The sequence below is a fragment of the Cynocephalus volans genome, chromosome 7, assembly GCF_027409185.1.
Source record: "Cynocephalus volans isolate mCynVol1 chromosome 7, mCynVol1.pri, whole genome shotgun sequence".
Lineage (NCBI taxonomy): Eukaryota > Metazoa > Chordata > Mammalia > Dermoptera > Cynocephalidae > Cynocephalus > Cynocephalus volans.
Window position 1 is genome coordinate 119,216,987 of NC_084466.1, and position 61,766 is coordinate 119,278,752.

Genomic DNA, 61,766 nt, shown 5'->3' on the forward strand with positions numbered 1-61,766 from the left:
CACCATGATTTCTTCATCTCCCTCTTTCCCTTTCTTTCCTTCCTTCCCTTCCTTCCCTCCCTCGTTCCTTCTTTAATTCCTTCCTTCTTTCCTTTCTTTCCTCCTTTCGCTGTCTCTGTCTCTGTCTCTGTCTCTCTCCTTCCTCTTCCCCCTTCCAGATTCCTTCCTTTTCAGCTTAATTAAATGTATACGTTTATACCATTTAAATAGTCACCATGACCTACAAGGTAGGAGAACTAGCAGTCTACCCCCATCCCACTCTATTTCCACTCCCCAGAGACAACCACTTATAACTCTTTTAGTGGCAATTTTGTTACTTATCAGCATATTTTTAAATAATATCTTATGTTGGTTATTCTTGATTTTTAAAATGTTAAACATTGTCTATTGGTTTTCGACATAGATCCTCTTTCCCCAACACACACACACTCACACACACACACACACACACACACACACACACACACACACCCCTCCTTTCCCACATCGTCCCTTTCCATAGCTTTGTTTAGATTAAGATTCAGTATTTAGAACATTACAACCACGTAAAAACCATTCACAAATGAGCCATGTCTTGTTCTACAGTGACCTTTCTTTTCCTGTATTTCATTTAATTTTTTTTCCCGAAGTTAAAAGAAACAAAACAATTGGTTAGTCCTTTTGTTTCCTTTTCTTCATTCTAAATACTTGTTATCATCTCAGCCCCAAACTCTCCTCCAGCTGAATAAATCGCCTCTTCGTATTTTTAAGTATTAGGTAAGCTATCAGCTTCACATTTCTGTGGAAATCACCACAGAACCTTTTGACTTACTCCCATCTAGACTGTTCTAGGCCTGCTGCAAAGTAGCAAGTACTGTACTTCCTTCACCTTTATCCAAGGTTTTCCTTTCACCTCTCTCTTGTATGAAACCTCTTATATTGGAGCCTGTGTTTGGAACATTCCCTTACAGCCTTCCAAGGAATAGTGCATGTAACGTAAATTTTTACTTGCATGTATGAAAATGTCTTGATTCTTTCCTCACATTTAAACGATTATTTGGCTGTGAAAAGAATTCTAAGTTGGGAGGCTACCAGAGGTGGGACAGGGGGAGGGGGCTGGGGTGAAATTGGTAAAGGGCCACCAAAAATGTTTACATTGTGTAACAATAAAATAAAAATAAATAAGTAAATGAGAATTCTAAGTTGGAAATCATTTTCTGAGTGTTTTGAAGGTATTTCTCCATGTACCTTGGTAAAGGTTTGTTTTCACCCATTTAGAAACTTATACCTTTCACTTCAGGAAAGTTTTAGTAAATATTTATCGAATAATTTTTATTCCTTTCATTTTCTTTTGTCTCTCCTTTTGTAGCTCCTTTTACTCCAACATTGATCCTCATAGACTGATCCTCTAATTTTTCTATCTTATATCCCCTATTTTTCTCTCTTTACCTGCTTGTTCTACTATTTAAAAGATTTTCTTTTCTAATTCTTTTAATCATTCTTTCTGAGATTTTCATTTTTTTAATGATTGTTTTAATTACAAAAGGAGGAGTTAAACCCTCATTTTTTTCATAGCATTTGTTTTTACTTTATAGATGCAATGTCTTCTCCAATATCTCAATTTATTGATGATTATTTTATTTATTTATTTTAACTCTTATTCTCCCTTTGAGTCACTTTTGCCATTTGCTTGTTTTGGTTACTGTCTTCCATGTTAGAAGCTTTCCTAAAATTTCTGGGGCTCCTTTGATGCCGGTTCATCATTAATAGTGAAGCACTAAGAAGCGGACTGGAAGCTTGGAACACATTAGTGGGCTTGATGACTAGGCTTCCCTACAAGGGAAATTACTGTACCATTTTGTTGGGGAATGCTTAATGTCAGTATCTCTAGGCCTTTGCTCTTGGGCTTTTTTTATTTCTTCCATAACCATTTTCTAATCGCTTGCCTGGAGGGAAGAAGCCTGGCTGTAGCATTTGGAGAGCTGATTTGGGAGGAAGATGTGGTCTCAAATTCAATATGCAAACATTTATTTACTCTCCTGTTTTCAGTGTAGTACCCCAGACTTCCACTGTGTCTGTTATCCCAAGTCCAGACCCTCTATTTTATCACCCTTGTAAAATAATCCTACAATCTTCTGCCTGGATCAGGGAGTGGGAGTTGAAAGAACCAGAGGTAGGGTCTATAGATATAGCTTCCTAAATTACCTTTTAACCAGTTCTTCTATTCTTAGCTCCAATTCACCCCATACACACATACACACATGCACACACACATACACATTCTGTAGTACCCTGTGCCACTAATTCCTGAGTCTTTGGAGAATCCTGTACTATAAATTAGGTTGCTTCTTGAATTTCCCCTGTTGCTGACAGATTTAGCTTCCTCCATTATCACCACTTGTCCAGTTCTTTCAGAGTTTCCAAGATTTTTTTGCATTTTTGTACTCTTCTATTCTCTTTCTCTTGTGGATTAAAGTCTTAATAAAGTGGGTAATTTTAGTGGGATTTGAGGAGGGAGCTAGAGCAGACTTATGTGTTTTATTGATAGTCCTACGATACCTTTAAATTATTTTTATAGACCATCATCTGGTTTGTTTAAAATTTTAAGAAGTTGTACTAATCCTGCAATGAATATCTTAGTTCATAAATCTTTGTGTCATCCAGAGAAGCAGAAGCAGCAGCAGATATATATTAAGAGATTTGTTGCAAGGAATTGCCTTATGTGATTGTGGGGGCTGACCAGATGTCTGAAATCCACAGGGCAAGCCATCAAGAAAGACAGGCTGGAACTCTGGGACATGGGCTACAGCTGTTGTCTGCAGGCAGAATTTCTTCATCAGAGAAGTCTCAGACCTGCTCCTAAAGCTCTTCTACCAACTTATTTGGGCCCTCCCAGATTATCTAAGATACTCTCTTAAAGTTAACTGATTATGAACTTTGCCCATGTCTTCAATATAGATTCACAGCAACACCTACATTAATGTTTGATTGAATAACTGGGGACTGTCGGCTAGCCAAGTTGACTCATCGAAAGACCATCACAACCTTCTACTGAGTATCTGATTTTCTCTATTTCCTAAAATTCAAAAATTTAAGCTCCTAGTATGTCCAGCCACAATGCCCTAGAAGTTCTGCATTAAAATATGCTCAAAAAAAAAAAAGAAAAAGAAAATGCTCCAAGCACTCACACATGAGGGTGCCTAACTCACAAAGTCCTTTCCAGCTTTGATTTTTAAAAAATATAATTGAAAATTTTTAAATAACATGGAAATATTGTTCATTTAATTTTCATGTCTGATTATTGGTGACCATTTTTCATATTATGTTGGTAAATTTTAAACTACCTGCTCACATTAATATTTTCTTAATAATTTATTAGACTTTATGTATTAAAATATCATACTTTTCATATTTGTTGTGATCATTTATTTCCTGGTTTTTAGTTTTCTCTTCTTTTTGTGAATAGAATTTGAAAGCAGCATCTTTTTGTCATGTTTCTCACCTGCTCCAGATTTCTCTTCACCTCTGTAGGGAACTTGTCTACTGTCTTTGTGGCTATAGGGAATTCAGGCACTGACCAGAAAAAGGTGGTAAGTTATGGCATCAGGTGGTACCCATCCATGTAGGAAGTGGGGAGCATTGAAGTTGTTTCAATTCTTGAGTTCAGCTGAGAGCCAGCTCAGCAAAGCAAATCAACTGAGACAGTGCCACAGATATCACTGCCCTCACAGTTACAACTTCAGGTGGACAAAAAGCTTACGATGGGCCAACTTGAATAAACTAATTCTCTGTGCACACCCTATCCCTGTGAAAGGATTCCTAAGGGACATCAGCTCATATCCAGCTCACTGTCTGATTTGCATGCATTTAGACAGATTAGCAAAAACTAACTCTTAAGTCTAGGAATGAATCTAATCTGGGTGGAAAGAAACAGTCTCCTATTTACAGGCTGGCCTGGCCAGGACTGCTAGGCTAATCTTGGCCAGTGTTGTTCAGGATTAGTGCTGTCTCCCCATGTTAGAATGACAAGAATTTCTCCTTCCCTCATGTCTGGTCCATCCGTTAATATCCTCTCACCACCACGTGCAAGGCAACTTGAGACAGCATGCAAAAGAGGTCATGAGACTCAGTGTAAACTCCAGGTATTTGAGGATGGGGAAAGAGTGCAAAGTTTCTTACCTTCTGTATGTTTAACTTCTTCTCAGAAGTGGTCAAGTAGCCATTCCCCAAACTTGTCGCTTTGTTCATCAGCTACCTCATATTCCAAAATGTTCACTTTTCTTCCCCTACCTTTAAATCACCAAACATTCCTTGGAAAAAATCTTACCACAACTGAAATATCACTTTACCTGGAATCTATATGATGAAGAAAGTTTCTTACATGATTTAGAAGACAGAGTGCATAACCAGGTGGAGTTTCTAAATACAGAATTTAAAGCAATCATGTACAATCTGTTTGCCTATGTTAAACACCTCAGAGGCCAGAATGAGGTGGCTCTGGCATACTTACACCAAGCAGAGGAGTATATTCTGCAGGAGCAAGCCCACCAAGGCAAAATCAGATATCTGGTCACCTGGGGAAACTATGACTGGATCTATTATCACATGGGTAAATTTCCATAAGCTCAACCTTACATCAGCAAGGTGGGAAATCTTCATAAGGAGTTTGCAAGCTCCTATAGAATTGAATGCCCTAAGATTCACTGTGAGGAAGGATGGGCACTTTTAAAATAGGGAGAAAAGTGTTATGAATGGGCTAAGGAGTTATGAATGGGCTGTTTTGAGAAGGCTCTGGAAGACAAGCCCACCAAAGTTCTCCCTAGGCTTGGCAATCACTCTTATCAGTTGGGAGACAAAGCACCAACAGAGAACACCATTTGCCTTCTGAGGCAGGCCATCCAGCTGAACCCTGACAACCAGTATATAAATCTTCTCCTGGCTCTGACTCTTCAAAAGATCAGGAAGGAAGCAGAAGAAGACAAGTAGGTTGAAGAGGCCTTGAAGAAAACGCCATGTCCAACAGATGTACTCTGTAGTGCTGCCAAATATTACCGAAATAAAGGTACTCTGGACACAGCTATAGAATTACTTAAAACAGCATTAGAATCATTGCTGAACAATGTCTACCAACATCTCCAGATTGGTTGCTGCTACAGAGCAAAAATCAGATAAATGCAGAGGTCAAGAAAGTGCACGACTAATGAAGAAAAACTACAGGAAATGATGAAAAGTGCTGTGCATCATTTTAAGAAAGTTGTTGAGTTCAATATTAATCTCTCCCGTGCCTGCTCGGACCTTGCCTGCCTCTGTGCCAGAATGCTGAGGCATAGTATTACTTCCAGAAAGAATTCAGTAAGGATCTCACTCCTGCCGAGAAACAAGTGCTCCATCTGTGGTACGGCAACTTCCAGCAGTACCAGAGGACGTGCGATGACACTGCCATCCACCATTACCTGGAAGGCTCGCACATCAATGGGACATTGAGTGAGAAGGAAAGACTGGTTATAAACCTAAGAAGAATTGTCAATAAATGACTCTCTGAAAACGCCTTGGATGCTGTGGGTTGGCAGCTCTCCAGATTCATTCGTGAACTGAAAAGAAAAGGGCACCTGATGGCTGGTGGCTCTGAGAGAGGGCTGGGATGCCCACTGGACAGTCCAGCCTCAGACCCTGGAAGATTTGTCCCCTCTGCATATCTGGCTGAGAAAGGGGGTAACGAAGCCATAGAGGGTTCAGGTGGGGCCAACCACCCAGAAGAGCAGAAGGCCCACAGGAGACCTTCCTACCAGGTCTCTGGGCTTCAGATGGAGATCAGGGAGAGGAAGAAAGAGGGGTAGGAGGCCTGGTGCAGTGGCGAGAGAAGGAAGAGGGGAGACAGAGAGCCCCAACTCATAGGAGCTAGGCTGAATGGGGGGGCTTTTCATTTTCTGCTGTCTCTTTTCCTGGTTTGGAAAATTCTCTTATCCAGATCTGGAAATTCAGAATCACTTTTCTTTTGTCATATAGATACTTTGAGCAAACACTTCTTTGAGGGAAAGCACTTGCTTTGGGACTCTGTGATTATGGATTTTTCTCAGTTCGCATCAGATTTTCCAGAAAAGCTCACCCAGTGCCTTACACATGGCCTGACACCCAGTAGACACTTCCTATTTGCTGAGTGAATGAGCGACTAGAATTCCAGGGATGACTGATCCCATCTCCACACTCTTCAATTTCCAGAATAAGTTTCATATAATCAAAGTTTTAAATGCTTAAAAAATAGAAATCATAATACTGTAAGAATTCTTGAGAGAATTTTTTAAAAAATCGTGGAATCTGGAAGTTCTGAGTATGAAACAAAACAAAAACCAAATTATTAATAAATTCAACTACATTAAAAATATATACAAATATTATATGAAAGAGACACCTTAAAAACAACAAATGACAAACTAAAAGATAATATTTCAACACAGTACTAGGTAAAGGATTAATTTTCTTAATGCTGAAATAGTTCCTGTAAATCAAGAAGGAAAAATCAACCCAATGGAAAAATGGGCAAAGGTCAGGAATACACAGGGAGTGAAAATGACTTTTAAACATATGTAATAATTGTCATTGTCACTCACATAAAGAACAACACAAGCCAGAACCTCAAGTGAGAGCATTTCAGGTGAGCAAAGAAAACACCTTTCCTAAGAGTACTCTAACAAGGATATTGATAAATAGTCTTTATTGTGCATTGCTGTTAAAATTATGAATTGTATAGAAGGAGAGAATTTGTTGGTGGCCATTAAGTGTACATAAATCTTTGTCCCAGCAATTCCTCTCATTCATTTATTCTATATTTGCACACGCATGCAAAGACGTGTGCAAAGATGTTCATGAAGCTTTGTTTGTAATAACAAAGACCTAAAAACAACTCAAACGACTGAAAACAACTCATTAGAAGACTCACTAATTCAACTTTAACATCCTATACGTGGAATAGCACGCAGCTATTGTAATAATAATAATAATTAGGCAGTTCTAAATGTAAAACTTTAGAACTCTATCTCCAAGATATCTTTAAAAATATTTTATTTATTTAAATAAAAGTGCAGTATGTACAGCCTGCTAACGTTGTTCAAAGGGAGGGAGGAAGAAAGGAAGAATAGAAAAAAGAAAGATAGAAAAGTATATCCCAAGTATGCATAGAATATTTGGGGAAGGATATTTTCCCTCTGAAATAGCCTCTTGGGAGGGAACTGGTTGGCTGAGAGTCCATATGGGAGAGACTTACTTTCAACAGTCTATCTCTTTGAATTTTGGATTTTGTATTCAAGAGCATATATGAGTATTACATAGTCAAATAAAGTAAGTAGTAAAACCAAATTCAAAAAGAAAGATAGTCAAACCAGAATGCTGTAACCATTCCATAAATAGTTCCTACTATGTGCAAGGCTGTACAAACCAATGTTCATAAATCTCTGCACATAACTGACTAGTCTCTATTTGCAAGTTTTCCTTACGCCTTAATCTCTACCACTACCACCTCACCGCTACTCACCCACTGACAAAACACAAAAAGCTCTCCAACTCTTTTCATTAATCCGTAATTGTATCCATCAAAACTGATTTGTGAAAAATTAATCATCTTCAGGAAGATTGTTGTGACCACGCTCCTCTCCCTATTCCATTCTGCTCTGTTTTTTGTTTGCCATCAATGTTAAAGAATTTGCTTTTTCTGCAACAAAATTTTATTGGGTTCTCAGTGGGTGTCAAGTAATGTGCTAAATGAAAGTATATCAAGGTGAAAATCACATACCTAACTACAACAGTTCACACTATGGTATTGTGATTCTGATGCAAACACACACAAACGTTCAGTTGTCTCATTTTCCAATAAAGCAGGCACAGTTTCATTCATTCCATGCCCTTTTCAGTTTTGAAGGGTTTTCCTCTCTCTGTCATTTTAGATGTGTGCAAATTTAATCTTGCAATCAGATTATAAATTCCAAAAAGGCAGGAGCCAGGGCTTTTATTTCATAATAATATTTATCTTTTCTGATATCAAAGGGGGAATTTTAGCCTGTGGTTCTTGGCCTTGAGTGAGTGTCATGGTCTCTGCCAGCCCCTTTGGTAAGCATAAAAGAAGTCTAAAGGAAGGTGCAAAGTCTGGTGGGAAACTGTAACATTGAGAGAAGCTTGGCTCTCAGGGACCTGGTGAAGCAGCTGATGAGAGAAGTAGAAAGTTTCCTACTGCTAATTTCAAAACATCAGGAATTCAATACATGAAGAGAGCACAAACATTTCCACATTTTTTCTGACTACCTTTGCTATCCTTTGTACCTTTGTGTGGCCTTTTTCATCTCTCTTTCCCCCCCCCCTAACATTTTCATGATAATCTACTTTTAAAATTCTTTATATTCTCAGAGTCAAACATTGACAAATATCTGAGGCATTTCTTGAGAGCATTAATGTTTTGAATAAATGCTCTCCTTTAAGGGATACTATTGACAAAGGTTCTACTTGAGTACAGGAGGTTCTGGGGCCAACAATGTAGAAATAGAACCCCCAGCCCATGGCGGAAGAGATGAGAATAGAAAAGTAAATGTCAAAAAGAACCTCCCAAAGGATGGAACCAGGTATGGAGAACAATGGCAGGATAGTTCACATCAGAGAGCAGAATCAGCGTCTAATTAAGAAACTTCCACCATCGCTAGGGTAGAGGATCTGCAAAATGCCTATCCAGCAGAATTTCATCATTGTTATTTATTCATGACCTCTGAGATTCTTCCATGTTTCCTTTTTTCACTTGGGAGTGTTTATCACGGTTATACTGCCCCACCATCGCACATGATACACATGAGTTTTCTAGTCTTATCTAGCTTTTTAGTGTGTGTGTGGGGGGGGGTTGTTTGTTTGTTTGTTTTCTTTTTTTAATCACCTGGCCACAAGGAGTCACATCTAGACCATTGGGGAGGACAGAGATCCCTGACCATGAGCTGGGGGCAATGATTGCTTTGCCTCTGGGTTGATCCCCTTGGGAAAGGTCTGATTATATTCTATGTCTGGGAGGAAGGGTACACATGCTTATTTAAGGCCAGATACGATACTGTGATAGAAACAGAACACGATCCACCCAAATTGTGCTCCTCCTTCTGTAGTATGAAGTAAGTTACCACTGGAAGGGAGGATTCCCAGTCAGGAACTACATTTCCCAACCTCTCCTCCTATCTAAGTAGGCCATATACTAATGGAATACAAGTGAAAGCAACATATATCACTTCCAGGTAAAGATAGTTAAGAATGTAATTCCTCTACACTCAGTTTCTAGGCTCTAGATGATGGTAGAGCCACAGGATGAAAGAAATCTGTGTCCTTGAATCGTTGCATGGAGCTAGACTTGTACTAATTCAGGAGCCCTATGAAAGCAATATTTCTTCCCTTTGGAGTATGTTTCTAAACTTTGATTCTCCCAATTCTGAAATATATGCGGTCTGGGTTAAACTTTCCTGCCTTTTGTCAGCACAAATATCTCTTTTTTCAGAAGCATATATCTTTCTCCTCTGGAGTAGCATTCCAGATTCTCACTGGGGCCAAGAAAGAGGATTAAAAAAGAGAGAGAATCTGAAATAGCAGCCCAGTGGCAGCCACAAACACCTGACAACACTAAGGTCAAAGCCCCACATTCATAGCCAAAGTACGGACCACCTGTAGGTGAGTGGCTCCTGGCCCTAGAAGTAAATGCCATTCCCAGATGGTAGTGGTAGCAGTAGTAGGTAGTAATGACTAACCCTTATGGGGCATGGCCGTGTTCTCAGGCCTTTATATAGAGAGGTCTACTGAATCTTCATAAAACCCCATGTGATAAGTACTAATATAATTCTGAATTTAACAATGAAGAAATTGAGGTTTAGAGAGCTTTCCAGCTCTGTCACTTAGTAACTGTCAGACCTTGGGCCCCTTTCCTCCCCCCATACATAATTCCTTTTACCCTCTCTACCTGTACTTTTTTTTCCATAATACTTATCACGTACTATCTAATTTATTTATTCCTGTATTAGGCTGCTTGGACTGCCATAACAACAATAACAACAACAACAAAATTACAGACTGGGTGGCTTAAACCACAGAAATCTATATTCTTACAGTTCTGGAGGCTGAAGCCCAAGATCAAGCTCTGGTGCTGGCAAGGTTTGTTTCGGGTGAGGCCTCTCTTCTAGACTTGCATGTGGCTACCTTCTCACTGTGCCCTCACATAGCCTTTCCTTTGTGTGTGCACATAGAGAGAAAGATCTCTGGTTTCTCCTTGTCTCTGTAAAAGGACATCAGTGCTATCAGATCAGGGTCCCACATTTATGACCGCACTTAACCTACTACCTCCTCACAGTTTCTATATCCAAATAGAGTTGCATCGGGGATTAAGGCTTCAACATCCAAATTTGAGGTGAGAGGAGGGAAACAATTCAGTCCATAATAGTTATGTTGATTGTCTTCTATTCCTGATAGAATATAAGCTCCATGAAGACAGAGATCTTTGTGTACTGATGTATCTCAAGTACCCAGAATGGTGCCTGGCACACAGTAGATACTCAATAAGTATTTACTGAATAAATGAATGAAAAAAACAAATATACCTAGTGTTTTAACAGGGGCAGAGGTCCAAATTGCTCCAGTCTCAGTTCATTTGGGGGATCTCATTTTTTGCTTAGGACTATAGAGAAGTCATTTATCCCCATCAAGTTCCCAATCAAAGACTGTCTAACTGAAGTCTAAAAAAATTAATGCTGAAAAGTGTCTTAGTCCATTTCGTGATGCTGTAACAGAATATTACAGATTGGTAATTCATAAGGAACAGAAATTTATTGGCTCGTGGTTTTGGAGTCTGAGAAGTCCAAAATCAGGCGGCTGCATCTGTCCAGGGCTTTCTCACTGGGTTATCCCATGGTGAAAAGGCAAAGAGAGGGTGAGAGCAAGAGGGGGCCAAGTTCTTCCTTTTATAAGAAACTGACTCCCACAATAATGGCATTATCCTTGTGTGAAAGTGATGTCCCTATGACCCAAACGCCTACCATTAGGCCCTGTCACCCAACATTGCTCCTTTGGGAATCATATTTCTAAGACATAACTTTGGGGACACATTCAAACCATCACAAAAAGAAATAGTGTTGAATTAATTTTTGAAAGAAATAGAAATGAGAAGCTATTTTATCAACTATATCAATTTTTTTGAAATTCATTTGGAAGATTGTTTTAAACATATGCCTATTTGTGAATGAGTACAGGAGGGAATGTTGTATCAGGTGGGAATACATTATTCCCAAATTATAGGCCATTGTGGCAATCACGAGAACCCACTAGGATAACTGAGTATTCCTTTGGCAGATGTAAATACTATTAAGCTAGCCACCAGCTCTTCTAGGTGAACAAAACTTTAGTCAAATATTCTTTACATAGACACAAAACAAAACAAAAAAGATCAGTTTTTTTTTTAAAATCTCCGGGGAAAAGTATGGAGTTTCATTTTATGGAAGTAAAAGTATTTTTGTTTACATTCAACATATCATGTGGTTCTCAGACTTTGGCATGTATTTCAATTACCTGGAAGACATTAACATACTGATTTCTGGGTTCTACTCTCAAATTTCCAATTCAATCAGTCTAGAATGGGGCCTGAGAATTTGCATTCCTAACAAGTTCCCAGGTAATGCTGATAGTGCTGGTGGCTGATCACAGTGGGAGAACTATTGCCACCCTATATCACCCTGTACCTGATAACAACTACTCAAGATGGATTTCCTCATTCTGAAAACAGCAAGCAAGGCTATATTCTATATAGGCAAGGCCTATATTCTAGGAAAAAGAAACATAAGTATCTGTAGCAATCAGAGTAATCAGAACTTCCACTGAATAAGTTTTATTTCTCTCCAAACAGGAATAATGCCAGGAGAGTTGGTTTTCCTTTCCAGTTTCTATTGTGCAATCACACTACATATTCTCACAGTAACCCATCTACCAGATCAGCAGATACATGCCTGCTGTGGTAGCATTATATATAGGCACTGGCCGTACGATTTCTAAAGAGAGAATCAGTATTTCTAAGCACTTCAAAACACAGTGACCATGGGTAAAACCTTTCTCTGTGCTTCTCCCCAGCCACCATTTTTATTCATAAGATTTAAACGTTTCTATCCAATAATTGTATTAAATGCAAATTTCAAAAAAAGCAAACCAAACGCACAGTATTTCTGGTTTCCTATTGCAGTGTTTCTTGTACACATAAAATAGATTTCTATAAATACGTAATAGAAACTGTAAATAGAACTAGAACTTATAACTCTTGAGTGAGACCTAAAAGTGAGGGTTTCCAACTGGGATAGGCTTGGCTGTGTACCCTAGTCAAAGGGCGGAGGAGTTTTAAGAAGCACAGCCTTTGTTTCCTGCTCTAGTAGAAAAATTCCTAGTAAATGACTTTCTCCAAGTCATTAGGCATTAAATTGCCTCCCACCTAAAATCATGGGCCCTTGTACCTTTGAATGTTTAAGGAAACACTGGTAGATCTTGTAGCCTTTAGATGACTGCAGAGATCTCCCCAAAAGGAGGATATCCTTGGTTATTTCAGGAAGCTTCCTGAAGTGATAACTGATTTGTTATTTGTGCCCATCCTGTGAACAGTTGTTTCTATGACGGGAGTCATTAAGTTAGACTAGGGTTCAAAATTTGTTCCTGACTTTTTAGCTTAAGTAACCAATGACACCATCTTGGTCCCAGAAAGCATTAAGGTCATCCTCAGTTCACTGACAATAGTTGTTATGGATGACAAAATTGTCCTAGACTTTTTTCTTGTTAGCCAAGGCATAGTCTGTACTATTGCTAATACATATTATTGTTCCTTGGGTCGAGTGGAAAGGTCAATATAGAAACTTCAGGAGAAAGCCACTTGGCTTTCTGAGGTAGACCCTGATAGCTTGTAGGATTTCTTTATCTTATTTGGGTGTGGGCCCCTGAGGAACATGGTTGAAGTCAATTCTGAAGATTGACTTCATCCTGCTTCTTGGACTGTTGTTGATAGTAGCCTTAAGTGATCATGTATGAGACAAATTGAACAGATTTAGTCCAAGCCTCTTTCAGTTGGATTAATCAGAGTGGCTGATAGATTGGCCTACTCATGAGAAAATTCTCCAGCAGCCAAGATGGTTAAAAATGAGAAGTGGATATTTTCCGGACACAATTGTCTATGTGTCTGTTATATTTCTGCACATCTTGTGCATAGAGGCACTGATTGTTCCAGACTATCTTTTTAAGTATGTTGTTTTGCGACCAACCAAGATAGTGTCTCCTTCCAGAGTAAAGGGCAGGTTGCTTGCAGCCTGGAAGATAAAGATACTTTCTCCCTCCAAAGCAAAGGACAGGCATGCTTACTCTCTGTTATAAAAGATTCCCTAAGCTCAGCATTCCTCTCCTGTAATGTAATTCACTGCATGTACTGATGTCACCTGGACCACTCTGTGTTATCCTGTGGGAAACTGAGCTCAGGAACTAGTGTTAAAAAAATGCTGATACTCTGGGTGCTGTTATTGCTGTGAGTAATAAAATACTTTGTCCTTGAAAAAAACAAAAAATAAAATAATTATTAAAATAATTATAATAAAAACTGACATTTACTTAGGTGCAAGGCATAATTCAAAGGACATTTCATGTATTCACTCATTTAATCCCCCCAATACCACTTTGAACTGGTAGTAGTATTATTTCCAATTCACAATAGAAGAAACTAAAATAGAGAGTATGAGAGCATATAAATGGAGCCTGATTTCAAATCCAGATAGACTAACATCAGAGCCCGTGTTTCTAATCATGTATTCATTCATTTAACAGGTTGTTTGTTTGTTTGTTTGTTTGTTTGTTTGTTTGTTTGAAGTGACTTGGAAGTCATTTAACAACTATTTTTAGTATGCTTCCCATACCGTGCAGTATGCAGATATTACTGCAGGAACTGGAGATTCAGCAGTGAATGAAACAGACTAAAAACCCCTGCCCTATGGAGGTTAGATAAATGCTCCTTCTCATGGTGATAAGGGTGGGCAGTGAGGATGGGCTAACATTGTAATAATGAGGCAGGGTGCTTTGTAAACGTGTCCTTCTCCAACTTGGGCTCCCTTGATGTCACGGGTCTGCAACCTCAGTACGTTCAACAGACAGGAAGTTCTTCTGGCTCAGGGCACAGAGCTGGTCCCAGAAGGGCTTGGCTCTGACTCAAGTTTCATTTCTCTGTCCTGAGTGCTTCCCGTTCCACTTTCTAGTTTCAGTTTCCTTTGTAAAGTCAACTGAAGGAAAACGAGGAAAAGAAACCAGATGCAGCCTTTATATTTAGGTCTCTAGCATTTATTGAGGCAGAGGAGTGCAGCAGCCTGAAATATAGCCCTCCAGAGCAGCTGAGCATTGCACAGCAATCATGAGGTAAAGATTCTCCCTTCTCTAATGTGCTGATGTGGTGTGCTGACACGTGATGATAATCTTATTGTCGAATGTAAATCCTAAGCAGTGCTCCCGAGGAAGACCAGGTCGTGTTAGTGTTTGTTCATAGCCTTACTATGCCTCTATCTCTGTAGGCTGTAAATCTGTCTTACCAATGCTCGTTTGTTTCCATATCCTACGGACATCTCCAGAGCTGCTCACAGGGGAGCTGAGAGCTGAGATCCGAGAAGGAAGGGGGCAGAGAGAGATGTTTAATTTAAAGGTGCTTCATTTAAAGATGGGCCTGAGGGATTGCTCTTGTAAACCGTTCCCTCTTTTGTTTCTTATTTGAAAGGACTAAATCAAGGGCTTTTCATACAGTTATCAATTAACAAATTTCTTTTCAGCAGATATTATTGAAGGTATACTCAGAATAGCAATTCTACTTCCTGCTAAGGTGAATTTTACTGTTAATATACTCGTTCATTTCAGATTTGCATTACGGCTGATAAACTAACAGATATTTTTACTCCAAAACTTTATTGATTTGCTAGAATCCTATCTGAAGTATGAATTGGAGATGGTGTGCTTGGAGAAAATAGTCCTCAACTCTAAAATCCTCTCGAACCCCAGAATCATAAGATTGCCCTGGAGAGGAAGTGTTAGCTCACTGGGTAGGAAGGGAGTTTTCTATTTCCTCCAGTTTGAGGGTGGGGTGGCCAGACTTGGTTGACTAAGCCTCAGACCTGGGAGCTTGGGAATCCAGGGACACCAGCCCTAGCACTAACTTCCTAGAGAACACATTGCCCTCCTTCTATAGGCTCCTGATCTCTCCTCTTGAAACGATATTTTTTCCTGCTAGTTTATATGTCTACCTGATAGAAAAAATAAATAAATAAAGATTTGAGATATTTACAGATTTCTGTTTCTGTAGTTACCCAGAATCTATAGCACCCTTTACCTATTCCTTAGAATTTTAGCACAGTCTTATCCTAAAATCTTTTCCATGACAGTACAGACCTATCAGTCTCTCTTCTTTCCTTGATTCTTAAGCTATAGAGACTTACACTGGGCATTACTCCTGTGCTCTAAGAGAGTGGTTCTAAAACTTGAGTATGCATGAGTCACCTGCAGAGTTTGTTAAAAACAGATTCCTGAACTCAATCCCTGGAGATTCTGATTTAGTAGGTCTGGCTTTGGGTCTGAGGATGTGTGTTTCTAACAAGCTCCTCAGTGATGCCGATGCTGCTCTAAGACACTGTGGTGGCAGCATTATCTCTGAGCCTGGAGGATAGTGTCACTTGTGGCTTTCATCTAGATGAGATGTAGGGGAAGATATTGTTGTTGTTGTGTAAACAGTTGGAACTTCTAGAGTCATCAGGAGCATAAATCTCACAAGTATGAGCACAGAAAGCAAGTACTGTATTTGAGACCAGCTACTCTGGCCTACCAGTGGAATAGAAACCCAAGATCAACAGTAAAATTGGATGCCTTTTGAATAGTTGCTCAAAAGTTTATACATATATATATATATATATATATATATATATATATATATATATACACACACACACATATATATATATATTTTTAATGTCTCTATCGTGCAAATGCACACTTGGCTATATGTTTTATATGGTGGAGATAATCTCAACTGTACTCTCTCTGTTTTTTTTATAAAATTACAAAAGAGCTAAGTAGCTCATGTTGTAAGGGAATCTTCTCTAACCTCATTGAGAAGGAACATAGATCAGATTAAACTTGAGCTTTTCAAGGGGAGGCTGCTGTCCTTAGGATGCCAGACACCAAGCCAGGTGCTCTCCTGGGCTCCCTCCCCTGGGGTTAATTACATCAAGAGGCTCAGACAGACCGGTTCTTCACCAAGACCTACCTGGGACTTTAAAAGGAAGGAGGGTCCTTCCCGAAAACTCTTGCCAATTTTCCCTCCTATTTCTTGTTTATTCTACTTGGGGTAGTTAAGTCTCCATTTGTTCCAAGTAACATAGATGAGCCGGAACTGATTTAAGGATTCTGGAGTGCCTCACAAGATCCAAGGGCAGGACTGTAGTGACCCCAGGAGGATTAGAACAGGACAATGGAGAGTTTGTGGTACTCAGACCATGTGTCTTCTCCATGTGCATCTGGGTCATGCTGTCTGCAGCATATATTCTAGAATATGGTGAGTCCTACAGAATATAGCCACCATCAGCCTCCCAGCATACATAGCACTCTTCCTAAGAAATGAAGACTCACTCCAGCTCCCTCAACCCCTCTCAGTTCCATTTCCAGCCTCCACTTGAGTTTGGGTGCCAAGCTCTGGTCCAATCAAAACAGGGGGTGGGGGTTATGGGAGTCATATAAAAAGTGAAAGAGAGGGGGCAGATGGAAAGAGAGAAGGTCATCTTCCACCTAGACAAAAAGTTAGAAAGTGATCCTTGTCACATTGCATGGCTATTCAGATATACATTGGCTGTACATGTCAGAATCCATAATATTTGGAATGTACAGCTCCTGATAACAGAGCTGATTTGTAGATGCCATGAAAAAAAATTTAAGTGAGAAAAAGCAACATTTCAGGAATTTCAAAAGAGAAGCAATTTAGAGCATGGAATGATTTTTGGCCTACTTATCTACAAAGTTATTAAAAGTATGAGTTTTTGTTCATTTGTTTACTGATTTTTTTTGTTTGTTTGTTTAGTTGGTTTTTGCTTATTTATTTATTTATTTTGAGGACCATGCTGAAGGGAATGGAAAACCTTTCCAGGAGAGTTGCAAAGGCACCCTAAAAGAAAAAGGGCCCTTCCCATAAGAAAAGGAGGTGGCCAGGCTGGCCTATGGCTCACTTGGGAGAGTGCAGTGCTGGTAGCGCCGAGGCCACGGGTTCGGATCCCACATAGGGATGGCCAATGCACTCACTGGCTGAGCATGGTGCAGGCCACACTGTGCCGAGGGTTGTGATCCCCTTACCGGTCAGACAAAAAAAAAAAAAAAAAAAGAAAAGGAGCTGGCTTCCCTACAGCTGCACTTCTTACCCCTGTCATAACAGCAAACCACATGAGAAAAAAATCCAATTTCAAAAAAAATTAAAACAACAAATGCACAGTTTTTAATAGGTCAACTCAATGAGAAGTGTTAAAGACAGAAATCAATAGTCTAAGAAGTAGAGGTATGGGGCGAAAAGAAAAGAAAAAAGATGGTGTTTATATTAAAATAGAAGTTTGAGACATTGCTAGCATATATGAGGAGTCTTCAAAAAGTTGGTGAAAAGATTCATGTTCTCTTTCAATTTTGTTTTTCCACAAACTTTTTGAAGTACCCTCATATATTAAGTTAGAAGATAGAATAATACAAAAGAAGGGAAAATGAGTAAAGATTAAGAGTAATTTAAAATAAGGTTTAGAAGGTCAAAATGGAAAAATTCAAAAGAAAAAAATGAGAATGTAAAATGTTAAAACAATAAAAGGACAACAAAACCAATTTTATAAAAGCTCAAAAAGTTTGAATAGACAAAGAAAATTAAGAATATATTAAAAGCTGAAATAATTAGACAGGAAATAAAAAGTAATAAAGACTTTTTTAGCAGGCAAATTAGGGAGAACTAAGGAATTAAGAATACAGAAGATAGAATGGAGTTGAATTTCAGAGGGATCACAAAGAAATTAAAATCATCATGGTGAAATATCAAAAAACCAGAAAATTATAAAGCTAAAATCAGTTCCCACAGATCTGGCAGCTCCTGCAGAGGCCCTCAAAAGCACAGGGCCAGGGCTACCTAACGAAAACTGCCTTATTCATGGAAATCTAGCTCTAGACTCAGAAACCCTGCCCTCTCTCTAATTCTTCTGATGTGCATAGTCACCAAATTCCTACTTCCCTATACAGGAACTAACACATATGCCAAAACATAGAAAGAAAAAAGGAGAGTTTGTTCCTCTTTGACTTGGGTTAACACCCTTCAAGAGGAGGAGAATTTTATTTGCCGTGCTTCCATTTCTTGACAGATGAATCTGTGCTATGTCTCAAAGTGTCTATCTTTCTGTTTTTCCCTACAGTGAGATCACTAAGGATTCCTTGGAGAGCAGCCTACGGCAATTAAAATGCCATTTCACCTGGAACTTGGTAAAGGAAGAAAATTCCTTGGATGATTTTGAGGACAGAGTGTTTAACCAGACTGAATTTCAGAACAGTGAATTCAAAGCCACAATGTGCAACCTATTGGCCTACATAAAGCACTGCAGAGGCCACAATGAAGAAGCCCTGGAAAGCTTACGGCAAGCAGAAGAGTTAATCCAGCAAGAGCACACTGGCCAAGCAGAAATCAGAAGTCTGGTCACCTGGGGAAACTATGCCTGGGTCTACTATCACATGGGCCAACTCTCAAAAGCTCAAATTTATGTAGATAAAGTGAAACATGTCTGCGAGAAATTTTCCAGTCCCTATAGAATTGAGAGTCCTGAGATGGATTGTGAGGAAGGGTGGACACGGTTAAAATGTGGAAAAGAGCAAAATGAAAAGGCAAAGGTGTGTTTCCAGAAGGCTCTGGAAAGGAACCGAGAGAACCCAGAATTCACCTCTGGATTGGCAATCGCGTGCTACCGTCTGGATAGCCAGCCGCCATCTCAGGACCCCACTGTCCCTCTGAGGCAAGCCATTGAACTGAATCCTGACAATCAGTATGTCAAAGTCCTCCTGGCTCTGAAACTTCAAAAGATAAATGAAGAAAATGAAGGAGAGAGGCTAGTTGAAGAAGCCTTGGAAAATAGCCCAAGTGCAACAGATGTACTTCGCAGTGCAGCAAAGTTTTATCGAAAAAAACGTGTCCCGGACAAAGCTATTGAACTGCTTAGAAAGGCTTTAGAATGCATGCCAAACAATGCCTATGTGCACTGTCAGATCGGGTGCTGCTATAGGGCAAAAGTCCTTGAAATAGTGAATAGGAGAGAGAATGAAATGTGTGGGGAAAGAGAGAAGTTTCTGGAACTAATAGAACAAGCTGTGGATCATTTTAAAAAAGCGGATGGAATGAATGGAAATCTCTCCCGTATACATTCCTATCTTGCCTGCCTCTATGCTCTGGCAGATCAGTACAAAGAAGCAGAGTATTACTTCCAAAAAGAATTCAGCAAGGAGCTTACTCCTGTACTGAAACAGGTGCTCCATCTGCGGTATGGCAACTTTCAGTGGTTTCAAATGAAGTGTGAAGACAAGGCCATCCACCATTTTATAGAGGGTGTGAAAATAAACCGGGAAACAAAAGAGAGAGAAAAGATGAAAAACAAACTGCGAAAAATTGCCGAAACGCGGCTTTCTAAGAATGAGGCAGATTCTGAGGCTTTGAGTATCTTGGTCTTCCTTCAGGAGCTGGACAGAGGAATGCAACAAGCAGAGGAAGACTATGAGATGGTTTTGGACTGAGGAAGCCTCATCCCTTCAGCATCTTTAGCTGAGATAGGGAATGAGGAATAGGGACACGATGCCCATAGGGATATGCTGGAAGGGAGCTGAAAAACCCCTCCACCAACTTGGTATTCAAAATATTTAACCCCTGGTATGGTACAAGCATGGATTAAGATACTGGCCGTAGTATTGGGTCAGGGTTATGGGGGAACCCTACTGTGCCAGATGTTGACACCTGAATTGCTGGATCATGGGGAAGCCCAGGGAGTTCAAGGAGAGGGACCAGATTGAGGGGTATGTCCAGGGGCTTGACAAAGGGTCTATTTCCCAATTGACTTCTTGGGTGCAGTTTGCACTGTGACATTCCCTTAGTTATCTTTAGGGGGGGGATACCTTGGGCTTGTTTCTATGTTATATAAAGCAGCCAGATCCCTCATATCTGTAATACTGTATTGAGACCCATTTTTGCAGTGCTTCTCCATCTTTGGAGTCATTTTAGATACTATACAGGTTGATTCTGCATAGACACTAATGTGCTGTGCCCATCAGAAGGCTGGGGGACCAGATTCTAGATAGGGGTTGGTATCCTCTCTCTCCCCTCTGCCTCCCTCCCCCTCCTCCCCAGCCAATCCTCAATCTAGAGTGTCCTTCACAACAAGAGTTCAATTGTCCCATTAACTGAGGTGTCAACATAGTTTCACAAAAAGAGAGCAGAGAACGGGTCAAATCTAGAAGAGACATGGGGCAGGCAGCCACAGTACAAAACTTTCAGGAGGCATATGGGGAGATTTTGCCTCCACTCTGCCCTTCCTGTAATCTAATACAGCATGTATAAAATAAAAAGGGATTCTGTATAATACATTAGAAACCAAAATAATACATTTCTTTAAAACTTGTGTGGAAAAATAAATGTCTCACCAGTAGGGACAGAGAAAGAGCAAGCAAAAGGGAGAAAGAGATGGGAATGCTGGTTTATCTTTGAGGATTGTAATCATGTGGAGAAATTTTCACTTTTTTCACCACTATTAGGAACATTTTTTTGTGAGATGAAGGCTTGCTTTGTTCGAAATGCTTTCGTGAACCCAGGCTTGAGATGATAGGAAAGCAGCAGAATGGGGAATAATTTGGTGATTAGGGCTTAGTGAAATGTCCTGGGAAAGGACATCGATAATGGAGTGTGGGTTTTCCCCCCATTAGAAATGTTGTGTATTAGGGGATGTAAACACTTCTTTTCACTGTGAAAATCTTCAGGGAAACCACAAAATCTGTGGCATGCTTGGGGAAATTGGGATTTTCTAGGTAGATACTAAATGGCCTGGACATCAAAATTGGTATGAACCAAAATAGAGTCAGCTGATCCAGCATGAAACCACCAGCTGCACTCTGGGCTGGAAAATGTCTGCTTGTTGGAATTAGTTTAAATTTAAGTATATATTAACATTTTTTATAAAGCAATTAAAACATTATATAAAATTCAAGCTTTTTTAAAATTAAAAATTACAACCACTGTAATAACAGTTTTCATGTTGTTTTCTGCATTAAAAAATAAATATTGCTGTTTGCATTTAAGATCATCAGTGTGCACAGTTTGTGTTGCTGAAGAGTTTAGATTTCATTAATAAATAACTTAGATGTGATGAAACATAAAACAGTATTCTGGTTTATCTGAAATTTTGCAGGACATTAAGTCTTTCAGACTCAGCTACTGATAAATAAAATGTTAACACTGGTGTGAACTGGCTCCAGGAACCCAGACTGGTCTAACCACTGAACATAACATATTCATATAACGACTGAATATATCATAACCACTGAATACAGAAAAAAAAATTTTTTCTATAGCCTTAAGAGTCCAGGGCTTCAGTTTAAACCCCACCCCCTGCCACCCTGCACTTATGTACACACAAACACCCTGCCCCCATGTTGACAGTGCGTGGGTTGCTGTCCTTTTCTCTGTTAAATCTTGTGCTTTCGTCACTTTCTCTTCTGACCTCTATTATGAGAAACGAGGCAGTGTCACTGATTATTTTATGTCCCATCTTGGAAACAATCCAAATGCACATTGGAGAGTTTTCCATGTTAGGTAAAGAATAGAAAGAGACATGAAGCCCTGAAGTCTCTCTTATTTTTCAAGAGGCCTCTGGTGGAAAATATCAGTCACACCAGCTACAATGGTAAACTCATTCCACTGAACTGAATTGGACAAGGGTACCTTTCAGGAGAAGGCCTAGCTCACTTTGCCTGCGTCAGTTATTGTACAATCTAGTCCCTGGGAGGAAAACCAGGACTGTTCTGAGTGGAAGGTACAATGCACAGGTGCACTGACCAGGAGAGAGGACCACTGGCACCTGTGTGGGCTAAAGAAAGTATACCAGCTATGTAATGTTGTCCTTGCATATCACGTCACCAAACCCTTGCTGGAACAGGACCCTGAGAGGGGAAAAAGATAGATAGAAAGGGTAGAGAAGGGATGTATGACATATTACACTTAATATTTATTTGAGGGCTTAAAGCTAACAAATGATTGGAAAACAGTAAAGAAATATATATGTAGCCCATGTTTCCTGAAGTCTCACTATCCAGAAATAACAAATGAAGTCACATTATTTATACTTGACTTGAAATTCCTGACTCTTAACCACATCTCCCATTGCAGGGTATTTGACTCCCTCATATACCACTCAGGTAAATAAGCCCCCAGCAGGTGTCTTCTAGGTGCTGATAAACAAGTCTGTCAGAATTATCCGGTCATATCTGCTATTTGTTGCTCCAGCACCCACACCATCAATGTCCATTGCCCCCAAGACTGTCTTCGATACATCTTACCATTCTTTGTATTTGATTGCCACCTTGACGGTACTGCTTTTCCTGCCAAAGATGTTCTCAAGTGTGTTAGCAGCACCAATGAAGGAGTTAGGAGAATTTCTCTCATACCTGTCTTAGTTCCATGTAGAACTAATTATTTCTCTGCCTCAGTCCTCAATGAAAAAGATTCATCAACTTCTGCTTGAATTCCCCTTTCTCCAGACAGCTCAGACACCATCCTTGGGGACATGACCTTGAGTCATGCTCCACTTTCATCTTTCTTCCCATCCCATATCAATTGGTTCACAAGTGTCCAGTGCAGCTGGAAGCCTGGAAGTGTTAGAATCCTGATCATAAACACAGATGAGACTTGTATTAGGATCCCTACCACATGCTCTATCAACCTTGGATGGCAACATAGGGATTGTGGGTTCCAACTAGAGACCATGTATTTCTTTTTCTTCCCTTCCTCTAATAATACCCCCATTAGCTATTCTGGGAAAAGGACTAATGAAGTTAGACTAACAAGTAAGAAATTTCTTTATAGTTTACAGTGCAGCTGCCTCATTGCTGGTAATCTACACTTTCTTGGAAGGCTGCAAAGAGAGAAAGTGACTAGAATCCTCAGGTGTACCTAAGTGTGTGCAGCTGCAAGAAAGGAGCTCTCAGCTCCACATGGGGCTGCTTTAGATACAGGACTTAAGACTAGAGAAGAGATCAGAGGCAGGATTTGTTAGAAATTTGTGGGACCAAATCCTAACAGTTCTGCTCTTCCTCTTTGTGGTCTGCAGGCTGCTATTGCAGAAAAGGCTACTGAACAAGCCAATGATACATATCACCCCCAGAGCCTTTCATGTCTTGCCTGTTTTGGAAACATAATGGGAACCAGTTTGTGTCATTTCTGAATTGGATTAAATTTTAAAATAAAAAGTAAATTCCACCTTGAACATAGGAATTCCTGAGATTCTGGAGTCCTGGAGATTGCCCCCAAAGTGTTTATGCAGATTTAATCTAATTTAAAGTATTTGGAAAGCCTTTCTGCTACCTTTGCCGCATGGTGGATATCCCAAATGAGCCTACTTATGCTCCGCTTTTGATTTACAGATATTACAGAGCAGAGACACTATGATATAAGAACTGTGAGCCACTGAGCACACGCTTTTCTCTTTTCCATTTTTAAATTAAATGTATGAATCTGCCATCAAGTATTACATTAAAAACTCACTTTCACATACATTTTTAAGCTTAGTGAAACAAACTATGCTGTTGCATAAGTTGTAGCTTTAAAATATATAAAACTATGCATTATATCTTCTAAGTGTTGATGAAGGAAACCTACTTTCAGAAGGAGAGAAGAAATCTAGGATTATCAGTGGTGGGAAGGGGGAAGCATAGGGGGATGGGAAGAGATTGGACGAGGGGAATAAAGAATAAGTATGATCTGTAATAATATACGTACTAATAATATTGATTTGATCAACATGTCAACAACAAAAAAAAAGTAAAAAATAAACTCTGAAAAAAAAGGAAACCTAGAATTTACTAGAACATTTAAAAATATAGAAACATCTTAATAAGTGAAGCTTTTAGGTAATGGAAAAGAGAGTTGATTTGTCTAGGTGTTTAAAAGGAATTTATTATTTTCACCAGCAACATATGAGAAATACTGTTTCCAGATCTTCACCAATTCTGGTTGTTAACAGTCTTTAATTTTTGTCAGTCTGATGAGTCCAAGCATATATTCCCAAAAGAGGCATTGGCGATATGAATCACAATAAATAAAATGTTGAAGAATGTGTATGTTGGGAACCATTTCCACACTCTGGACCTCAGAGCACTAGTTTCTCTCTCTCTCTTTAGCCTCTCTCTCTAGTTTCTTTCTCTCTCTCTCTGTGTCTCTCTCCTTTTATTCTCCTCCTCTCTCCTTCTCTCCCTCCCTCCATACCTTCTTCCTTCAAGCTTTTCCTTCTAGACGTGACTGCGCCTCTATGCATGAAATGGAAAATAGCCCTCCCAGGTTACCCCATCTCTTCTCTTAATTCAATAATTCAGTGAAGACTTTTTAGAATCACTCTCTTCTGATTAAAAATTCTGGGGGGAAATCTGTTTGGCCCATTTCAAATCAGATATCCATCTCTGCTAGGATCCAGTGTAACCAAGACAGTAAAGCCAGATGCCAGAGACAGCAGGGGCTCTGAGTGCAGGTTTTCCAAGAAAGGAGTGTGGGCAGGTTGTCTAAGAAGGAGTAGAGAAGCAGGGAAGAAAGGACTGGCAGAGGAAATGGCTTGCATACCTAAAATAGACTCTAACACTCAATCACACAGACACTCAATTTTGGGCATAGTCCAGCACTTGGTCGTAAATGTTACCACCTGTGGAATATCTAGAGCTCTAGTTAGACCAGCGCTTCTCAAACTTTAATGTGCAGTATCTATTTTCATGGGCACACAGTAACCTGAGGTTCTTGTTAAAATGCAGATTGTGATTCAGTAGGTCTGGGTGGAGCCTGAGATTCTGCATTTCTCACCAGCTTTCAAGTCAAACCAATGTTGCTAGTCCATTAACTACACCTTGCCTAACAAGGTTATAGACTGACCTGCATCCAGTTCAATCTCATTCCACTTTTCAGTCCATTCTTTGGCCAAGCATGAAGATCATACCAACATGTTTTTTTTTTTTTTTGCCTACAGCCTTCTCTCTCAGTAATTCACCTCTTGCGAGCTCAGATTAAAAAAAAAAAAAATCTTTATTACTGTTAGAGGGAGCAGGACTGAGGCCATGTTGGGACCTAAAACTGCCTGGGCTGCAGGAGGTGGGAGGGAGGAGATTTTAAAAGGAACAGTTTTTGTTTTGTTTTGTTTTGTTTTGTTTTGTTTCACCTCTCTTTCTTCCCATCCCTGACTTTCTATTACTAATAGAAAAACAAAGCAGTTGAGAAGCTAATTGGTACTTTGCAAAACTAACAGTTTTTCTTTGAGACTTGTTCAAAGTAGGCAAATCTATGGAGACAGAAAATAGATTACTGATTGCCTAAGGCTGGGGAGGAAGGGTAAAAGGACTGGGGGATGACAGCTGAGGAATGCAGGGTTTCTTTGTGGGGTAATGAGAACGTTTTAAAATTGATTGTGGTGATGATTGGACAGCTCTGTGAACATACTGAAATCTATTGAATTGTACACTTTAAAGGGGTGAATTGTATGATACATGAATTATATTTCAATACAACTGACAGAAAAATGAGAACTCTTCTTCCAAAGGCATATAAAGAAAGCTTTTTTTGTCACCTGTTTTTACCTCTACGTTTCTTTTTATTGTGTTGTGCCATTCTCATTACTAGAATTTTAAATACTGCTATTTTTTTTGTAACTAAACAGATACGTTGGATAAATTCTACATTTTATTTTCCAAATAGAGTAAGGTACAAAAATCTGGTCCCATCTGAATTTACATTTAAATATCTATACCCAAGAACCTTATTCATTGGCAAATTGGCACCAAAAAAAAAGAAAAAAAAAAGTCCAAGTGCAAAAGAAAATTTAACTCAATACGTCAGTTCAAATCTACATGTGTCCAAGTTTAAGAGTAATATGAATTTCTTAATAATGCAGAATGTTATTTAGTCACCATATGCAACTATTACAAATACTGTGCTAATTCATGAGTACTTCTTGAACTGGGAAAACAAGAAGAAAAACAAGAAAATGGACAGTTGGTACTACTGTATGGGAAAAAATAAGTTTTTATTACATAGGAATCTATTGCATTCTGGCAAGAGGAAGGATTTGACCAATTTAGTTAATTTGCCTTTTCTCTGATCTAAGCACTCTGTCACCAGGACCTTCTAAGCCCTCCAAATCAGAGTATGTCTCTAAAATCAGCACCCTCACATTGCACAAATGTTCACAGTACAATTTGAGCAGAGAAGGCAAGAGAAAGAGACAAGTTTTTCTTGGGCCTGATGTTTAGGGTTGCAAGTCCCACTCTGCCAGGATTAAGCACTGGATTCTGAGTAACAGAGATCCATGTGTTCTTTTAAAAATTTATATTTTTTGTATCTGTGACATGTGGGGCCCTTTAAAGCACAGGGCCAAATGCAGGGACCCTCTTTTACTTGGATCTAAGGGCAGTATTTATACCTTTTATAATATCACAAACATTTATATCTTTTATAAAGGTATGTTACTTTATTACTAACAGGATAACAGATTGTAAAGGAAGACAACCAATTAAAATTACAGACTTTTCCAAGTTGAGGGTTATTTTCACAGGACTTAACAACAATCTCTGAGCTTGACGTATTTTATGAGACTCGACTGTTGGAAATACCATGGACTGGGATAGTTTTGCTACACAAGAGTCTCTGCTTTGTGCAGCTCCAGGATGGAGGCAGCCTTTCTCTTATCTAACTAGCAATTCCTTCCTCATTGAATCAGCCGCGGAGGCTATACTCCTTAGGTTTTTATGGACATTTGCATCATGGCTAGGAAGTAGTATAGAAATCGGGGGGAGGGGGGTTTTCTCAGAGTAACACCCTCCTTTTTCAGAGCTCAAAGCATAAATATATAAATTTATCATCCATCCATCCAACAATAGTACATGTATTACTGTTTCCAAAAGAAAATGATTGTCTTAGATCTCAAAGAGCTAAACTGCCCAGAGATCCCTCCAGGGCTTGGCTTTCGTGGGGGGCAAAAAGGAAATTCAGGCTCAGTGATTTTAAAGCTAGTAGAGTGAACAAAGAGAATTAAATGCGGGTCTCTGATGCAAATTGTCTCCCACAAGTAAAATAAGTGGACGATACTGCTATTTTTTTTTTTTTTTACAAAATATTTTGAAACAGTCTTTCACATCCTGTGTTCCCAGAAACCACATCAGAATCCCGCCCCCCACCGCCGATGGGTGGTTAGATTTCACATTCTCTCCAACTGCAGTTTCGGAGTCATGGCTTTGAACTCGGTTTCGTTTTCTCCCTCTTGACGATTTGAAATCAGTTTCACTTTCCTCTTCCCTTTCATAAAAGGAGAATGCATCTGCTGATGGATGCATTACCCCACCTTTCCCTCTTATATAGTTCCTTCAGCACTTACGTGAGGCAGACCAGGACGATTTCGGAAGAGCAAATCATCCGGCTCCTCAGCTTTTCGGAACAGCAGAGAAGCAGCTTGCAGTCATGAGGTTAGTGAAATAAAAATGCATAACCACTCCGTGCCGGAGTGCACAGCCTAAGCTGAGCTGCTTCCTGTGCTGGCAAGTTCCTAAATTGTTCTGTTGTTTATGAAATTAACGTGCCTTCGTCATTTTAGCCCTTTATCAGTTGTTTATTTTTGGTTTAGTTGTTTATTGTTGTTTAGTTGTGGTTATTTATGTGGCTTTTACTGGTATACACACTCAGGCTTCCTAAGTTTCTAGAACTATTCATTTGGTGGAGCTGGGATAAGAGGGAGGCTTGGCAGGAGTGGTGAGAGCCACTCAGACACAATGTTTTCTGATTCAAAGTTAAACCTAAGGGAATTACTTCTTTGTTTGTTTTGATGGCTGGCCAGTACAGGGATTCAACCGGGACCTTGGTGTTAGCACCTCACTCTAACCAACTGAGCTAATGGGCCAGCCCAGAATTACTCTTTGCAGGCTCTTCTGCTGTTGTTTTATCTGAAAGGACTAAGTCAAAGGCTTTTTTTTTCTTGTGATTTTGAAAGGAAGTATTTCTTTTCAGTGGATATTGTGAAAGATGGAAGCAGTACTGCAAACCCAACTCATGTAGAGGGAAATTTTGCCCTAAAACATTTATTCACTTCAAGGTGGAAAATGGAAGAAACAATTCTTATTGATGGTCATTTTTTTTTTTTTTTCATTTCTTACATGAAAACAAAATGCAAAGCTTAAAAGTTTATTTGTATTGCTGTGGTAAATGCTGGTGAGCAGTAAAAAATAATTTCTCAAAAACATAATGACCTAATCTCTGATCTATACTGGTCTAATCTCTAATGATGGAAAGCAATAATTGCCTGAAAATGCTGGGGACCAAGTAGGAAAGCACACAAAGGAATCTTTGGGGATGACAGAAATAGTCTATAAGGAGATAGTAGTGGTGGTTATATAGTATAAACATTTGTCAAAACTCATCAAACTATACACCTAAAGTGGGTGTTTTTTATTGTGTGTAAAATATAATCTCAGAAAACTTGATTTTAAAAAATGCATACAGACCTGCTACAGTTCAGACGTTGGATAGAGCCTCAGAGAGAACTAAGAGAAAAAGATGCCTTTTCCACCAAACACCTATGGGGAAGGATTGAGGGGTTGATTGCCTGGAAGGGAGGATCCTATTGAGCACTCAGGGAGGGAAGAAAGGGAAACTGACTGCCCTACTCTCAGCCCCAAAGACTTGTACATGCTCTGCAAGGTCATATTTGGAAATGAGATGAGTAAGAGGTCTTCACTGCCAAGTGCCTCAGGTTGCCTTGTATAATGGGCTCCTGTTCAAGAGTAACATTAATGGTGTCTGCATAGTGGGGTTGACAAGAAAGCCAGGCCTTCCCAGTGTCTTGGTAGCCAGCCTGCCCAAGAGGCTTTGCAGTGTCCTGTGTTTGGGTGTGTTGAGAGCCACTGACCTGAGTAGCTCTGAGGGGGTCTCTCTGGACTTTGGTGGACTGAAGCCCATATCAAGGTGTCCCTATTCTCAGAGGCTGTAGGGACAGAGGCACATTGGGCTACTCCTCCCCAGCATTGCCAAAAATTGCCACAGATGGAAATCACCTGGAGAAACATCTGGCATTTGCCAGCTGATGAGCATTCTCCTCTGCCCCATCCACCAAGGAACTCTGTTGCCTGCTTCACATACTCACAAATCCACTTAAAAGTATACCACTGATGTACCAACAGTCATGGTGGTAAGAGTTTCTGTGTGATCAGTAGTTGGTAGTGCACTCTGCTACGTGTTTTTCATGCGTTATCTCCTATCACCTTTCCAATAGTGCTAAGAAATAAGAGCTATTATTTCTGTTTTTAGCCTTATTTTCTAGATGAGTAAAATGGGACTCAGAAGTGCACATTTGCCCAAGACCTTGCATACAGAGCAGGTGTCAGCGCAGCGTCATTAATAGAAGCACCAGACTCTATCCCTGAGCATATTCTCACTCTGTGCACAAAAGCCAAAAGGTGAATGACCTTAACGTTTTCAGCTATGCTTACTTTAAAGAGAGGGTCAGGGACTGGCAAGACCAGACTCTCAGGCTCCCTATCTGGAGTGCAAGCACCACTCTCTGATAGTGACCCATCCCTTAGAGTGCCCCAAGCCACATCTTAGACAAAGGTGAAAGTGGATCTTCTCAGGGCATAGTTTCCTATAATTTGGATGGAGGGAAAAAGGAAATTCATCCCAGGGCATTTTAAGGGTGAGGAAATGAAGCTTAGCAACTCAAGAAATATCCCAGAGCTGGTCAAAGAGATCACCAAAATCCAGGTGTCTTGTGGTTTTCCTCCTGCACTGTAGATTGTCTAATTTATTGTTTGACTCACTACGGTATCTTCCACAAGTAAATGGAGATACTGCTTTTTAAAATACATCTAGAACAGCACTTCTCAAACTGTGGTACAGGCTCTCCTGCCACTGAATTACCAGTTCGTTTGTCAAAATGCAGATTTCTGAGCCCACCCCAATTTCACTGGACCCCTGTAATCTGTGCCTTTTTACAGTCTCTCAAACCACAGAATCAGAATACGTCTGCAGTAATATTCCCAGCAAGAGTGAGCTCAGCTCCCACCCATTCAGTTTCAGTTTCTCCTCAACAGGAATCTGGGCAGCATTGCATCTGTTTCGTTTTCCTTTTCTCTTTCACAAAAGCACAAACCCAAGCGTTAGCTCCCTGGGTGTAAACCTCTTCAGCATTTGTTTGGGATCAACAAACTGAAAATAAAATCAGCCTGGACCCCGGCTTTTCAGAATTGCAGGGAAACAGCTATCATGAGGAAACAGTCCCTACTTCTCCCATAAGAAATGGAAAATGTCTCCCAACTCTTGTTCTGACATACAACTTCCTGAATTAGGCTGTTCCGGTATTTGCTTAGAGATTAACTATGCATTTATCTAATTCGGTCATATATCTGTCTTTCCAATTCATGCATTTTTATTTCTGTGGCTCTTTCTGATTTAGAGTCAGGCAGCCTAGAGACACAGGGGAGCTGGGAAGGGACAGGGGCTTATTGAGAGAGCCTAGGGGGAGCGCATGCTCAGATCCTTCCAGGCAAAACCTGGTCAATGAAGTCTGGGTGTGTAGGAAATTTACTGGAGGTCCTGATCCCTCTCTTGTATTCTATATTTGAAAAGACTAAATCAGGCGTTTGTGGATTTTGTTGTAGTGGTTGTGGTTATTTTAAAAACTTAGCAAATGTGCCAATGATGAATTCAGCACTGCAAATTTCCAATTCATGTTGAGGTTACTTTTACCTTGAAGTTTGTTTTTTCAGAATTGGGGAATGTGTCCTCCTGAGCCATCTTCTTACTTACCTGCTACCTTTCCCATGTGGACTGTGAACAGAGAGAAAGTGCTAGTCTCTCAAACTGAGTTCTGCAGATGCCCCGTATCACAGTCAACCTGAATGCAGGTTACCGAGCCCTGCATTCTGAAATCCTGATTGAGCATATCAGAAATAAGGCCCAGGAAAAAAAAATTACATATTTAAAAAGGACTACAGATACTTCATATGCACACTAAAGTTTGAGACCTGCTGACATAATATAAGAAGTGATGTCTTCCTTCAAATTCCCTCTTCCTTAAGTGCATCTAATGCTTCCTACATTGTATGTGTGCAAATGTGAGCAGAGGAAGTCTGAAGTGAGTGGGGGTAGGAGAGGTGGGAAGGATGCTGACCTAAAGCAAGGCTTGTTTAAGAGTTATTTCAGGAATAGGAAACTGGAGATTGGAAATCATTGCCAAAAAGTGAAGTCTTCCTAGAGCCCTGCTACTCACAGTGTGGTTGAGTGCAACATCTCCCGGGAGCTCGTTAGAAAGGCAGCATCCCAGACCTCTTAATCCACATCTAAATTTTGATAAGACCCCAGGTTGTTTGGCATATTAGAGTTTGAGAAGCACTGCTCTGGAGAATTCCTTAGCTCATGTCTTGAAGTGATGGGCTCCTTAGATGATGTCTTTTCTGATTTACTGACTGGGCATGAGGTCTGCTGGTCCCTTCATGCAGCCAGCTGGAGCATAACTGGTGCATCTGTGGTGCAAGTTGCCTCAGAGGTTTCCTTAGAAACCCCCACTCTTACCATTTCAACAGGGCATCTTTCTGAAAATTTCAAGATTCTGCTGTAGTAATGACTTTGACTAGGCCCTGCAAGGAGATGTGACATCTACCCGGCATTTGTGTGCAGCACCAATAGGCTGTCATGAGCCCAGTAGGTGAGCAGGAGAAGAAGAGACAGTAAGTAGGTTGATTCTGGGAATTTCCTAAGGACTAGCAGTGTTAGCTTTAACTGCTTTGTTCAGCAAGATCTCATGGCTGAATCCCACCTCCCCCAGGGCCTTCTAGGTGCTGAATATCCAGGTAGATCATATCCCGGCATTCTCCTCCTCATGTTTCACCTGAACCTAGACATTCTCTTTGTCAGGCTGCTGCAGCCATCATCCTGCCTGACTACTTGTATTCTCTTTAAATATCTGAGTTTAATTATTGTTAACTAGTTTATTTATACATATAAAGAGTATTTAGAGCAACTTTCAAAAACACATATGAGATAAATTAACAAGTGAGGAAACCTTGGCAAATGGAATATTTGCTTTTAGAAGGGCAATAGTATTTTAATGCAAACCTCCTGAACTCTGGCTCTGGGGTTTATGTTTCTTCTTATCCAGAGCTCAGGACTCCCAGTCCAATATTTTGCTTCAAATCTTATTTCAAAGAGAAATCAGGTATCAAATACTTTATCAAATTGGAGACCCTAAAGAGGAAGGCTTAGGAAAAATCAATGGACCTGAATTTCGATTTTCAATAGGTTTTATAATCATGAAGCCACATTCATAATTGGCCATCTTCCTGAATAAATTGTTCAAAGTTCAGCCAGCTCTGGCACTGATGAAGTGGTGGTTTGGATGGAATTTCCCCGAGAGCTTCATACTCAGGTTTCTCTCACAGGTCCACACACACACGTAAAGAGGATATCTGGATATGGATGGCTACTTCCCCTGCTCACTCTCACTGCCTTGGGTTGCTTCTGTGCCTCTCACTATAAAGCATATCATGTGCAATCATATTGGGTCAGAAATAGTTTAGATCCGCCTTACTGGAGAGAGATACAGGAAGGCAGTTGCGTCAGTGGTGTGTGGGCCAGTGCTGATCTAAAGGAAATTGCGAATAAAAGTCAGTGGTTCCTCACAGAGCCAAATGTGTTTAGTTTAAAGAACTTCCCTTTATTCTGAGATTATATCTTTCTTTTTCAGCAGTAATAGAAATGCTTCCTCTTTCTCTTTTCTGCCTTTCAAAATAAAATGTTGGTAAGAATAAGTAGTTGGTGAATTTTTGGATGGATTTTCTCCCCATGTCATTGTATTCCCAAATAAGTCAGCAGCCCTGTTTGGTTCATAGCTATTTTTCTGAAATTGTGCTGGTCTGTGAAATCCAAAAATATGGACAACACTGGTTTAATGACTTTTTGAAGTTCTTTTCGATCTATGGTGCCAGGACTTTACCGGTAGGAAAGGAGGAGCACAAACTCAGACTCAGGAGAACATGCCATGCCCACACCCCAGGCAAATATAGATGTGGCCTTTGAGAACTGTTGCACCTTATTTAACTAAACAAAGCAAGCGATCTCCCCCTTTGTATCTTCCAACCACAAAGCACAAGTTTGTTAATTTTGTTTGTTTGTGTCTTAAGACACAGTTATTCTCTCTAGGTATGTGGCCTGTGTGGTGAGGAGACTTCTTTAATCAGACTCAAGCTGAGCCCCCTCGGGTCTGTGTGTGAGTGCGGTGGAGAGGACTAAGGGAAGAGTACTAAGTCACTTAGCACATTGACAAACATGCCTGGGCTTTCATTTCTTTACATCCTCCTTCTAACCAGACTGTGAGCTCTTGGAAGGCAGAGAGGGCTGGGATAACTTTTACTTTTCTTAGTATCCCTAACAACTAATAGTGGCAAAAAGAGGTAGCCCAGTAAAGGGTCATGGATGGCTAAATAAACCTTATCCAGAAAGTGCGAGTACTGAGACCTGACTTGGGAATTGAATGAGTTCTTCTCACTGCAGCTGCCTCCTCTCCTCCATGCTCCCTCACCTTCTGCTTATCAGCTTACACAGTATAAGTCCATGCTTTGTGGGTGTCTGCAGAGACCACAGCTATAGAAAGGGGAATCTAGGAAGCAAAAGGGAAGTACCCCCTCTCCTGTCTAGGAAGACTTAGGTGTGTGTAGTAGTCAGAGAAACAGAACCAATAGGTGATAGATAGATCCAGATAGATACACATAGATATTTATTATGAGGAATTGGTTCATGTGATTATGGAGGCTGGGAGGTCCAACAATCTGCTGTCTGCAAGCTGGAGACCCAGGAAAGTCAGTGGTATAGTTCCAGTCCAAGTCCGAAAGCCTAAAAACCAGGGGAGTTGATGAAGGTTCCGGTCCAAGTCCCAGTCCAAGGGCAGGAGATGACTGATGTTTCAGCTCAAGCAGTCAGGCAGAGAGAGACTGCTCCCTTCCTCTGCCTTTTTGTTCTATTTGGGCCCTCAACAGATTGGATGATGCCCACCTACACTGGGGGAGCAATCAGTTCTACTCAGTCTACCAATTGAAATGCTAATCTCTTCCAGAAACACCCCACATACACACCCAGAAATAATGTTTAACCAGATGTCTGGGCATCCCATGGCGCAGTCAAATTGACATATAAAATTAGCCATTACAGGGTGCAATGCTTGGAAGGTGCACATCACAGTGACCGTCTTTACTTTCTCCACAGTGAGGTCACCAAGAATTCTCTGGAGAAAATCCTTCCACAGCTGAAATGCCATTTCACCTGGAATTTATTCAAGGAAGATAGTATCTCACGTGATCTAGAAGATAGAGTATATAACCAGATTGAATTTTTAAACCCTGAGTTTAAAGCTACAATGTACAATTTGTTGGCCTACATAAAGCACTGCAAAGGCCACAATGAAGCAGCCCTGGAATGCTTACAGCAAGCTGAAGAGTTAATCCAGCAAGAGCACACTGGCCAACCAGAAATCAGAAGTCTGGTCACCTGGGGAAACTTTGCCTGGGTCTACTATCACATGGACCGACTCTCAGAAGCTCAGATTTATGTAGACAAGGTGAAACAAGCCTGCAAGAAGTTTTCAAATCCTTACAGTATCGAGTGTCCAGAGCTTGACTGTGAGGAAGGGTGGACACGACTAAAGTGTGGAAGAAATGAAAGGGCAAAGGTGTGTTTCCAGAAGGCCCTGGAAGAGAAACCCAACAACCCAGAGTTCTCCTCTGGACTGGCAATTGCGATGTATTGTCTGGATGAAAATCCACAGAAACAATTCCCTGTCAATGCTCTGATGCAAGCCATTGAGCTGGATCCCGATAACCAATATGTCAAGGTTCTCTTGGCCCTGAAACTGCAGAAGACGAATAAAGAAGCTGAAGGGGAGCAATTGCTTGAAGAGGTCCTGGAGAAGGCTCCTTGCCAAACAGATGTCCTTCGTAGTGCAGCCAAATTTTACCGAAAAAAAGGTGACCTAGACAAAGCTATTGAACTGTTAAACAGGGCACTGAAGTTCGTACCATACAATAGCTTCCTCTGTCACCAGATCGAGTGGTTCTGCAAGGCAAAAAACAAACAAATACATAAGAGAGAAGAATCTGAAGCTATTGGAAATAGAGAGAAATATGCTATGGAACATTCGAATGAAGTGATTGTGGAGGGACTGGATCCTCGGAATGCACACTCCGATCTCACTGAGTGCCTAGAAGCACAAGCACGTTGTCCGACAGCACTCAGTAAAGAGCTGCCTGACGCTGAGAGGCAGCGACTCCGTCAGCGCTCTTGCAACCTCCAGGAGTATCACGAGAAGTCAGAAGACACTGCTGCCCAGCATCATTTAGAGGATTTGTCTGTAAGCAAAACACCAACTGAGAAAGAAGAGATGAAATGCCAATTACAAAACCTCAGCGAAAATCTTCCACAAAATGCATCCAATTCTTGGTATCTCCGAGGATTGAATCACAAGCTGAATGGAGATCTGCTGCAGGCAACTGCCTGTTATGAGCGGCAACTGGGCAACCTGCTCAGGAATACCCCTTCAGGCATAGGCAGCTTGTTTCTCTCCACACCTGAGCATGAAGAGGGCAGTGAGGAAATGGTCCAGGGCACAGGCAGCCCCACTCCCAGAGGGCTCCCCAGCCCCTAAGGGAGACAAAGAAGAGGGAAAGAAATGGAGCATCAGAAGACCTGGAATGGTGTTGTGAGGGAGAGAAGGGTGGGAAGGTAGGGGTCCCCAACCTGAGGTTGCTGGGCAGGGTGGTCTTGCTTGTTGCTTTAAGGGACATTTTTAGAGAGTTGTTTTTTCATGTTCTGTCTCCCCTGTGCAACCCAGCCATACAGTTCTCTAGTCAGCAGCTCGTATAATTCATCACTAGTAAAACAGTGCTGCATGCCTATTTGATGCTGATGAGGTCTCAGTTTGCACTCAGTTCACCATATAACCCCATTTCTGCCCTTCTTGCCAAGGGTCATAAGTGGTGACTGCCTACCATCAAAATCTGCAGTTTTCCTTCTTCCATCCCATTTCCTTCTTTCTTTTTTTTTTTGTCTTTTTTCATGACCGGTAAGGGGATCACAACCCTTGGTGTGGTGTCGCCCGCATCGCGCTCAGCCAGTGAGCGCACCGGCCAGTCCTATATAGGATCCGAACCTGCAGCGGGAGCGTTGCTGCGCTCCCAGCACTGCACTCTCCCGAGTGCGCCACGGGGCCGGCCCCTTCCATCCCATTTCTACCCAGCATTCTGGGCCTGGAAGATTAACATTTGACTAACCCTGACATTTTCCTTATGTCATTCCTGGCTTCAGCCATGCATTTATGTGTATGCTTAATAGTGGCACTATGATAAATATGTATTCTTTATAGCAATGCTGCAATAAATTAAAAAATTTCAACTCAGAATAAAGGAAATTGTGTGTTTTCTGTGTGTGACTAAGACAGTAATCAATGCTCAAAGTTTCTCCTGCTAGGGATGGTGGGTCATTGATCCTATTCTTCACGTGTTTATTTTAGCTCCTCCCTTGGATCTAACAGTCTTGCCCTGGAGCCAGCGCATCCTTAGACTACAGGAATTATATGACTCTCATTCCAGCCCAGAAGCCTCAGCTGAGCTCAGTGCCCAGTTAGCAGCTACTGCTGTTGACCAGGGTTGCTGCATACCCAGGAATACCTCGGCAAATATCTCCCCAGTAGAGCATGAGGGAACCAGTATGAGGCTAGTCAAGGAGACAGGTCCAACCAGGCCTGCAACAGCCCCTTCAAAACTGCCAGCATCCAACACAGTAGCTGCATTTTGTTCAGGTAAAAGTCTGGCCTGGACAGCATATGTCTCTTCAACTCATGAGGAACAGTCTCCTTAGACTTTTAGGTTTTCCTCTGTAGTCCATTTTTGATTTGTTCATGAATGTAATATCTAGTCACAGGATGTAAACAAGAAAGTAAAAGTATATAAATAAGACTATCATTTGAACACTTCCCTTTTAAATTCTTTTTCCCCTAGACTGGGAATTAATATAACATTTGAAATGAATTCTGAAATGATTCCCTAGCTGATTTGTAAGTTTGTAGGTTTGTGAGTGGCAGAAAGACTATGGCCCTAAATGAGTTTGTCTCTCTGAATTTAGAATTCAGAACCCATACCAAGAACCCCACACACAGCCCTCTGGTATTCACAGACGATATGTGCCTTGGACCATTTCCAAACTCAGAGATCTGGACCTCCTAGAGACTTTGAGTTTTGCCAAGGCATTATACCATGTTATGAGGCTCATGTAGTAAATTATGGTGACTACACTTAATGATAATATGTCGCATACTTGAAAATTGCTAACAGTAGATTTTAAGTGCTCTACCACAAAAAAACAAAGATAAATATCTGAGGTAATGCATATGTTAACTAGCTAGATTTAACCATTTCATAATATATACATAAAACATCATGATGTACACCATAAATACATGCAATTCTTACTTGTCAATTAAAAATTTCCTTAAAAAGAGGTTAATGTCGGGGAACTATAGCTAATAAATAAACTTACCCAGTAGGGTCAGCGTTCCCGTGTCAAGTGTCCTCTGCCTATCATGATTTACACCATAATTCTAATGAAATGCTATATGTAATGAGATATATCCCTCAAGAATACCAATAGATCATCACTCTTGAGATATTATTCGATGGGCAGAGGGCAAAAAATGAAACTACCAAGATGCATGGTTGTGTGAAAACCACTGTACCATCTCAAGGATAGTGGTTACTCGTTGCTAACCTTTTCTCAGGGAAAAACACTGGAAGCTACTTGAAAATAAGTGTAATTTTAGAAGGTAATAGATTCCACACTTGAGTGTATGGGGTTCAAGGCATTTTTACCTGTATTCTCTCTCTTAGCATGACTTTCCTGTAGATTAGGAAGATGGCAGAAATTACCATCGTCCCGTCTACACATAGGGACATAGGAGAATGAAGGCACAGCATCTTAGTTATCTATTGCTGTATAACAAACCATCCCAGAATTTGTGGCTCAGAACAATAACCATTTTATTTGCTTACAATCCTTGGGTTAGAAAAATTTGCTGAGCTCAGCTGGAAGGTTCTTCTGCCAGTATTGCCTAGAATCACTTCTATGACTGCAATCAGCTAGTGACTTGGTTTGGCATGGATGACCTAAGATGGTCTCACTCACTTGTCTGGTGGTTGGTGCTGGCTGTTGGCTGGGTCTTTCTCAGCATATGGCTTCTCGTCCGCAAGGATACAAGCCTGTGATCCTTCATATGGCAGTCTCTGGTCAGCAAGAGAATGAGAGAAAACAAAAGCTGTGGGGCCTCTTGTGATCTTGGTTCAGAATTCGCACAATGTCAGTTCTGCCACATTCTGTCAATCAATGCAAGTGTCAAGGCCAGCCCAGATTGAGAGGGATGGAAAAATTGATTCTACCTCTTGATGAGAAAAGTGGCAAAGTCACAAGGTAAAAGAGCATGCATACAGGAAAGGGAGAAGTTTGTGGCCATTTCTTTGCCACCTGCTACAAACAGTATATCAGAGAATTGATGCCAAGCCATAGATTCTTAGAATTTCATACTTCAAAGTGATATTAGAGATCATCTAGGCCAATGGTTCTTAAAGTAAGTAGCATCAGCATCATCTAAGAATCTGTCAGAAATGCACATTCTAGGAACCCAACTCCAGACCTACCAAATCAGGAACTCTGAAGATAGGACCCAGGTATCTGGGATTTAACATGCCCTGCAGGTAATGTGTGCAAAAGTTTGAGAACCACGGATCTAGAAAATAGTTCTCAATATGCACTACACATTAAAATAACCTGGGAAACCTTTTAAAAATATGGATGGCTCAGAATACATTCCAGAGATTCTAACAAAATTGCTCTGAGATGGTACCCAGGCAGTTATTTAACTGATAAGGAAATTAAGAGCTACAGAGATAAAATGACTTTTCAAGGTCATGCAGCCAACGAGTCAGACATGAGCTGGTCCCAGATTCCTGACCAGCAGCCATGAAGTAAAAGTTTTCTGTACTTCTAATATACAGCTATTTGTAAATTTCTCATCAATGTTTTTTGTTTCTTAAACACAAATTCGAAAACAGCCAAAAGAAGGAAGACATGTTCCCTGACTGTTCACTTCAGTGTTTTGCTGGCAACTAAACTGTTGTTTGACTGAATGCATCATTAGCTTTTCTCAGAAACTCAGGAAGTTTTATTTATTTAACCCTTTTTGATCAATCAGACTCTCTGAAGAAGCTTAAGGAACCATTAATGACAGAGTTTGAGGCAGGCTGGGAGAAAAAAGCAAAGACAAAGACGATGAGAAGAACCCCAGGGACAAGAAAAAATGTGGTCAAATAAAGGAGGAAACTAAGGAAAATGTCCTTACAGGCTGCTTTCTTTTCTGTAACTGAATACACGACGTAAGTCTTGGGGGAGGGTATATTACTATATATTTTTTATCTCTTTATCTCTAAATGTTAGTACAATATCTTCAACATCACCACAGTAATAGCTATTACTATATGGCAGGCACAGTGCTAAACGTGTAGACTTCAGGACTCCAAGAACACTAATTAAGGTCACCATGAATTTTACTTTAGAATGTGTGTGTTCCTGTAAAGACAATAGAAGTTATTCCAAGTAAAAGAATGGTCACTGCCTCTAAGCTCTGGCATGACTGATGAAGGATTCTACCGGTCTTGGTGTTTGACTTCCTCTCTTTATTGGTCTACTGAATGCAACTGAATTAATTCCAAACATCTTTCTTTAAGCAGTTTAGTTGAATATTCCCAGGTTAACAGCAGGCAGAGCTGCCTCGCCATCACTCCTGCATAGTCAGCCCACACCGGGCATTTAACAAGAATAAAGTCAGGAAAGGGATTTGAAGGTGGCCATCTGCCAGTGAAGTGACAGACAAGACTAGTTCCTTACCCTGTGGCTCTTTAGGGTTTCTATACCTGGCTCAGTGTCTGGGTTTCTGCAGCACTAGTAGCCAAATCCCTAAACCTTGGCCCTAATCATTGCTAACCTGGCCCTGTGATACAAATTATCCTCCAGTCACAAACAAACAGGGCAGGAGGCACTAAATTCCGCCACTGGCTGGATTCTAGGAAGACTCAGCCATTGTCCTCTAACTTGGCAATCTTAGTTGATATCACCAGTCCTCAGGAACCACCATACCATGCCCACTTCTTTCTCTCATAGATGGATTATGGCTGATGACTTGCAGAACATAGTTTTACCTGGAAATAATACTGTTTTGTGACAATTGTCCATCTGATGTAAGAGCAAGAGACAGAGAGCCAGTGGTACATTGGTAAATGTTTAGCAAATGGCTCTCAAAAAAGAAAGAAAGAAATACCTAATTTGTAACATTTGCCTATTTCCATGGCACATACATACTTCAGCTGTGGCTGATTTCAGCTACCAATGTGAGTGACATTGTTGAAGATTCTCCCTCCAGGTAGGACTCTCCTGGGGAGCAATTCAATGACCAATTGGACAGAGAGAGTGACTCAGTAACTCCTGAGAAAGGGGGAGAAACATGACACCTATGTTTAAATGAAAGAGACTTCTGCCCCACCAATGGGGCATCAAAACAAAAATTCTTGTAGCACTAAATGCCTGCACCCCCGTATCCCTGAGCCAAAGTGAAAAACAAAACAAAACAAAAAAACCCTAGCAGGAACATTCCTCCAGGTATTCATGTTAATGCTATAAATGGGATGGTTTTTAAATGGAGAAACAGGACAGAGCTGGTCCCCAGCTCCTGACAGCCAGATGTCTGGTCCACTCTTTAAGATTCATTTTCTTGGGCCGACCCCGTGGCGCACTTGGGAGAGTGCGGCGCTGGGAGCGCAGCAGTGCTCCCACCGCGGGTTCGGATCCTATATAAGGATGGCCGGTGCGCTCGCGGTGCGGCCGGTCACAAAAAGACAAAAAAAAAAAAAAAAAAAAAAAAGATTCATTTTCTTCAAGTGGAAATTCTGCCCATTGTGATTGTTTCACTATTTCCATTTTATATTTACAATCAGGTACATCTTATAGCCTTTCCTGTCTTACAGTCCTCGCTTGTCCCTTATATAAGATTTCTACCCCTTTCCTCTTGTGGAATTTCATGGGGAACATTTCCTTTAAAAACTGTGTGTATGTGGTGCATGAGCTTGAGCATCCCCAGACCAGACTTGTTTCTAAAGATTAAGCATCCCAGATAAGAGCACTTTCCCACACCAGGAGGTAAATTCTTTCTCTTCTTCCCTGGTACTTTCTATTGAATTGAAATTTTCCAACCCATTTTCTCAAACACAAATTTCAAAGGAACCATGCTCCAAAAGAAGATAGGATTTGATTAAAGATTTAATTAATAGATATTTGACTTTTAATTTAGGTAACTCTTAATTACTCAGGCACACTGAATTGTGTAGGACTCCCTGACTCGATCAGGATGTACCAGCATGTAGGATAACTAACCATCCAGAGCTCAGAGCTAAGGACTGGAATGGGAGAAGAGCGTGGCACCCAAAGGGTGAACAGGAGGCTATTTTTAGGTTCATTCTGACAAAGTCAGCATAATTAAAAGAAAGAATTGGGGAAAATTTCAGAGTTTGTTCCTCTTTTATTACTTATTTGAAAAGCAAAGGGACTTAGACATTTCTTTGTTTTATTATTTCTAAAATCCTTTTTTCCACTAGATGTTAGAAAATATGATAGATAAGATTTACTGAGAACTTCCAATGGACCAGACTCCAAGGTATGCATTTTAATTAAGGCTTATAAGCTTTAAGGAAAAGTGAGATAAATTTTAACTCAGATGCTTAGATCTATTCCATGTCAAACTCCATTCAAAATATTCTGTTTGAAAGCTTCTATGCAAAATATGCCACCCAATAGCACAGGATCCCACTCCTGACTCCTGCCGAGCTGATTACAAGTTATATTCCAGCCCCGGATAGAACCTGCTTGCTTCCTTCTGAACTAGGAGATCCTGGACCTCTCTAAGAATTTTGCTGAATGCAAAATGGACCTCCCCATCTTCCTGCTCTTTAAACAAGGGAAGATTTACAGCAATTGTCCAAAAGGAAATGGTATGTCAGAAATACAATTCTTGGGGTGGAGCAAGCAAAATTGCTGTCCTAATGACTCCTGCTTTCTGTACACATCCTAGACCCAGCATCCTGCCTTCCAGGTGTAGTTAGGAAAGAGATCCAGACCTTGGTGACTGCTGGTGAAGTGAATTGCCTGCTGGATTCCCTAACCAGCATCTTTGTCCAGCTCAGTTTCATGTTTTCTGCAGTATCAGGAGCCGACAATCAAAACGGCCCCTAAATCATGTTCATTGGTCAGAACAGGCTTGTAATAACAACTTATGCTCCAATCACTAATAAGCAGGGATGGGAAGCACTGAAGTCAGCTATTGGCTGTGTCTAGGAACAGTCAGGAATTCTGCCATTGGATGCTGCTTTCGCAATCTTATTATATGACCAAGTGCTATGATGTTCTTTTGTTTTCCTGTGTTCAGCTTAAGGTCTGCTGAGAAGCAGAAAATACTTTGCCTTGGAAAGTCTGCTAACCTATAAAAATCATCAAAAGACACAGGAACAAGAATGGAAGGTGGAAAAATTAGAGACTGCGATCATCAGCTCCAACATACAATAAAGAAGTATAAGATTAGTCACTGAGTAAGGAGGGAGATTCCAACTAACTCAAGAGTCAGAATGGAGAGCAGAACCTGGTCCCTAGAAAGTGTTCCTGGGGCCTCCCAGTTGCCCTGTGGGGCAATATTTATGTATAGGACACTGATGTAAGGAGCTATGCTCAGGAAGCTTCCTGATCTCAATTTTTATTACAATTTGTTTCTGATTTGGGCTCTTTCTAACTTAATGAAGAAACACATATCAATTTCTAGGTTCATTCAGGCAGGAATTAGTTCAAGTGTCATTCAACAAATTTTATTAAGATTTTGGAAAGTGCCCTGGCTTTGGGTTTAGACCTTTTTGAATCTCACCTCCACCATTTAATATCTCTATGGTGTTGGGAAAGATCACTTAACCTCTGTTTTCTGAACATATCCCCATGTAAAACCTGGGAATAATAAATTATACCTCACAGTGTTTTATGAAAATTAAATGGGTTTTCTTACAAACATTATGGTAGACCAAATGTACACAGAAAAAAAAAACCTGTGTAACACAACAAAAAATCCTGTGTAATATGCAAAACATGTCTTTTTAACTGCATAGCTGCATTGAGAGGAGAGTAAGGACTCCAAGAAATCCAGAAAAAAACAGGAAAGTGAAAATCCACAGGAATAAAGATGTGTTCATTTGCACTGGTGTTACATGTCACTTGCTGATGGCCTACATCATGATGTTTAATGCCATTGTAAAAGAGATAGAAGACAATGCCTGGTATCTGCACATGATGGGTGATATTATAGAACCCGCATAAAATTAAGACCCATTCAGAGGATAAACTAGAGAAACTAACAATTTGCAGACCTAAATAATGGGGAGACACATGTCTTTTTTTTTTTTTTTTTTGGCTTTGGCCCTGAATAAAGCTGGGAAAAATAAGTCTTTCCTGATAATTTCTAATCTTGAGTGAAGAAGCATGATTGATTGGGGCTGAAATTGTCACTACATATGTAGACTTTTAAACAAAATCTCAAGCTGGAAATTTAGTTCAAAGCAGCTCTGGATTGGGAGCACTCCCAAGCACCTAACAAAAGCAAATAAAAACATCCCTCTAAAGGAAATACTTTTTACATAGTTGCCAAAGAATTCCCAAGGATAAAGTTCCAGGAAACGTGAAATCAAAATATAAAATAAATGAACATACACAAATAAATAAGCCACAATGTGTAAACGTTACAAGTAACATAAACTACAAAATCAGAGCAACAAAAACTGCAGATATTGATAATATTGGATACAGAATATAAAATAATATATTTGGTAAATTTCAAGATTAAAGAAAAGAGCAAATTTAAATTATAACAAAGGAATAAGAATCTATTAAATCTGAGTAGGCAGATTTGTAGGAGAACCAAACAATTTTAAAATATAAAAACTAGACTAATAGAGATGAAAAACTCAAAGGATTGGTTGAACAGTAGTATATACATGGCCGAAGAGGTATTTATTGAATTGGAAGACAGATCTAAAGAAATTACTCAGAATGCAGCACAGAAAGACAAAGAAATAGAAAATCAAAGAGATACTCAGAGACGTGGAGAACAAAGTCAGAAAGGTAAATACACATGTGATGAGTCCAAGAAGGACAAATAAAAGAGAATGGAGGAGAGGCAATAATAGTTGAAGAGAAAATTGCTGAAATTTTCAGAACTAATGGAAAATGCTAACCCTCAGATACATGATTTCCACAAAAGATCCCCCAAGCAGATGTCTACATCTAAAAACACAGTCGTGTCTTTTAAGTGTCTTTGAGGCAAAGAGAAGATCTTTAAAGCAACTAAAAACAAAAGAAATATCTGTAAAGGAATTACTATTAGATTGAGCTGTTACTTCTCAACAGCAAGAGAACATAGTGGGAAGATATTTTCAAAGTGCCAAGAGAAAATAATTATCAGCCTAGAATTTGATTTTCTAACCGTTTTTATTTGAAATAATTTTAGACTCAAAGTTGCAAAAATGGTACACAGAGTCTCATATACCCTTTATTCGGCTTCCCATCACATTAACATAAATGTGACTTCCTCTTTGCATTGTCCCCTTATACAAATATCTCATAGTATGGTCCCTATTGGGATCTTCATTCTCCTGGAATCCCTGCCAAATACCATTTCACAATCCTCCCAAGCTCACTCATGATTATGAAGGGAGAGACACTGACTCCAATTTGAGATAAAAAAACAGAAGGGTTTTGATGGCCCTGCTCCTTTCTCTCTCCTGATTTATGTGGATAAATAACATCCTGAACTGAGATCCACCAGGGAATGGACACTTGTCCCAGGTATGCCCAAGAATGATGCAATGTCCTTAGCCATGTGTATGATGGCTTGGGAACATTCACAGGAAGGATAGGTTGGAAAGATATCCATACTCAGCCAGTCTTGCCTGTCTTTCCTCTTCTTTGTTGCACCAGATGGAGTTGTTATCATCTCCTAATAGCCTGCTGCACTGTTTTATTCCAATGAGAATTCTAAGAATCAGGGGTCCCCATGACCACCCCCAAGTTTGGTGATTCACTAGAAAGAGTTACAAGACTCAACATATACTCATACTTACAGCTGAGATTTATTACAGCAAAAGGATACATAGCAAAATCAGCACAGGGAGAAAGGTGCAGGGGCCCAGTCCAGTGAAAACCAGGCACAAGTTTTCAAGAGTTCTCTGCCATGGAGTTACAAAGGATGCACTTAATTCTTCCAGCATCAAATTGTGATGACATATGTAAAGCTAGATACAAAGTGCCCAAGAGTTTTATTGGGAACTGGTCATGTAGGCACCCTCTGGCTAGCATGTTTCAAAATTTCAGACTCCCAGAAGGAAAGCAGGTGCCAGCATAAACAACATCATTTGCAGAAACAGTTTATGCATAGTAAACCAATCTTATCAGTTAGGGGACGGAGGGAACACTCCAAAAATCCAAGTTCTCAGTTGCCAGCCAAGGGCCAACCTTGGCAGCCAATGTTTCTAAGGATAATAGTCTCAGACTTGCTATGTTAACTCTTTTCTGCACAGTCCATCCCCTTGGTCCTTATCTAACATGTCTTTGTAGCAAAAGTATTATCCATAGAATCCACACAATAGTATAAGATCCTGCAGTATTGATCTCAGTTTGTCTCTTAGGGATCTTGAATTTAGCCAGCTTGAACAAATCCTATTAATTTTAAAGGTCTATCTTATAAGTCCAGGTGGCTTCATTAAGTTTCTCTATTAACCTTTTTACCTGGTGGCACAGCACAACTCTGGCCGGGAAGTTGAAGCTTACCTGAAAGCCATCCTGGGCTGAGGCAGTGTCATGATAGGCAGGTACACACACAAAAATTATAACCATAGAGGACATGCATGACACCCTAGAAACAGTATTACAATTGTTCAGGCACCCCAAGCCGGACGTACTTTAGTCTGATTGCACAGGTTAACAGTGCCCCTTCCCCAGTATGGCCATCCACTGTCGGGCCTCTCACCCTAGTGCTTCCAGTCCAGTCTGAAAAATTCAGTCCAGCCTTTGGTTTCAGAGGGACTGTTTGAAGACAGTCAGTTTCAAATACTTTTACTTGTCCCTGACACCAGTCCATCTGCCTCAGGAGTGAAGATGACATCTGAGGTTTTCTGGGTGAAAAGTTCTGGAGCTGGTCCCACCTCTACACCCCGTGCTAGCTGGTATGCTCATAGGCTCAGCAAGCTGAATTCAATGCACTAGTAGATGCTTGGAAAGGCGGCATGAAGAGGTTTTCTTCAGAGAGGCGGGAAGGCTTCCAGGAGCAATTCTGAAAAGCAAAGATTATTAATGCCCTACTCTTCCTCCTCCCCCGTCTCCCCAAAGGCTGGGCTTTTATTTTTCTTTTTACTGTTGCAAAATCAGAGTGTCCCATTCAACAATCATAACTTGACATTTTTTCAATTTTCCCCTACTCTCACACAGGCTGGAAAGCCTATATACAAGAGGGACAAAAGAGTTTTTACAGAAAAAACATTTTTATGCAACTTAAGGATAATGAGACATCATGTCCAGGGGGTGGCCAGGACAAAATCTTATGTTTTCTTTTTTTTTTTTTTTTCTTTAAATTTTTATTTTGTCGATATACAATGTGGTTGGTTATTGTGGTCCATTACCGAAACCTCCCTCTCCTCCCTCTCCTCCCTCCCTCCCAACAATGTCCTTTCTGTTTGCTTGTCGTATCAACTTCAAGGAATTGTAGTTGTTATATCTTCTTCCCCTCCCCCCACCGGTTTTTGTGTGTGTGTGTGTGTATGTGTGTGAATTTATATATTTATTTTTAGCTCCCACCAATAAGTGAGAACATGTGGTATTTCTCTTTCTGTGCCTGACTCGTTTCACTTAATATAATTCTCTCAACGTCCATCCATGTTGTTGCAAATGGCGGTATTTCATTCGTTTTTATAGCTGAGTAGTATTCCATTGTGTAGATGTACCACATTTCCTGTATCCACTCATCTGATGATGGACATTTGGGCTGGTTCAAAATCTTACGTTTTCAAAAATTTTTAAACTGGGTTTACCTAACTCCCCACCCCTTTCACCCTGATCATTTGTACAGTGAGCTTAGAAAAGAACGATCCTTTGCTGGGGTCAGCTGCATTTAGTAATCACGCTACCCTACCAAGATGAGGATGTAGAGTCAGGCTATCAGATTCGCAAACTGCAACTAATTAGGAAAGCAGAAAACAGCAAATCAATAGCAGCAAGATATCCTTGAGAGGTGTTGAGAGTATAATCTATCAGGAGTGGGTGGAGGAGTCACACTCCCTGTGATGTGTCCTCCCCCAACTAGCACTTTCCACAGGGACCACAATTCAGGAGTGCTGTTAGCCTCTGTATCATGAGTTCAGAGTATGCCATCCCAAAATATGCAACTTTGACATAAGGTTTATTTTGAGAAATTGAGAAAAAGCAGACACAGGACAAGCTCTCTACGCCCCACCCCCCACCCCTGCCACCATCTGCCTACAAGCAGAACAAATTCCTTTGTGAAAGTGTCCCCGGCCCCTACCTCCCATACAAGAAAGAGGTTAACAACCTCATCGCTGAAGACAAGATGGTGCCAAGAGTCTACACAAACAAAGCTATACTAACCAGCCCTCATCTACAATCCACTTCCCCAAATATTACACATATTAGCCACCCCTAGAAACTCAAAGTCCCTTTCCTTTGTCTTGTCACTTCTCTACAAATTTATTGTTATTTTGTTAAGATGCTGTACAAGCCCAAGTTCTAACCACCTCTTTGAGTTGCTCATCACCAAGTACACCCATATGTGTGCATGATGCACACGTTAATAAACTCCTGTTTGTTTTTCTCTTGTTAATCTGTCTTTGCCAGTCTAATTTTCCAGGCCCCAGCCATTGATCCTAAGAAGGGTACAGGAAAAAGATTTTTTCTCCTCTACAAACAGAAATACAGAGCTGATTAGCAGCTGGATTTCAGATGGTCTAATTAGAGAAAAGCCCTTTCCTGTGGGCATTTGCACGTGACCCAGACAGTCCAGTCAACATCCATGATGTTTTGATAATTTAAATTTACAAAGATTTTAGAATCTGAGTTCTGTTCAATGAACCTATGCCTGCTTTCAATTCAGCGTAGCTCCAGCTAAGGCTGAAACAACCTAATGGCAGACAGCCCCAGGTTTCAGCTTAGAGTCAGGTTCAGGCAATTACAATCTGTGAATTCTGGATTCCGAAGGAACCAGGGACAAAGAATAAACATATATTTGTGTTATACCACAGCAGTCATACTCCTATGTGTAAACAACATTACCAGGCAATTCTCCCCTAAATGTAAAGCCCCTCACTTGCCTAAGAAGCACCAAAAAGACACAGGACTAACCTGGATGAGCCTCTCAGCTGGATCCAAGCACTGCTTAGCAACTGTGTCTCACAGAAACCACAAAGTAAAGCTCTTGGTGCTCCTGCACATTTGTTTCTAGCATATTTTGTAATTCTAGTAGTTTCCTGGCAAATTCCCAGGCAGACCTCTCCTAAGAAATGCAAACTTTTTAACTCTTGTATGTAAACTGAGGCTTACATCTAAATGGAAAATAAAGCTGTCTTCACAGCAGAAGTCATTTTATCTGTGTCATAATTCTAACCCAGTGAACACCTCACAGGAGACGCTCACAGAATTGCAAACCAGACAAACCCAGCCTGGAGTCTGAGAGGAGCCGGGTGGGAAAGGATAATGGTGGCGAGTGAGTTTTGATCTATTCAGACCAAAATGGATCACTTGAAGGCAGGTAGTGGAAGAAAATAGTTTTAAAGATAGCAATGTTTGATTTTTGTTTGAAAATATCACAGGTTTGGGGTTTTATTGTGCAAAATAGGATTTCTCTTAATTAGGTGTTAGGAAATATGAAACATAAGCAGGGTTAAGAAACATTTTATCCAAAAGGAATACATTCCTTTCTTTCCTGCTTTGTCTTGTGCTGTTAAGTAGCAGAAAATACTTTCTCCTCAAAAGTATACTGGCCTGCTAGAGACTCTCCATCTGATACAGTAACAGAAGAGGGGAACTGAAAGGAGGGCTCCATTTGCAGGATGCCTTTTCCACCCTACACCTGTAACTGCCTGCTGTGGGGAGGGTTGCAGCAATGATGGAGGATGGAGGCTGCTTCCTATTAGCTCCTCCAAAAGGTGAGAAGAAGAGGAGCTGGCAGCCTAGGCCACAGTCCCAGGGATTCCCATTGCATGCCCTGCAGGGCAGTGTTTGAGCTTGGGATACTGGAGAGAGATATTCATTGCCAGGAGGCTCCAATTTTCATTTACCAGTTTCCTGGCCATGAAATCATGTTAATCCTACCTCTACTTATGGGGTCAGCCAGAAAGCCATGCCCTACTCAGGGTGCTGAAAGCCAGTATTCCCAGTAGGTTTTTCAGTGGTATGCTCGGGTGTCCAGAGCCTACTGACCCAAGGAGGCCTGGAGGGGGCTGTCTAGATAATGCTGGACTGAAGCCCACATCAAGCTGCCCCTGTTCCCAGAGGCTCAAGACCACGGGCGGGTTGGGCTGCTCCTTCCCAGCAGTGCTAAAAATTGCCCAAAGGGAAAATCACCTGGGAAAACACCTGGCACCTGCTGGCTGATGGGAGTCCTCCTCTGCCCCATCCACTGAGGGCCTGAGATTCTCTCTCTCTCTCTCTCTCTCTCTCTCACACACACACACACACAATGATAATACCGACACTAACACCAACAGCTATTTTCTATATTCTGCTTGGTAATTAGCTCAATCTGCCTTGCTCTTTCATCGCATCACCTCAGATGCTCACTATAGTTCCATAAGTAGAAACTATTATAACTATTATTATTATTATTGTCATTTTGCAAATGTACTATGTGGAAATTGGAGTTAATTGCTTAAAATCACACAGATAGTAAGTGGCAGAATTGGGTCATTAACCTATTGCTTCCTAATCAGAAAGAAATGTAAGAATGAACTATCTTACCGCTCTTTCCCTACTCAGTTTTGAAAAGGAATTGGAACCTGCAGGATTTTGTGCTTAGCATCCTATTTAGGGATGAAGGACGGCTCTTTGATAACATTTCACCCCATTGTGTACCTACGGCTCACAATCTAGAAGGCAAAAGATGGCACATGTCAGGGAGGATGTACCTATGATCAACACAAAAGAAAATCTCTCCTGCTTGTTGTAAAGGCAGCCAAACATTACTGTTTAGATTATTCACTGGCCAAACGGGCAAAGGATGGGAATAAACTGCAGTCCATGTTTGGCTTACTGGGGTCAGTGTCCTGATGAGGACCACATATACTCATACAGAAGGGCCCGCTTTTCTAATTTGCACAAGCACCGTACAAACTAGAGGTGGCACATTCGTGAGGCTGAAAGTGATCATTTAAAAAGAATTGTATTAGTTCACTTTCAATCAAAAGTGGGGATTCTCTAAGTTGTGGCAGTCAATCAAATGATCTTTCCCTACTTCAATATTTGCCCTCTGTATTAACTTCCTGGAGCTGCCGTAACATAGTACCACAAACTGGGTGGCTTAAAACAACAAGAATTTGTTTTCTGTCAGTTTTGGAAGTTAGTAGTCTGAAATCAAGCTGTAAGCAGGGCAATGCACGCTTTGAGACTTAGTAGAATCCTTCTTGGCCTCTGCTTAGCTGCCAGTCTCAGCCTCCGTCTTCACATGACATTTTCCCTGGGTGTCTTTACATCATCTTCCCTGTGTGTCTGTCTCTGTGTCTCTTTTCTTCTTTTCATAGGAACATCAGTCATATTGGATTAGGGCCCACCCAATGACCTCATCTTAACTTGATTATATCTGCAAAGACCCTATTTCCAAACATGATCACATTCACAGGTACTAGGAATTAGGACTTCAGAGCATCTTTTTGGTGGACACATTTCAACCAATAACACCTTCTAATATGCCATGGATAGGTTTGAGGGTAAAAGAGTAGTTGGATCAAAAGCAACTCCTAATTAATTCCCCTTTGGGGTGTTGCTAACTCTAAGGTACAGTTCTTTTTGGGGAAAAGAGTGCCTAATATTGACTTTATTCAGCAAAGTAACTTTGCTCCACTCCACTTTCTTGCTTTATTGGGAGAATAAAACCAGAAATGTTTATATCACTATTTCCTCCTTGGGGAAATGAGCAGTTATTTCCACATTTCAACGGACCAAATTGGAGACATAGAGAAAGGTAAGAGAGGGCTCCTCCTTGCCCCAGGTTTATTTCTCTTGATAGCATTATTGGTTTTTCATGCCTGTGATCTGCTGTGGCAATTGCAGCATCGTGAGGATGAAAAGTTTCATGCAGCACCGAGAAGTTCTTGAACTAATCTAAGTCATAGGCATATTTAATCCCTTTCAGCTGGCATTCAAACCAGACAAAATGAATTTGCTGACATCATGATGTTGATAATTTTTTTCTAAGGCTTTATGACCTAGTGTGGTCTCTCCTGTCTCTGTGAACACATGAAACCCAGAGAGGCCAGAGGTAACTGAAGCAGGATGCTGCAGTGGCAGCACCAAGAACCTGACAATATGGAATGATGTCATAATGCTGAACTTTATCTGAGCCCTATGCTCCTGAAAAACAGCTATGGGAAACCCTCTTCTCCCCCCCCTTACACACACACACACACACACACACACACACACACACTTGTATGTCTGGGAAACGGTTTACTGCAAAGTACTACTGTTATGGTCTGAGTGTTTCTGCCCCAACCCCCAACGCAAAATTCATATATTGAAATCCCAAGGCCCAAAGTGATGGCATTAGGAGTTGATTAGGTCCTGAGGGCAGATCCTCATGGATGGTATTAGTGCCCTTTTAAAAGAGGCAGGAGAGAGAGATCCCTCAGCCTTTTCACCATGTGAGGACACAGCAAGATGTCACGTACAAACCAGGAAAGCAGGCCCTTACCAGACACTGCATCTGCTCGCACCTTGATCTTGGACTTCTTAGCCTCCATAAGTCTGAAAAATAAATTTCTTTTGTTTATAAGCTATCCAGTTGATGGTATTTTGTTATAATAACTGAACAGACAACACGACCACCCTTTCCCATATGACATATATAAGACTCATAGATGGCCCGCTTGTTTACCTATGACAAGTCTACACAGACTCTGTATTAGTCCATTTTCTATCTTATAAAGGAATACCTGAAAATTGAAAATTTATAAAGAAACAAAATATATTTCTTAAGGTTTTGGAGGTTGGGAAGTCCACAGCCCAAGGGGCACATCTGGTGAATCTTCTGGGTGGGGACTCACTACAGTCTTGGGGCAACACAGGCCATCACATGGTAAGAATGACAAGATTTCTCTCATGTACTCTCCTTATAAAACCACCAGTCCATACCCACAACAACCCATTAAACCTTTACTCCATGAATGGATTAACCCATTCATGACAGCATAGTTCCCAGGATCCAATCACCTCTGATAGGCCCCACCTTTCAAATACAATAATCAGATTTCCCACCCTCTAACGCTGTTACAATAGGAGCAGTCAAGTTTCCAGTTCGTGACCTTTTGGGGAACATTCAATCCATAGTACCCTCCAAGTTCCCAATCTATATCTCATAAATCATTAGCTGAGCTGCTTGTTCCCATTGATTAAACAAACAAAATTCCTGTAAATTTAATTTGACCAAACTTGTCTCCTTCCCACAGGACCCTGAAATTTGACTGGTCATTAAGGTTAAACAAGCACTGGGACACCAAACAATCCCTCTCGAAAACTGGCGACCACAGGAAAGATCCTTCTTGCTCGACTGTTGGATCTCATCACCCACTCACCCCACTTCCCCACTCCGTCCTTTCTAGGCTTATTTACTCCTCCCTGTAAAAGAAAAGCCTTTTTCTGACTAATCTTTGAGATGCCTGCAGATCTTATGATCAGAGCAGTCTCCAGATTGCAACTCTCCTCCTCCCCCCATTGCAATCATCTTTTTTTTCCCCCTTGATAAACTTTAGTTATGAGAGCAATTTTAGGTTTATAAGAAAAAAAAATGCATCAAAAGTACAGTGTGGGGCCGACCCTGTGGCTCACTCGGGAGAGTGCGGGGCTGGGAGCGCAGCAGCGCTCCCGCCACGGGTTTGGATCCTATATAGGGATGGCCGGTGCACTCACCGGCTGAGCAAGGTGCAGGCGACACCAAGCCAAGCGTTGCGATCCCCTTACTGGTCACAAAAAAGAAAACAAAAAACAAAAAACAGAAAGAAAAAAAATACAGCATGCCCATATACCTCCCTCCAACTCCCACCTCTTTGACAGTTTTCCCTATTATTAACATCATGCATTCGTGTGATAGCAAGGATACTCTACAAAGTTCATGGAAAGATTTACATTCTCTTTTAATTCTATTTTTCCATGAACTTTGTGAAGTACCCTTGTATTTGTTGCAGCTGATGAACAAATACTGACACACTGTTACTAACTAAAGTCTATAGTTTACATTAAGGTTCATTCTTGGTACAATTCTATGGCTTTTAACAAATTCACAACATCATGTACCCACCATTACAGTGTCATACAGGAGAGTTTAATTGCCCTAAAAATGCCCTGTGCTCACCCTATTCATCCCTTCCCTCTTACCTAAGCCCTGGCATCTACTGATCTTTTTACTGTTTCTATAGTTTGACCCTTTCCAGAATGTCATATATTTAAAATCATACAATATGTAGCTTTTTCAGACTGGCTTCTTTCACTTAGCATTATGCATTTAGGGTAACTCCAAGTTTTTTTGTGGCATCATTGCTCATTTCTTTTTGTTGATAAATAATATTCCATTGACTGGGTGTATCACAAGTTCATTCATTCACTGAAGGACATATTGGCTTCTCCCAATTTGGTAGTTATGAATAAAGCTGCTATAAAAACATTCAAATGCAGGTTTTTGTGTGGGCATAAATTTTCAACTCATTTGGGTAAACACCTATGAGCACAATGGCTGAACTGTATGATAAGCCTACACTTAGCTTTTACGAAACTGGCACACTTTTCTTATAATGCGCCCCCATTTTGCATTCTCACCAGCAATTGAAGGAAAGCTCCTGTTGCTTCACATAGTGGCCAGGATTGGGTGTTGTCAGTGTTTTGGATTTTAGCCATTCTAATAGGTGTGTAGTGGTGTCTCATTCTTGTTTTAATTTGCAATCACCTAGTGATGTATGATGCTGAGCATGTTTTCATATGCTCATTTGCCATTTAGATATCTTTTTATACACATTATTGCAATTATTGTTCTGAACACTGCTATCTGAGTAAAGGATTTTATTTTACTTTCATGTATTCCTTCTAGAACATGTTTTCTTTCTTTAAGTAGAACTGAGATTCTGAACTATATCATTTTCCTGTCTCCTGAAAAAACATTTTTAAAAATTTCTTGAGAGGCAAGTCTAATGGCATGAAATTCCTTCAACTTTTCCTTGTCTCCTCCACACTGAAGAATAATTTCTCTGTATGCAGTGAATATTATTCAGTAATCTTTTCTATAAAGCCTTTCTTTAGCTAAGACTAGATTTGTTTTATTTGACAATGATTATACCTATATGTTCATTAGATGTCATTTCATTTCCATCAGAAAATCATGAAAATAACTTCTTGTTTGTTTCTACAGTAAGAATGCTGAAGATCGTCGGGTCAAGGATAGCCTGGCTCAATTGAGATGTCACTTTACATGGAAGTTTCTAATTGAAAACTCTGAAATACCTGATTTAGAAAACAGGGTCTTGGATGAGATTGAGTTCCTAGACACCAAGTACAATGTGGGAATACACAACATGCTGGCCTATGTGAAGCACCTGAAAGGCCAGAATGAGAAAGCCTTGGAGAGCTTGAAAGAAGCCGAAGACTTAATCCAGCGAGATCATGCCAACCAATCGGACATGAGAAGCCTGGTGACCTGGGGCAACTATGCCTGGGTGTGCTACCACCTGGGAAGACTGGCAGAAGCCCAGACATACCTGGACAAGGTGGAGAGCACTTGCGAGAGGTTGGCAAGTCCTTTTCGCTATAGAATGAAGTGTCCTGAGATGGACTGTGAGGAAGGATGGGCCTTGCTGAAGTGTGGAGGACAGAATTATGAACGGGCCAAGGCCTGCTTTGAAAAAGCTCTGGAAGCAGACCCTGAAAACGCTGAATTCAGCATCGGGTATGCAATTGCCACCTATCGTCTGGATAGCTTTAATGCAGCAAAAAAACGCACGGAGGGGTTTTCTTTGCACCGCCTAAGGCAGGCCATCAGGCTAAGTCCAGAAGATGCATATATTAAGGTTCTCCTTGCACTGAAGCTTCAGGAAGTAGGACAAGAAGCTGAAGGAGAAAAGTACATTGAAGAAGCTCTGACCAACAAGTCCTCACAGACATATGTCTATCGATATGCAGCCAAGTTTTACCGAAAAAAAGGCTCTCTGGATAAAGCTCTGCAGCTCTTAAAAACAGCCTTGCAGGCAACACCCGACTCCGTCTTCCTGCATCACTAGATAGGGTGTAGCTACAGACAACAAATGAATGAAATAAGGAAAGCTGCAAAGTTGCAGCCTAGCAGAGAGGATGAAGAAAATGCAGACAGAATGATGAGATTAGCCATATATCATTTTGAACTTGCTATACAGAAAAAGCCCACATTTACAATAGCTTATATGGATTTAGCCAACATGTATACAGAGCAAAGTGAACAGCAAAAGGTTGAGGACACGTACCAGAAAGCACTCACCCTGCATGATGGTAATAAGAGCCGATTGCAGGAGGTCCATTATCGTTATGGCTACTTTCTGCAATGTCACAAGCAATCTGAAAATGATGCAATTACCTACTATTTAAAAGCACTATACATAGAACCACAGTCAAATGCTAGACAAAAAATTCTCCGTGCTTTAGAGAACTTGGTTAACAGGCGAGTTGATCAGAATAAAACTGATGTGGAGAGTTTAAATCTCCGTGCGCTCGTGCACAGATTGAAAGAGGGAAGAGAGTGAAGCTCTGATGTCCTAGGAGAGACCCTGCACCTGGATGCTGGCCTGAGGCCTGTCTTTAGAAATATTAAATGTTAACATATCTAAATCTACCATCATACAAATCTTTCCTCATTAGTGTCTTCAAGAAGGTGTGACAGGAAAGATCACACAATAGTTGGGTGGCACATTGCACTGTCACTTCAACTCCCACTTTTTGGCCAATGGACAGCATCCTTCTGAAGGGGAGAAAAACACAAATAATTTCTTTACTCAACCTTCATAAATTCTTAGCTGGAACACCTCTCTAAAAAAGAGATGTATAACAAGAGAAAAGAAGAATTTTTATTTTTAATGCATGCTTTAACCATCAGGCAGGAGAGGCTCAGTTCAAAAGTCTCTCTCTCTCATGCCAGTGGCTTGGAGCTCTGTCTTAGTATTAACAAATAGCCATAGCTCTTAGAAGTGACACTACACACACACACAAACACACACACACACACACACACACACGCCCGCATGCACGCACGCACACACACACAGGAGTTTTGGGCTTCCATAAGGCAGCAGGAAAATGGAGAAAAATAAGTTATATGATAAGAGTAAAGTTTACTCACAGATTCTCCTAGACCAGCTGGCACCAGACTCTGAGCTGATAAGAGCTCAGCCTTATGAGAATAATATGTGTGCTGAGCCGTGTTCTTTTTAGCCCATCTAAGTTAGGATGCTAGACTGCAGTGGCAACCCTCTGAACTCCCTTTGGTGGACAACTCCTCCTGAAGTCCCATGTGCTTGGGAGAAATCTGAAAAATACCCATATGCTTTGAGACATCAGGCTATGCATTATCTTACACCTAGCTTGGGGGAGGAAATTCTCTCTAAAATGTATACAGATGCTTCCAGGTGAATTAAAACTTTTTTTGAAAAAATAAACAGAATCATTGGATTGAGAATCATCAGTCTAGACAAAGCCTCTTATTTAATCCTTGAAGAACTGAGGCTCATGTAGATCAATGGTCTTATTAACATCACCCGGTTAGTATGTCAGTTACAGAACTTATCCTGGAATCTGGTTCAACTAGGAACCTGTTCAGCGAGAATACATTTCCTTGTCCAGTTTCCATTGTTTTTTCGTACTAATAAACTTATACACATTTGGTCAGCTGTTTTTTTCCTCCTGAAGGCTGCTTTATCCTGTGTGTCATGGGTCTGTATATCTAAAGGACATATATTGAAACTAACGCAATGTTGCCCCTTATTGCCCAATTCTAGAAGGGCAGGTGAGGCCCACTGGGGAGCACCACTAAGGATGCCTGAGGGAGATTCTGGATGAACTGGGACTAAGGATGTTTGCTAAAGGAGAGAGTAAAGGTAGCACCTAATCTCACCTGCTAAGCAACTGAATTAGGAACTCGACACAAGGCTTTTCTACGTCCAAAGGAACCGTTGTAGCTCAAGGGAATTTCTTGAACCTTCCAACATGTTTGGACAAATGCGTATGCTGGGAGAGTATGGTGCTACTGTACAACATTTTATAGTGGTAGGTGTAGAGGCTCTTTAAACACATATATATGCACCAGCACAGGTACCTGATCAGCCAACTCATACACAGGAAAAGGGTATAATCAAGCTCCATACCTCAGGCTCTCTGAGTCTAATCTGTCCTCAGGTGGTCCCTGGAAAAGTAAGGGGCTAGATCTCACCTACAGGGCAGTCAATAACTGACGACCTTCACAGATGCAACTGACAAGACACCTAAAACAAACTCATTCTTGATAAGACAGTAAAGATGCATCGCACATACTGGGGCCCCTATCGCATAAATCTTCCTGTTTTCGGAGTACCAATTTGGTAGTCAGCTGGCAAATTCACAGTCACACATGCCCTCTCATTGGCTTTTGCACAATTACCATGACTTGATATATAAGAACTGTTTGGTGGTCCTGCGCCTGAGCCTTCCCCCTAGGGTGTGCAGCCAGCACTATTGCACACTGCAGGAGTGGCCACGGAGCCCCTCCTGGGCTACGCCTGCTCTCAGAGTAGACAGTCCTGGGAGTGTTCTCTGAGTAGAGGAACTAACAGGACTATGATTCGGCCAACATTTCAGGTGAAAGCACAAGAGTTAGTCCAAGAAATTTTTTATGAACCTCCGAAAGAGGTAAATATCCCTTTCTCTGTGTTTGCAAAGCAATCACTGGGTACTGCTTTTGTTGAAATCAGACTAAGTGCTGATGAATCTGTCTCTGTTGCTAGATGGCAAGTCACTTGAGAAGAGTCTCAACAGAGAACAGGGCATGTTACTAACGATCACGCAAAGTCTTCTGATTTTTCAAATGGATATGGAACTCACTGCAACGAAGACAGCCTTGGGTGTGCCCACAATGTGTTTGGACCACCACTTCCTTAAACATCTATGGGCTCCCAGATCCATGGGAAGGATATAGGTACTGCAACTTGTTTTTCTGGCCCAATTTAGGATCCTAAATTGCAATTACAACTAGAAAATACCTTCTCCTCTTCTCATTCCCTTATAGACATGGACTCTCCAAGTCCCAGGATATTTCAGACAAATCTAAAAACAATTTGTCCCCAAGAAACCTGAGGATATTTCCCATAGACATTACAGATCTACGTATTATCTTGAGCCTAGTTCAATTGTGTAAATGTTCTCAAAGAGTTACATAGACAATTCCAGGTGAATGAATGCTTGAAATGTAAAAATGAGACCATGAAAATGCAGTTAGAACTGGAATACATAGGAGTCAGCTAGGAAAGGAAATCATGATGGGCCAAAGATAGCTGTCAAGAAAATTACTGGGCCTTTCAGAGCAGTGAAAATTACTGGGCCTTTCAGAGAAGAGAAGTTCTTGGTAGCTGAGTATTTTCCCTGTGGATGTGATTGGCACATGTTTGCAAATATGAGTAGTCTCAGAATAAAACATCAGACACTGTCTGTAGTGATCAATACCATTTGATCTACATTCCTTTTTGGAACTGTGTGGATTATTAAGATGCACATGGGAAACCCAAGACACAGAACAATGAAGATTCTGAATGACAGCCTCATAGAAAGATGCACAGTGACTGGGAATGAGTCTATGATCCATAGCATTTAGACCTGAAAGTGATACAAGGATCATCTGGGAAAGTATCTCTCCAACTTTAGTGTACCAGCAGATCACCTGGACATGTTGAAAGGCAGATTCTAATTCAGTGTGTCTGTGGAATGGCCTGAGATTCTGCATTTCTAAATATGAATTGATGATGATGCTGCTCCACAGACCATACTCTGAATAGCAGAGATCTAGCTCAGTGGTTTTAAACCATGTACAAAAATCACTTTGGGATTTATTTTTAAAAACACAACTCCTCATAATGATGCCTGGGCCTCACTTCCAGAGATTCTAATTTATTCGACTGGAGATTGGCTCAGGCATCAGTATTTTTTGAAGATTCCCAGGGACCTTTCTAGTTTGCAGCTAGAGTTTGGGGCCAACCTTATTATAAAACTCATGAGGCAACCGAGAGTTTAAGTGAAATCAAGTTCATTTAGTTAGTCAATCAAACACAGAACTGGTCCTAGAATCCTGATAGTAGACTCATAATGCAGAGCTGAAGTTTCATTTCTGTAAGTAGGAATCTGCCCATTAGAAATGAGTTTCACTTTCTAGTTTCCATTGCTTTTTTTCTATTTGTAATCACACACATAAACATACACACACACGCACACACTCTTATATGCTGTGATGGCTGTTTCTTCTCCTTAATGCTGCTCTGTCCTGTGTGGTTCATGTGTCTGTTTATGCCAAGGACACACTGGGCAAGATTCTGCATGGCTAATCAGCTGAGCCAGATGCCCACAGAACCAGGACGGCTGCCAAATCCATAGTGACCACGTGATAAATGCTTCCTCTGTTTCTCTGACACTCTGTTACAAAGCAATAATTCTGTCCATGAAAATTCTAGAATCATACTGGTATCAGTGTAAGCAGGTCTTCTAATGTTCATTTCAGTGTTTGCTTATGTTTCTATCCCTCTCTTTCAGAGCTGGGTTAGGGCTAGTGCCTTGAAGAAAATATCGGCACTTGCAAACTGAATCAGCCTGCTAGGAGTCCACCATCTGATACAAAGAGCTGAGAGCAAGTGATTCCCTTTCCAACATCTCTCCTCCCCCTGCACAGGTTTATCCCTGCTAGGGAGGGGATGGATGCCTGCTGCCCAAGAGAGGCTGCCAGGCTCTGTGCTTAGGGTATACAGGGCTCCCTGACCTGAGCCCAAAGGTGGGGGAATATCAAGATTGCCCGGGCCTGAAGCTCAGAAGAGAACACCCTTATATCAGCTGCTGCACAGTCAGATGTGACATGAGGCCCCTCCCTCTCAGTGCCCACTGGAAAAACCTGAAATGGGGAATGGCTCAGCTCATGGTCAGCACAGACTGCCCACACGGATGGACTTGTCCCACACTGTGAAAGCAACACTCACAACTACTGAATGCTCTTAAATGAGACATGCTTTCCTTGCAATGTCCTGTTCCATCTCTTATTCCTATCCCGATTTTACAGGTAGCTTAGACATATGAACCAACTAGCCCAGGATCACACATCACATAAACAGCAAAGCCCAGTCATGACCCCAGGCAGTCTGCCACCAGGTGGCCACTGAGCAACACTATCTTTTGTGCACAAAGGCAAGTGAAAGTAGAATGTCTTAGTAGCTCTCGCTTTGTCCAAGATGGGAAGGAGGGAAGGAAAACTAAAGGGTAAATGTCCCCTTGTTGTTCTGTCATGGAGCTTACCAACTTGTACTCAGAGCACACAGCTCTAAAATAGGTGAGGTGGTGTACGTGTGTGAGCGAGTTTCCACCATCAGATGGTCATGTCACCCACACGTCTAGGAGTTTCTTTCTAATGGCCTGGCTTTGTTCATCCCCAGATGTTTGCCTAACAGCCTCTCTTCCCTGCAGGCAGACGTGGGCTTCCACAGCAGGACTGCCTGGGCCTAGTTCCCTTTTCTTTCTTACCCTGGCTGGTTCCACCCTTCATTCCTGTGCTCTTATTATCCTTAAGGAATCTTACTACCTACCTCTATCCATAGAGTATACTTAGGGAATGGGATTGGCATTCTCTTTATTTAGGTAATCTTGAGATTTGGTGGCTTTGGGGAAGAACACATGGATTTAAACAATATCCTGTGCTGATGAGATGTCAAGAGAGCCAGCACAGGCTTCTAGGAACTTCTCTCATGCTAACAGGCCAGTGTGGTTTATCTCAAGATGCCTAAAATCC

General features: G+C 40.8%; 3 protein-coding genes and 1 pseudogene across 3 annotated transcripts; all 4 read left to right on the forward strand.

The window, feature by feature from the left end:
- The first annotated feature begins 4,284 nt into the window (after window positions 1-4,284).
- On the forward strand, window positions 4,285-5,151 carry LOC134381729 (interferon-induced protein with tetratricopeptide repeats 3-like; annotated as a pseudogene).
- Window positions 5,152-14,338: 9,187 nt separating this feature from the next.
- On the forward strand, window positions 14,339-19,815 carry LOC134382643 (interferon-induced protein with tetratricopeptide repeats 2-like). Its single transcript, XM_063103364.1, has 2 exons — window positions 14,339-14,403; window positions 18,453-19,815. Exons 1-2 carry the CDS (start codon window positions 14,399-14,401, stop codon window positions 19,813-19,815), a joined length of 1,368 nt encoding a protein of 455 aa, XP_062959434.1. The 5' UTR covers window positions 14,339-14,398.
- Window positions 19,816-27,550: 7,735 nt separating this feature from the next.
- LOC134382056 (interferon-induced protein with tetratricopeptide repeats 3-like) lies at window positions 27,551-36,723 on the forward strand. The gene is made up of 2 exons (XM_063102178.1): window positions 27,551-27,777; window positions 34,559-36,723. The coding sequence occupies exons 1-2, from the start codon at window positions 27,773-27,775 to the stop codon at window positions 35,991-35,993; spliced, it is 1,440 nt and encodes a 479-aa protein (XP_062958248.1). The 5' UTR covers window positions 27,551-27,772; the 3' UTR covers window positions 35,994-36,723.
- Window positions 36,724-54,472: 17,749 nt separating this feature from the next.
- Window positions 54,473-56,010, forward strand: LOC134381730 (interferon-induced protein with tetratricopeptide repeats 1B-like). The gene is made up of 2 exons (XM_063101578.1): window positions 54,473-54,483; window positions 55,146-56,010. The coding sequence occupies exons 1-2, from the start codon at window positions 54,473-54,475 to the stop codon at window positions 56,008-56,010; spliced, it is 876 nt and encodes a 291-aa protein (XP_062957648.1).
- Window positions 56,011-61,766: the final 5,756 nt, after the last annotated feature.